This window comes from Anopheles merus, unplaced genomic scaffold, assembly GCF_017562075.2.
Source record: "Anopheles merus strain MAF unplaced genomic scaffold, AmerM5.1 LNR4000021, whole genome shotgun sequence".
Lineage (NCBI taxonomy): Eukaryota > Metazoa > Arthropoda > Insecta > Diptera > Culicidae > Anopheles > Anopheles merus.
Window position 1 is genome coordinate 202066 of NW_024427601.1, and position 72089 is coordinate 274154.

At 41.3% G+C, this 72089-nt stretch overlaps 3 long non-coding RNA genes and 1 pseudogene across 5 annotated transcripts; all 4 read left to right on the top strand.

Moving 5' to 3' along the window:
* Nucleotides 1–7959: 7959 nt before the first annotated feature.
* Nucleotides 7960–13721, top strand: LOC121601055. Of its 2 annotated transcripts, none has more exons than XR_006005977.1 (4): nt 7960–8288; nt 11956–12152; nt 13473–13535; nt 13625–13721. It is a non-coding gene; the product is annotated as an uncharacterized LOC121601055 (long non-coding RNA). The 2 variants fall into 2 exon arrangements; XR_006005976.1 differs by having other exon boundaries at nt 7972–8306.
* Nucleotides 13722–16850: 3129 nt separating this feature from the next.
* Nucleotides 16851–18746, top strand: LOC121601056. The gene is made up of 4 exons (XR_006005978.1): nt 16851–16864; nt 17005–17177; nt 18498–18560; nt 18650–18746. It is a non-coding gene; the product is annotated as an uncharacterized LOC121601056 (long non-coding RNA).
* A 3402-nt stretch (nt 18747–22148) lies between these two features.
* Nucleotides 22149–27911, top strand: LOC121601057. Of its 2 annotated transcripts, none has more exons than XR_006005980.1 (4): nt 22149–22477; nt 26146–26342; nt 27663–27725; nt 27815–27911. It is a non-coding gene; the product is annotated as an uncharacterized LOC121601057 (long non-coding RNA). The 2 variants fall into 2 exon arrangements; XR_006005979.1 differs by having other exon boundaries at nt 22161–22495.
* Nucleotides 27912–40311: 12400 nt separating this feature from the next.
* Nucleotides 40312–41200, top strand: LOC121601052 (annotated as a pseudogene).
* The last annotated feature ends 30889 nt before the right edge of the window (nt 41201–72089 follow it).

Consider the following 72089-nt stretch of genomic DNA (forward strand, 5'->3'; position numbering starts at 1 on the left):
TGCTGTACAAAAACAATGCCAATACCAACGCTGATGGCAATAGCAGCAGAAGTACCGCTACATATTAGAGCAGATTATCTAGCAAGTAATGAAATTATCAAAGAAATAGCGTACTCTAATAGCGTGTAAATCCATAAACAGTTGTTAAAAGACATAAAAAATCAAAAACAACTACAGCCTAGCGATAAAAAAAATAACTTACTGGGAAAATATAATAGAGCAAAATAAAGAAATCATAAAGGAAATGGACAAATAGTTATAAACGATCAAATAAACGAAATAAAAATCAGATGCAAGCCCCTAGAAAACATATCCAAGAATTCACTGTCAGGAAAAGTTTTTTTTTTTGCAACAATTATACCGACAGGAAATAGAAAAACTACAAAAAAAAAAAAACACAATAACATACACCGACGGAGGTAAAATTCAAGATAATTGTGGTATTGGAATTTATATACAATCTCATAATCATGATACTAGAAACTACTCTATAAGTGTTAAACTAAAAAACAATACGGATATAACTTCGGTTGTGATAAAAGCAATAGAAAAGGCGCTAGAAATAGTAGAACAAAAACACATTTCAAATCCAATCATATACACAGACAGTCAAGCAGCCTGCAATATTATTAAAAGAGAACAATATAGCAACAAAATAGAAAAAAACAATATACAATATAATAAAAAGATGCCACACACTCAATGCAGAAATAAAATGGATTCCGGGACATATCAAAATATCCAGAATTGCTTAAGCAGCTCATTTTGGCACGCTAAAGATCGCTGCTCTAATTCGCCTTTTGCAGTAGATAAACAGCATCAAAGTTCTATGTGGGTCTTTCAAACAGCGCCTAAGCAGTTTCCTTATGCCACGATGCCAGGGATGATTTTGTGTGTTTTTTATCTTTGTTTAAACTCATATGTATATTTTTAAATCTTTTGTATTTTTGAATTACACATAATTTTACACAATTTACTGATAATTCACAATCACTTCACTCAATATTCATTCTTCAATTAACGAATCTAACTTGTGCAGCAGCAATGAGATTATTGCCGGCGTCCGTCTTTGACACTTTGACAAGAGCTATCTCGTACCGATGTCATCCATTAAAAAGCTATTAAGTTCCACCAAGTTCGGTATTCAAGTTCCACCATGAACCCTACACATAGTGCTAATCAGCCGCAAAGTTCCAAAAAGTACCATATGCCTGTTAAAAAGCTCCATAGTTCCGCAAAGTACCGTCCATCTCTTAATCAGCCACAAAGTACGAGATCGGAACGATTTTTCGTGAAATAGCCCTAAATCAGCTATAAAGTACGTGCTGGCTATTTGGGATAGATATAAACGGAAATTGAAGGGCAGATGAGTTAGCTAAGAGGAAAATATCATCGAATATCGTGGAAAACAACAAATTACGCATGGTAGATATAAAAAACATACTAAAACAAAAAATGATAACACAAACAAAGGAGTGGTACAGACTAGAAGTAGAGAAGAGAGGAAAAACATTTTTAGAGTATCAAAAGGAATTTGAGGAAAACCCGTGGCACACTAACATAGCAATCACGACCATTGAAACAAAAATCACCAACAGAATATTAGCCGGGGATGATCTATCCAAACATTGGTTGAGTATTATGAGAATAGTGGAAGACGGCAACTGTGAAGAGTGTGGAGAGCCTGAAACCGGGAAACATTAATTATTCTATTGCAAAAAACTAACAAAAGAAAGAGAAGAACAATCAAACATCACTGAAGAAATATTGAAAGACAAAACACAGTGGAAAGACAAAACAGGAAAAATGATCAAGGAAATAACAAAATTTATACAAAATACAAAAATAATATTTTAATTTTGTAGCTGTGATACCAAAAATGTAGGCATTGTAAAAATTATAAGAGTCAAGTAAGAAAACGGGTATATGACTCTAGGAGTCGAAAACCTTCATAGAGTGGTATATCTTTGAATATGCGTTGGCCTCAACCATAGAAGATTGTAACCCACTCGCCAAAATAAAGAAGAAGAAGAAGACATGGAGGAAAAATTGTGACAGTGACGTTTTTCAAGTGCCAGTGCTGAGAGGACAGACGATATGTCGGACCCCCTTCCTGCCGCGAGGGCTCATCCCCCTCCCAGCACAAGTGCCCGGGCTAAGACATACCCGGAATGGTTTAACGGCGAGCAAGGAGAGTTAATGTATCTGGTTCTGACTACAGAAGAAGGAGAGCCGCTACCAGACCCGTTCTTCGTAGGCAAAAGTCTACAAAACATGTTGTACACACCTCACACTACACTTAATACCGTCCAATCCGTAATTCAACGTACCAATTCTTTCCTCCTCCGTATTGCTGCAACACGTGTCCCCTCTGTTATCCGCCTTGGCCCACTCTAAGTGATTCCCCGTACATCTCAAACCCATGCTTTGTCTTAATTGTGCTCACTATGGTCATACCAGGCTGAGATGCAAAACCTCACAGGTTGGCCACAATTGTGGTATTCCTGCCCATGGTGAATGCACTGCTCCACTGAAATGTGTTAATTGCAAAGGCAACCACAATTCTTTTCAAAAATCCTGCCCATTTTATCTTAAGGAACAGGAAGTCAATAAAAATAAAATTGATTACAACGTGTCTTTCTTTGAAGCACGAAAATAGATAGATTTCCAACTACATAAACAGAGCGCAGTTCAACAAAGGCTCTCTCTCGCTCAAGTTGTGTCCCCCAATCCACAGACTAACGTTGCCCCTTCCACTAAACCCGATTCTAGAGACGAAGAAATTGCCAATCTTAAAACAACTAAATGAAGAACTTTTGAAAAAACTTTCTCTACCTGTTGGCGCCCCTGACCCAAAAGACGAAATTATTGCCCAACTTAAACAAGAAAATGATAATCTATATAAGAAAATTGATCTACTAACTAGTGATGGGTAAAATGAAGATTTCGTCGGAATCGATTCCGGTTAGCTCCGAAATTTTCTGGAATCGATTCTGGATAGTAGGTCCGGAACCATTTTCGGAATTGGCTCCGGAACCAACTCCGGAATCGGCTCCGGAATTGGTTCGGGAATCGGCCCCGAAATAGGTTCCGGAATCGGATCCGGAATTGGTTCCGGAATCGGCTCCGGAATCGTAATTGGCTCCGGAATCTGAATCAGCTCCGGAATCGGAATCGGTTCCGGAATTGGCTCCGAAATCAAAATCGGTTCCAACATCGGAATTGACTCCGAAATCAAAATTGGCTTCGAAACGGAGTCGGTTTGGGCATCTTCATAGGAATAGGCGTTTGAGTCAATGATGTTATGTGTTAATAACGACAAAGAATCAAAATTTACTTGTAAATGATCTATTCACACGGAAATTTGCGGGCTTATTTCGCATCCCACACTTCTTATTTCAATTCAAACCATTCCATTTCTGGAGTCAAGTTCTGATTCCAAAGCCGATTTCGATCCTGGAATCGATTCCGGAGTCAACTTGGGAGCCGATTCCAATCCTGGAATCGATTCCGGAGTCAATTCCAGAATCGATTCGAGTGTCGGCTCCGGAATCAGCTCCGGATTCAACTCCGGAATCGGCTCCGAAACCAACTCCGGAATCAGCTCCGGAATCGACTCCGGAATCGGAATCGATTCTAGCATCGGAATCGGCTCCGGAGTTGATTCCGAACACGGAATCAGAATCGGGTAGGTCCGATTCCGAGCTCCCACCACACTACTAACAGAAACTATCAAAAACATGCAAATCGAACAAACTAAATTTATTAACACTTTCAATCAAAACAAAACCACTGATAAAGTTGAAACAATGGACCAATCCTAAGAGTCTGACTCTTCTTACTGCTCGTCCCTTCTGGACGGAAGCAAAGCGACCTCTTCAAAGGCGCTTAAAAACGAGCCCTCTCAAAGAGCTCCTCTGCCTCTGGGGAAGAAACCTCCCTCCCTCCCAAAAAACCCCTTCACAAAAAATCTCCCCCATCTTCCATCCCTATCCCTTTCTCTTTCTATACCCCCCTTTCTATACTCAGAGGGAGATGAGCCCCTTCTCTCACTCGATAATGCCCCATTCATCGAGGTGAGGAATTCAGAGAGGAGGAAAGCTTCTTTAGCACACTGACCACATAGACCACACCTTCTTTTTTTACAACTCCAAACATTCATTCTCTAAATTCCCATCCTCCGTTAAATAACCATACACCATTTGTAACTGTGATGAACTAAAAATTCTAATCACCCGCCACAAATAGACTGGACCATCAAAAATCATCTTCGGGCTGGTTGCAATAGTGTCATTGCTAACTGTCATTTTGCCGAAATCGTTCAGCAAAAATACCATAACCACCATCTCATATTCACAGACGGATCAGTATATAACGGTTCCTCTGGCTGTGGAATCTACTGCAGCATCGACAATAGCGCCATCCGACTACCAGACCATACCTCAATCTTCACCGCAGAAGCAATAGCCCAGGTTATGGTAGCTGATGAAGGTTTACACAGAGACAAACCCAACGTAATTTTTACTGACAGTTCAAGTGTTCTTTAAGCACTTGAATCTGGAACCACCCGCGACCCGAACATCCAACAACTCTGCAATATACCAAATTCACCCCAAGTCACATTCTGCTGGATTCCTGGAATAGCCAACGCAGGACGTAATAACTCGGCCTGCTGCCATAACACTCTTCCACGCCGTGAATTCATCCGCCTTAGCAAAACCATCATCGCCAATAGCTGGAATGGATATTGGGTTGGCAGCGGCCACTCTTTCCTGAGAACCATCAAGACCACAACACCACCATGGAAAGACCATTCATCACACCAAGACCAGAGAATCCTATAACAACATCGGATAGGACACACCCGGCTCACCCACACCTTTTTATTGCAAAAATCCAGCCCACCACTATGCAGTTTCTGTGGCGTTGACATTACCGTCCGTCACATCTTAACCGAATGTCATGGATATTCTGCGGAACGCATCACCTGCAAATTGGATCACAGCATCGACACCATCCTCTCACCAGACAGCGTTTGCCATCGTAAAATTTTAAAATTTCTTCGTTTTACTAACCTTTATAAAGAACTCGAAACAAATCCACAATTCTAACACTTTTTAAATAAAATCAACAGATAATAGCTTTAAGTAAACAGAGACTACCCGGTATAAGGTCATTTTCAAGTTACAAATGACTTGCAAATAATGATGTTAGATTTAAAGTATAGATTTAATCATATTATTAAAAGAGGCGAATGAGGCTTATTGGCTAAAAGTGTCTATAAAAAATAAAGAAAAAAAATCAGAACCCCATTGCAGTGCCTAGTGGGAAGGCGAATTGTGATGTCCTAACATGAAGATTTGCGAGTAGTTAACGCAACAATTAACAAGCTTGTAGAAGGAAAACGCCTCCAATTTAGAATGAATGAGCAGCTTTACAAACGCTTGCAAACCCTCACGAATTCCATAAAGAAGATATTTATGAGAAAAAATCCGCAATTTTCTGTCCCAATTGAAGCTATAATGGCCACAGTTAACGTGAATGTCGTGAATCACCTTATAGAATCCATACCAGAAACAACAGTTTGGGCAAAATTTACCAACAGCAAACTCCTTACACCACACCAGATGAGCTAGATACGTTCCACACTAAAAGAACAAGACATCGTGATAGACATTCCAGTTTTAGTGTTTACAATGAATTCGCGTTTTCCCATTAATCATCAACCGGACAATTTTCCATGATAATCCGACTCACATATTACATAAAAGAAACAACAACTACACAACAAAACAGCTAGACGAATACATCCAAAGAGGATCGTTCTTGTGTGAGTACGAGGATAATATTGGGGCCTTTCACGATACTAACCAGCTTTATTACATGGATTTTGACAGTTGACGGCTGAAAACATGTCAACAGCCCATAATATTTCAGCCTCCAAGCTAGAATTTGATTCGAGTACCAGCTCGTAAAATGATTATGGCCGAAATAGTTCACACCCACGTTCTCTTTCTCCAGTCCTTCCCCTTTTTATCATCCTTTCACCTCGCTTTATCGTTATTGGTTCTTGCTCTCAACCTGCATTGAGCGAGTGGCTAACAAGTTTTCGATCGCTTTGCGCAGCGGGGTGTTTTCATTTATCCCAAAGTCTACAATCGATCAGGTGGTGGAATCTAGAATCAAAGAATTTGTAGACCACGTGGTCTCATAGCCTGTTTTAAAAAACCAAATTTGAACGTCACTTTTTAAATCGGCATTCAAAACACATGCTTGGGATAAGCCCACCTCTTTATTATACCCACTTTGACAGCTGTTTGAAAACTACTACAGCGCCTACCACTACTAAACGAACAGTCTATTTGCGAAAAATCCATAAGAGAAAGTTAAAAACGGTTAATGGGGTCCTTTCCGTTTTAAGTTGGTAGGCTAAACTTTCAGCTTTTCAGCCCCGCTGCGCAAAGCGACTGAAGAAATCATGGCATTCGGAGAATTTTCTTATGCCTTCTTTTTCCCTCCAACGGCAAATTTGTCAAGCAGCTCGTCGGTTCCCTGGCTCCGCCTCATACCCCTCGCCTGTGCGCGCTGTCGAAGGTTCGGATGTGTTGCAATGCGCTAGACGGCCAATCGCTGTCAACCGTCGTCCGTGCTTTTTCCCTCCATAGCGCTATCTCTTTCTCACGTGTGGTCAATGCTCGCGAGCTGTTGTGGCGCTTAAAAACCCGTTAACAAACATTGCGGCGATGAAGTTGCATTTTCACAAATCAAACCAAAAAAGCGCAATGAGTTCAAACACTGCAATATAAAAATGACTAAGGAATCGCCAGCTCACGCTGGAGGGTTTGCTGTGCAACGCGCAAAACCTTAATTCGCATTAACACGTTCAGCCCTTAGCTGATTTTCATCAGCTTTCCGTTCCACCAACATCTAGAACGTAAGCTGAATGTAAAACCGGCATACTGGAAAGTCCACTGGCAGTCCCTGGGGCCTGCCATCGAACTGAACGTGTTAAGCATTAAGCATAACTTTGTTACACTTAACTTTTGATTTCGTATGGTATAGATTACACAGATATACTGAGCCGTCTGGGCATCGGTGTGAGTGTGCGTGTGTGTGCAAAATGTGTTTTCTTCCAGAATGTTATGATCCATCGGAAAGGAAGGTGTTCATGAAAGGCGGAAAGACGAGTTGAGGCCTCTGTAAATGGTAACTGATGAACGGGAGGAGGGGATACTGGCACACAGCTGTTGGGAGATAGATTGAACATTATACTTAAATTGCAGGCGGATGGAGGGGGGGTGGCCATGGAACCCCAACGATCATCGGTCACAGGCCCTAAAATTGTTGCCGGCATGAGGGGTGGGGTGGGGGTGGGGGGTGTGAGAGTACAGATGGTTCTCCAGCCACGGGGCACCAACGACCATCTTTCCGGGGGCCCTTGTCGCTAATACTCTGTCCACTTGTAGACATACGACATACTACAGACTAGAAATCTTCGGCGACCGCCTAGTCCGCCTACCGTTAGGTCCACCGCTGGTTCATGACGGTGTTTTTTTATCGTGGAGGTGCATCGCCCTACGGACAAAGAGCGGGATATTTTATCATGGTGTGTGTAAAAACCTAGAGTTAAGGGCGGTGGCAACGCTAATCGGATGCGATTTTATCGGACGAGATTTATATGGGATTTGACAGATAACGTCGGACGACGAAATCGCACGTCCGACGTTATCTGTCAAATCCCATATAAATCACGTCCGATAAAATCGCATCCGATGAGCGTTGCCACCGCCCTAAGCGAGCTCCGCGGAGAATCGGTGTGAAATACACGGAGGCGAGAGCGCGTTTTGGTTTCGACACAGTTTTGGCACTAACACAGTTACACATGTGGAAATGTGTGCGTTCATTTTCGGCCAGCTCGCTCAGTTTGATCCGCTCGCAGCGGAATCCTCGTTTTCCCGTCTTGCTTTTACAAGTTATAATCAAAGCACTCTGAGCTTTCTCACTCTGGCTACCGCAATAATTTTTCAACGACACCAACAAGTTGACACTTGGCGAAGTTGTTTCATTTCAGCCGGTTGCGTCTGCGCTTGTAATTTTTAAGTAAGTTTATTTTAGTGTTGAAAAGTTAAGTTTTCCTAGTTCTAATGCTTTAGGAAATGGTAAAAGTGTGTGCTTCAGCAATCCTAGTTCGGGAGGTTTGTGAAATAAATTAAGTGTGTGCTTTTGTTCGTGTGCAGCAGCGTTTTACGAGTCTCCTGTGATGCAATCTGTTTTGTGAACTTACGTAGGTAAGAAATATGAATATGGTAAGTGTTTGTTTATTTTATTGTAAGTGCTTTGAAATATAGATGTATACCTGTAAGATTTCATTATTTTATATTATGGTATAGTTTAGAAAATAACTATATTCGCTTGCCTCTGGTGGTCGTGGTATAATTTCGTGTGTGTGGCGTTTTTGTTTAAATTGCGTGCTTGTACCCCGGTGGTATTGTCGTGCATATGTTGTATAAATTTCGTTCGTGTTGTGTTTATTTAAATTGCGAAATTTCTTGTACCCTATGGTACCTGTTTTAAATTGTGTGCTAGCTCTGTTTTGAAAATAATCTACCTATTCTAAAATCATCCTTACCCTGTGAAAAGGTGCATGTTAATTTAATTTTACCTATTGTTCAGATATAAAATAAATACCTGTTAAGATGTATCGTAATATCGTTTTGTTTACCGCTTACCGCGCTTATAAAAGAAAACAAATAATGTTCGTTAGTCAAATACATTCGGACAGTCACTACGTGCGGACTAAAACAGTCATATTCCTTAAAGTTGTGAAGTTAAACTGTGATTAGTGTGAAACAAATTATTTGTGGTGCATTAACGAGGATTGTGTGTATTGTTACAATGGCAGCAAAAAGGAAGCGTGAAACAGGCTCGATGTATAAAATCATCGAAAATATTAGGAAGCAAGAAGAGGCAGAATCGTTGGGCGAATGTAGTACATCTGGCCTTCATAACATAAATGTGGTATCGGATGGAGACATGCATGATGCTTCAATCATTCGGTCATCAAGTGATCATTTAGAATATATCGAATACCTGGTCGAAGAACTTATCGTTGAAGAAGAACAAATCAATGATTGGATAAATATCGACGAGTGTGACGATATGCAAGTGAATGAAAATATCGACGACGACGAGGAAAACGAAGTACAGTCAGCGTCTGATAGTGCACAGCAAACACAACCAAGTAGCAGTGAAGTGGCCGAGCGAGTCAGAAATTGGGCTTTGAAAACCTATCAGACGCATAAGGGTATTAACGCAATGTTAGAAATATTACGCGATATAACCAGCTATAAGCTGCCCAAAGACGCGCGAACACTGCTTAAAACGAAGCAGTGTGGAAAAGAAATATAACAAATAGCAGGAGGAGAATTTTGGTATCCAGGAATAAAAGCAGCTCTGGAGAAACAATTTGGTAATGTTCAACCACGGGTGAGCAAGTTTTCGTTAAACTTCTCCATCGACGGACTCCCATTACACAAAAGTTCTCGCAAGCAGTTTTTGCCGATACTAATGAGTATTAAAGAGCTACCTGAAATTCCAGTATTAATGGTTGGAAATGTTTTGGGTGAGTCAAAACCTGCAAGTGTGGAGGAGTACTTACGACCGCTTGTAAAAGAGCTCAACGGATTGATGGAGAATGGCATACAAATCGCCAATAAGCTGACCGAAGTACGCGTTTGGGCTTTCATCGCTGACTCACCTGCACGAGCTTTTATAAAAGGTAGGTTGTTAAAACACGTTTGAATTGTAACATATTCTTTATTAAATTTAAAAAAAGTGTTACAGCACGGTCCTATTGTTGGCATGTACTCATTGCAACATATTAATTTTCTTTTTCTTTTCGTCTTTTACTTCCAGGCGTGGTCTACTTCAACCACAAAAAGGATGCCAGAAATGTACTGTTGAAGGAAAATTTGACAAAACTGCAAGAGTGATGTGTTTTCCCGGGATTGACGCACCAGCGAGAACGCATCAAGATTTCAAGGATTCTAAATACGGTGAACATCACAGGGAAACAACGCCACTTATAGACCTTCTTCACTTCGATATCATCGTTAATGTAATTATTGCTGACCTATTGCACCTGATTGACTTCGGAGTTACACGCACGGTTATTAACGGCTGGAAATCCGGCAAGTTTGGTGGAGGTCCCAAATGGAGTCAAGAAACATTAAACAGAATTAATAATATTCTCGACAACGTGGAAATCCCTTTAGAATTTCACCGCAAATTGCGTAGTATTGAAGATACTGGTTTTTGGAAAGCCAGTGAATTCAATATGTTTTTGAACTATGCTAGTTTCATAGTATTGAAGGAAGTGTTGTCTAAAGAACAGTATGAACATTTTATGTTATACTATTATGCGATTACACTATTCTCTTCGGAATGTTACAGAGAGCATTGGCCAGCTGCACATGTTTTGCTTGTACAGTTTGTTGAACAGTATGGTACTCTTTACGGGGAACATCGTATAACCAGCAATGTGCACAATTTATTGCATGTGTACGAAGATGTAAAGAAATTTGGAGCACTTGTAAATTTTTCATCGTATCGATATGAAGCCAAGTTACACGATGTGGGTAGATCCCTAAGAAATGGCCATAATGTTTTAGTACAGGCTGCAAACAGGATATCGGAACAGATTCCAACACGTCCGTCAAGCAGTAAAAAATCCCCATTTCCCTATATTGAATCCAAACGTTATGGGGCAGTTGTACACATTAACTCAATTATTACTCTTTATCCAAGTGAACAATCAAATTGGTTTCTAACTCATGATTTCTATATTGTTAAATATTGCAGTGCCAAAATGGAAGGATCAGATATTACCATTAGCGGTAAGGCTTTTGGTTGCATAAGTGAAACTACCTCATATTACTCTTCCAAGTGGATGAAAGATATATATGAAGCGAAATTAAGCGATCTTTCTACAGAGGAAATGGTTTTTTTTGTTTCGGATATAAAATGCAAAATGGTTGCAATTAAAACTAGTGATAGCAATTTAGTATTTGTACCTATGCTTCATACTTTATTATAATAAATATAAAACAATAAAAAGTAACATTTTAATTATTTTACATTAACAACAACTAACAAAATATAGTAAAATGTTAATTTGATTTACTTAAAAGCTGTACAGAACAACAAGTAACCATTAAATAAAAGTGCATGTTCGTATAGTAAATGCTTTTTTATAGTTGCATGCTTTATTCATAAATGTTTATATTTTTTTATAAAGTTCTCATTAAATAACTAATAATAATTAATAAAAACTGTTCCTAACTTCATATTACCTATACCACAGATGATTATAGTATTTTAACATAAAGTTGTTAAACACCAAAATTGCTTTAATACCTTACATCTAAAGATTAACTTAATTTACTATTTACATCTATTCGATTTTAAATCTCTTAGACTAGTGAGTATAAAATCTTCGTTTGGTATCAGTTTTTTTTATCACTATTGATATGCTTTCTTGCTGGTGCTATAATTAATTTCCCATGAATATATGTTTCTACATAAGCGTAATCTACCTTTGTACCAAAGTGATTAGTTGCAATCACTTGGAACAAACGCAACATGTTTGTATGGCCACAGAATTTATGTTTGTTTTCTGTTTTCCCCCTTCCAGACCAGCTACAAGTAGCAAGGAACTGTATATCAAACAGTAAATCAAGTGCTCTATGCATTCTGCTATTTGCATCTTCAGAATCAATTTCTGCATCCAAGCGTTGGGCTATGTTATTTAAAAATCCTCTTCAAATTGTCTTCAAAAACAGTAAATTCGTCAACGGTCTTAATTTTCTCTATGCTAGTAGCATTTGTGCTTTGACTACCTTTTTTTTTGTCCTTCAAAATATTGTAAATTTCGCTAACCATTACAAATATTTGCAGTTCTCTGCTTTTTTTCTTCCGCAGTTGTCGCTGACACAAAGCACAACAAGTGTGCTTGTTTGCAATGTGTTCCTGGTTTTTTGGGATCGTATCATTATTGCTATCGAAATCTGGTAACATATCTACCATAGACTCCAGGCTGCTGATGCTCGAGTCCAGATTTTGAGATGTTTCCGACGACACTATGGCAGCAGTAGGTAAGTTTTCTGTAATTGTTCCACTTTCTGATTTTGTAGGCACAACCGATGAATCTTTTATGAGTATATCGGATGTTGATGGCTGCGTACAACGGGATACGGCAAGCTGCGATGTGGTCGAATCTGACCCGATTGATTTTATTTGTGGTGACTCTGGTGGTGTCATGGTCAAGGAAGGAAGCAATTCTATTGAAGTAATGTGAATGGAAGGTGCTGTACTTCTACCAGATGAATAAGATGCGATTGGCGTTGCCTTAGTCGTTCCTGACAGTGGTTTAACGGAAGGTCGAAGCGCTGACACCGGTGAATGAAGTGATGATGCAGCCATTTGCAACGAAGTTGCATACACTGTAGAAGTCGAAGCTGATGTATCGTCCGAGTAAGAAGTGCCTGACTGGGCTGTTGCTGTAGTCGACGGAGATGTAACGGTTCCAGATGGTACAATGGTACGGATTGTGGTTCCATAAGGAAGCATTGACGTTCCCAGCGAAGGCACAGACACCAATGCTGGTCGATTGGTTGGATTGGTCGATGGTTGCGCGGTCGAAATCGTAGCCGTACCAGACGAATGCATAACTGATGCACCCGGCACATTCAATGCTAGTTGGCCGATCTGAACCGTTCTTCCACATGGAAGTCTTGCTGTGGAAGGCATTACAATTGAAGGCACAGGCACAGTTGGATTGGTTTGCGGATTTACTCCAGGTTGAACCATCCGTATTATGGTCCCAGAAGGGAACTTGATTGAGGTCGGCTGCATCGAAAAAATGGGTGCGGGTGTCGGTGGGGGCGCACGCCATGCAGAATGGATGTAATGAGATGATGCTACCGTTGATGTAGTCGCAGTCGATGAAGCTACAACATATGTTGTCTGCGCAGGCGTGGATGGTGCAACCGTTCTAATGAATGTCCCCGATGGAAGCAAAGTTGCTGTGGCCATTCTTGTTGAAGACACAATCGAAGACGTGACTGCAACTGAAGTTGGTGGCGTCATGGTGTATAATGAGCCAGTCGAACTTGGCATTGTTGCAATCGATGACGGCATTTGTGCACCATATGCAGACGCCGCAATACACGGCTCCGACGGTATATTAGCCCGTAAAACCGTGCCGATAGGACACAGGTGCATCACCGGTTAGTAACGGTTCACGCAGATGCGAATGTACCATTTCTTCGCCTTCAGGATTTAGCCGCGCGTGCTTTGCCGGTGTCAACATCTAATGAATAACAACAGTTTATTATAATGTTTTAATATTCACTCACATTTAATACCACAATTCATGAAACTTATACTCACTGTTTCTTTTTATTCCTTCGCAGGGTATAACAAACTGACCCACTGATATATAGCACCAAAATAACTACGAAAGACAGTATTTAAAGGTTAGTTGGCATTATTCTACCATAAACATTTAACTAAAGTTACCTTGTAATGTTTTTTAATAACTTTTTTACTCTTTTACTTTTCACAGTTTAAAATCACTCCTACGCGTATATGAAATTTTGCCGGTATGAAAATGTAAACATCTCATTTGACAGCTTCGAATAAAGGCAGAGTTGACACACACACCATTGCAGAGCCTCGACATTTCACTCACACATTGAAAGAAAAGAAGCCTCGGAAACCGAGAGAGCGCTCCGTGTATTTTATATGAGAGCGGGAGAGAACCGTGGTACCGATTCTCTCCCTTTTTTTAAGCCTAGGAAATCATCGGTTTGACTCTAGGTTTTTACGCACACCATGATAAAAATTACCCGCTCTTTGTCCGTAGGGTCCTTCCCTCTGCCTGCAGCGTATGCATCGAGCAGGAGACAGTGTGGCAGTATGCAAGTTACCCGCTGGATAGGAGCGGTCGCGCGGCAACGCCATCATTCCGCACATCTGCATGCCCGTCTTGGGTTCTAACCGCGTATGAACTGTCCGCCGTAGCTAGAGGTGACTATCCGGCTACGTGGTACTCAAGTCCTGAAATGGCTGGCATGATCGCGTTGGCTATTTCGCCAATAATAATAATAATTATAATAATAATAAAAAGAACTTAGCATAGCAGTCCACACTCGGGTAAGAGTTTGTCTTGACTTTGTTGCTGCCGGGCTACCGCTGTGACGAGACAAATACACGGAATGCACTCGACCAAAACATGAACCTACCGATCCGAACCCATTCCAAGGCATTGCCGGTCAACCGGCGTCATGATAACTACTCCAAACCAACAAGCCACCAGATTCTGGACGGACAGGTGCAGCACCATACGCGCACCGTAATAAACAAATCCAGAATCCTCTTTTGTATGGATTCAATTAAAAATGTTGTTTCCACTTGCGTCCGCTAGCTGAATTAGAAAGAAATGTGCGACATGAGCAAGTTTTCGTTAAACTTCTCCATCGACGGACTCCCATTACACAAAAGTTCTCGCAAGCAGTTTTTGCCGATACTAATGAGTATTAAAGAGCTACCTGAAATTCCAGTATTAATGGTTGGAAATGTTTTGGGTGAGTCAAAACCTGCAAGTGTGGAGGAGTACTTACGACCGCTTGTAAAAGAGCTCAACGGATTGATGGAGAATGGCATACAAATCGCCAATAAGCTGACCGAAGTACGCGTTTGGGCTTTCATCGCTGACTCACCTGCACGAGCTTTTATAAAAGGTAGGTTGTTAAAACACGTTTGAATTGTAACATATTCTTTATTAAATTTAAAAAAAGTGTTACAGCACGGTCCTATTGTTGGCATGTACTCATTGCAACATATTAATTTTCTTTTTCTTTTCGTCTTTTACTTCCAGGCGTGGTCTACTTCAACCACAAAAAGGATGCCAGAAATGTACTGTTGAAGGAAAATTTGACAAAACTGCAAGAGTGATGTGTTTTCCCGGGATTGACGCACCAGCGAGAACGCATCAAGATTTCAAGGATTCTAAATACGGTGAACATCACAGGGAAACAACGCCACTTATAGACCTTCTTCACTTCGATATCATCGTTAATGTAATTATTGCTGACCTATTGCACCTGATTGACTTCGGAGTTACACGCACGGTTATTAACGGCTGGAAATCCGGCAAGTTTGGTGGAGGTCCCAAATGGAGTCAAGAAACATTAAACAGAATTAATAATATTCTCGACAACGTGGAAATCCCTTTAGAATTTCACCGCAAATTGCGTAGTATTGAAGATACTGGTTTTTGGAAAGCCAGTGAATTCAATATGTTTTTGAACTATGCTAGTTTCATAGTATTGAAGGAAGTGTTGTCTAAAGAACAGTATGAACATTTTATGTTATACTATTATGCGATTACACTATTCTCTTCGGAATGTTACAGAGAGCATTGGCCAGCTGCACATGTTTTGCTTGTACAGTTTGTTGAACAGTATGGTACTCTTTACGGGGAACATCGTATAACCAGCAATGTGCACAATTTATTGCATGTGTACGAAGATGTAAAGAAATTTGGAGCACTTGTAAATTTTTCATCGTATCGATATGAAGCCAAGTTACACGATGTGGGTAGATCCCTAAGAAATGGCCATAATGTTTTAGTACAGGCTGCAAACAGGATATCGGAACAGATTCCAACACGTCCGTCAAGCAGTAAAAAATCCCCATTTCCCTATATTGAATCCAAACGTTATGGGGCAGTTGTACACATTAACTCAATTATTACTCTTTATCCAAGTGAACAATCAAATTGGTTTCTAACTCATGATTTCTATATTGTTAAATATTGCAGTGCCAAAATGGAAGGATCAGATATTACCATTAGCGGTAAGGCTTTTGGTTGCATAAGTGAAACTACCTCATATTACTCTTCCAAGTGGATGAAAGATATATATGAAGCGAAATTAAGCGATCTTTCTACAGAGGAAATGGTTTTTTTTTGTTTCGGATATAAAATGCAAAATGGTTGCAATTAAAACTAGTGATAGCAATTTAGTATTTGTACCTATGCTTCATACTTTATTATAATAAATATAAAACAATAAAAAGTAACATTTTAATTATTTTACATTAACAACAACTAACAAAATATAGTAAAATGTTAATTTGATTTACTTAAAAGCTGTACAGAACAACAAGTAACCATTAAATAAAAGTGCATGTTCGTATAGTAAATGCTTTTTTATAGTTGCATGCTTTATTCATAAATGTTTATATTTTTTTATAAAGTTCTCATTAAATAACTAATAATAATTAATAAAAACTGTTCCTAACTTCATATTACCTATACCACAGATGATTATAGTATTTTAACATAAAGTTGTTAAACACCAAAATTGCTTTAATACCTTACATCTAAAGATTAACTTAATTTACTATTTACATCTATTCGATTTTAAATCTCTTAGACTAGTGAGTATAAAATCTTCGTTTGGTATCAGTTTTTTTTATCACTATTGATATGCTTTCTTGCTGGTGCTATAATTAATTTCCCATGAATATATGTTTCTACATAAGCGTAATCTACCTTTGTACCAAAGTGATTAGTTGCAATCACTTGGAACAAACGCAACATGTTTGTATGGCCACTGAATTTATGTTTGTTTTCTGTTTTCCCCCTTCCAGACCAGCTACAAGTAGCAAGGAACTGTTTATCAAACAGTAAATCAAGTGCTCTATGCATTCTGCTATTTGCATCTTCAGAATCAATTTCTGCATCCAAGCGTTGGGCTATGTTATTTAAAAAATCCTCTTCAAATTGTCTTCAAAAACAGTAAATTCGTCAACGGTCTTAATTTTCTCTATGCTAGTAGCATTTGTGCTTTGACTACCTTTTTTTTTGTCCTTCAAAATATTGTAAATTTCGCTAACCATTACAAATATTTGCAGTTCTCTGCTTTTTTTCTTCCGCAGTTGTCGCTGACACAAAGCACAACAAGTGTGCTTGTTTGCAATGTGTTCCTGGTTTTTTGGGATCGTATCATTATTGCTATCGAAATCTGGTAACATATCTACCATAGACTCCAGGCTGCTGATGCTCGAGTCCAGATTTTGAGATGTTTCCGACGACACTATGGCAGCAGTAGGTAAGTTTTCTGTAATTGTTCCACTTTCTGATTTTGTAGGCACAACCGATGAATCTTTTATGAGTATATCGGATGTTGATGGCTGCGTACAACGGGATACGGCAAGCTGCGATGTGGTCGAATCTGACCCGATTGATTTTATTTGTGGTGACTCTGGTGGTGTCATGGTCAAGGAAGGAAGCAATTCTATTGAAGTAATGTGAATGGAAGGTGCTGTACTTCTACCAGATGAATAAGATGCGATTGGCGTTGCCTTAGTCGTTCCTGACAGTGGTTTAACGGAAGGTCGAAGCGCTGACACCGGTGAATGAAGTGATGATGCAGCCATTTGCAACGAAGTTGCATACACTGTAGAAGTCGAAGCTGATGTATCGTCCGAGTAAGAAGTGCCTGACTGGGCTGTTGCTGTAGTCGACGGAGATGTAACGGTTCCAGATGGTACAATGGTACGGATTGTGGTTCCATAAGGAAGCATTGACGTTCCCAGCGAAGGCACAGACACCAATGCTGGTCGATTGGTTGGATTGGTCGATGGTTGCGCGGTCGAAATCGTAGCCGTACCAGACGAATGCATAACTGATGCACCCGGCACATTCAATGCTAGTTGGCCGATCTGAACCGTTCTTCCACATGGAAGTCTTGCTGTGGAAGGCATTACAATTGAAGGCACAGGCACAGTTGGATTGGTTTGCGGATTTACTCCAGGTTGAACCATCCGTATTATGGTCCCAGAAGGGAACTTGATTGAGGTCGGCTGCATCGAAAAAATGGGTGCGGGTGTCGGTGGGGGCGCACGCCATGCAGAATGGATGTAATGAGATGATGCTACCGTTGATGTAGTCGCAGTCGATGAAGCTACAACATATGTTGTCTGCGCAGGCGTGGATGGTGCAACCGTTCTAATGAATGTCCCCGATGGAAGCAAAGTTGCTGTGGCCATTCTTGTTGAAGACATAATCGAAGACGTGACTGCAACTGAAGTTGGTGGCGTCATGGTGTATAATGAGCCAGTCGAACTTGGCAGTGTTGCAATCGATGACGGCATTTGTGCACCATATGCAGACGCCGCAATACACGGCTCCGACGGTATATTAGCCCGTAAAACCGTGCCGATAGGACACAGGTGCATCACCGGTTAGTAACGGTTCACGCAGATGCGAATGTACCATTTCTTCGCCTTCAGGATTTAGCCGCGCGTGCTTTGCCGGTGTCAACATCTAATGAATAACAACAGTTTATTATAATGTTTTAATATTCACTCACATTTAATACCACAATTCATGAAACTTATACTCACTGTTTCTTTTTATTCCTTCGCAGGGTATAACAAACTGACCCACTGATATATAGCACCAAAATAACTACGAAAGACAGTATTTAAAGGTTAGTTGGCATTATTCTACCATAAACATTTAACTAAAGTTACCTTGTAATGTTTTTTAATAACTTTTTTACTCTTTTACTTTTCACAGTTTAAAATCACTCCTACGCGTATATGAAATTTTGCCGGTATGAAAATGTAAACATCTCATTTGACAGCTTCGAATAAAGGCAGAGTTGACACACACACCATTGCAGAGCCTCGACATTTCACTCACACATTGAAAGAAAAGAAGCCTCGGAAACCGAGAGAGCGCTCCGTGTATTTTATATGAGAGCGGGAGAGAACCGTGGTACCGATTCTCTCCCCTTTTTTTAAGCCTAGGAAATCATCGGTTTGACTCTAGGTTTTTACGCACACCATGATAAAAATTACCCGCTCTTTGTCCGTAGGGTCCTTCCCTCTGCCTGCAGCGTATGCATCGAGCAGGAGACAGTGTGGCAGTATGCAAGTTACCCGCTGGATAGGAGCGGTCGCGCGGCAACGCCATCATTCCGCACATCTGCATGCCCGTCTTGGGTTCTAACCGCGTATGAACTGTCCGCCGTAGCTAGAGGTGACTATCCGGCTACGTGGTACTCAAGTCCTGAAATGGCTGGCATGATCGCGTTGGCTATTTCGCCAATAATAATAATAATTATAATAATAATAAAAAGAACTTAGCATAGCAGTCCACACTCGGGTAAGAGTTTGTCTTGACTTTGTTGCTGCCGGGCTACCGCTGTGACGAGACAAATACACGGAATGCACTCGACCAAAACATGAACCTACCGATCCGAACCCATTCCAAGGCATTGCCGGTCAACCGGCGTCATGATAACTACTCCAAACCAACAAGCCACCAGATTCTGGACGGACAGGTGCAGCACCATACGCGCACCGTAATAAACAAATCCAGAATCCTCTTTTGTATGGATTCAATTAAAAATGTTGTTTCCACTTGCGTCCGCTAGCTGAATTAGAAAGAAATGTGCGACATATCACACGCACGATTGCTTAGATCGTGTGTCTTTTTAATACCCCCAACAGCAGAGCCGATCGCAAAGATGCCAATGCCAATGGTTGTGTTGTCTCTCAGGTAGCGAGATCGAAAATGCATGGACTTTGTAGCCGCAGCGGATGAAAATGTACGCCTCAGAATCAAATAGTTTTGGGGTTTCCACACGCACGCACACACACACACACAAAAACACAAACACACGCACGCGAGCATGCACGCATGCACACACACACGCACACATGCACGTACGCGTGTACGCGGGCAGGCACCCGCGAAAGCGCAAACGCAAGCACGCACCCACGAAAGCGCAAACGATATTGTGCTACATGATGCTTAGAAGGTCGTTGAAGCATCAAACATGTTCAAATTAAAAATATTAGATTAGTGTTAGACGTTCTCCTATGCTTGTTTGAAATAGGCTTCGTCACCCCCGATTGCCACGGGCATCGAATGGTCTCATCAGCAACGGCACGAAATAAAATAAACCATCAATACACCGATAACACTTTGAATCCCAATCCAGCTTCTCCCAAAGCGTCTCAAGGCCACACACAAATTAATAAATGCTATCACCCACCAATAACAACAATACACAACCGCAATGCACATATATGAATCAACGCATACACCACAAACACCCAATCAGCTGGCGGCGGAAGGCACGGGCAGAAGCGCAAGTAAGGCAAGGCAGGGTGAGGGAGGGAGAAAAAGCGGACGAGAAAATGGGCGCCAATAATTTTAAATTTTTTGACCGTTTTTTTTGCTCTGCCGCCTAAAATAGTTCGTCCATTTCTCCAACAGACGGCGCTAACCCTGCGCAGGCCAGCGCAGGAATCGCTGAAGTCCAGCGCGGGAGACCAGCCAAAATCTGCGCTGGCCAGCGCAGAATTTGGTACCCGCTGCGCAAATTCGAGCAGTTTCCAGCGCTGGAAATGTACCAAAATCTGCGCTGGTGCTACTACAGCGCCTACCACTACTAAACGAACAGTCTATTTGCGAAAAATCCATAAGAGAAAGTTAAAAACGGTTAATGGGGTCCTTTCCGTTTTAAGTTGGTAGGCTAAACTTTCAGCTTTTCAGCCCCGCTGCGCAAAGCGACTGAAGAAATCATGGCATTCGGAGAATTTTCTTATGCCTTCTTTTTCCCTCCAACGGCAAATTTGTCAAGCAGCTCGTCGGTTCCCTGGCTCCGCCTCATACCCCTCGCCTGTGCGCGCTGTCGAAGGTTCGGATGTGTTGCAATGCGCTAGACGGCCAATCGCTGTCAACCGTCGTCCGTGCTTTTTCCCTCCATAGCGCTATCTCTTTCTCGCGTGTGGTCAATGCTCGCGAGCTGTTGTGGCGCTTAAAAACCCGTTAACAAACATTGCGGCGATGAAGTTGCATTTTCACAAATCAAACCAAAAAAGCGCAATGAGTTCAAACACTGCAATATAAAAATGACTAAGGAATCGCCAGCTCACGCTGGAGGGTTTGCTGTGCAACGCGCAAAACCTTAATTCGCATTAACACGTTCAGCCCTTAGCTGATTTTCATCAGCTTTCCGTTCCACCAACATCTAGAACGTAAGCTGAATGTAAAACCGGCATACTGGAAAGTCCACTGGCAGTCCCTGGGGCCTGCCATCGAACTGAACGTGTTAAGCATTAAGCATAACTTTGTTACACTTAACTTTTGATTTCGTATGGTATAGATTACACAGATATACTGAGCCGTCTGGGCATCGGTGTGAGTGTGCGTGTGTGTGCAAAATGTGTTTTCTTCCAGAATGTTATGATCCATCGGAAAGGAAGGTGTTCATGAAAGGCGGAAAGACGAGTTGAGGCCTCTGTAAATGGTAACTGATGAACGGGAGGAGGGGATACTGGCACACAGCTGTTGGGAGATAGATTGAACATTATACTTAAATTGCAGGCGGATGGAGGGGGGGTGGCCATGGAACCCCAACGATCATCGGTCACAGGCCCTAAAATTGTTGCCGGCATGAGGGGTGGGGTGGGGGTGGGGGGTGTGAGAGTACAGATGGTTCTCCAGCCACGGGGCACCAACGACCATCTTTCCGGGGGCCCTTGTCGCTAATACTCTGTCCACTTGTAGACATACGACATACTACAGACTAGAAATCTTCGGCGACCGCCTAGTCCGCCTACCGTTAGGTCCACCGCTGGTTCATGACGGTGTTTTTTTATCGTGGAGGTGCATCGCCCTACGGACAAAGAGCGGGATATTTTATCATGGTGTGTGTAAAAACCTAGAGTTAAGGGCGGTGGCAACGCTAATCGGATGCGATTTTATCGGACGAGATTTATATGGGATTTGACAGATAACGTCGGACGACGAAATCGCACGTCCGACGTTATCTGTCAAATCCCATATAAATCACGTCCGATAAAATCGCATCCGATGAGCGTTGCCACCGCCCTAAGCGAGCTCCGCGGAGAATCGGTGTGAAATACACGGAGGCGAGAGCGCGTTTTGGTTTCGACACAGTTTTGGCACTAACACAGTTACACATGTGGAAATGTGTGCGTTCATTTTCGGCCAGCTCGCTCAGTTTGATCCGCTCGCAGCGGAATCCTCGTTTTCCCGTCTTGCTTTTACAAGTTATAATCAAAGCACTCTGAGCTTTCTCACTCTGGCTACCGCAATAATTTTTCAACGACACCAACAAGTTGACACTTGGCGAAGTTGTTTCATTTCAGCCGGTTGCGTCTGCGCTTGTAATTTTTAAGTAAGTTTATTTTAGTGTTGAAAAGTTAAGTTTTCCTAGTTCTAATGCTTTAGGAAATGGTAAAAGTGTGTGCTTCAGCAATCCTAGTTCGGGAGGTTTGTGAAATAAATTAAGTGTGTGCTTTTGTTCGTGTGCAGCAGCGTTTTACGAGTCTCCTGTGATGCAATCTGTTTTGTGAACTTACGTAGGTAAGAAATATGAATATGGTAAGTGTTTGTTTATTTTATTGTAAGTGCTTTGAAATATAGATGTATACCTGTAAGATTTCATTATTTTATATTATGGTATAGTTTAGAAAATAACTATATTCGCTTGCCTCTGGTGGTCGTGGTATAATTTCGTGTGTGTGGCGTTTTTGTTTAAATTGCGTGCTTGTACCCCGGTGGTATTGTCGTGCATATGTTGTATAAATTTCGTTCGTGTTGTGTTTATTTAAATTGCGAAATTTCTTGTACCCTATGGTACCTGTTTTAAATTGTGTGCTAGCTCTGTTTTGAAAATAATCTACCTATTCTAAAATCATCCTTACCCTGTGAAAAGGTGCATGTTAATTTAATTTTACCTATTGTTCAGATATAAAATAAATACCTGTTAAGATGTATCGTAATATCGTTTTGTTTACCGCTTACCGCGCTTATAAAAGAAAACAAATAATGTTCGTTAGTCAAATACATTCGGACAGTCACTACGTGCGGACTAAAACAGTCATATTCCTTAAAGTTGTGAAGTTAAACTGTGATTAGTGTGAAACAAATTATTTGTGGTGCATTAACGAGGATTGTGTGTATTGTTACAATGGCAGCAAAAAGGAAGCGTGAAACAGGCTCGATGTATAAAATCATCGAAAATATTAGGAAGCAAGAAGAGGCAGAATCGTTGGGCGAATGTAGTACATCTGGCCTTCATAACATAAATGTGGTATCGGATGGAGACATGCATGATGCTTCAATCATTCGGTCATCAAGTGATCATTTAGAATATATCGAATACCTGGTCGAAGAACTTATCGTTGAAGAAGAACAAATCAATGATTGGATAAATATCGACGAGTGTGACGATATGCAAGTGAATGAAAATATCGACGACGACGAGGAAAACGAAGTACAGTCAGCGTCTGATAGTGCACAGCAAACACAACCAAGTAGCAGTGAAGTGGCCGAGCGAGTCAGAAATTGGGCTTTGAAAACCTATCAGACGCATAAGGGTATTAACGCAATGTTAGAAATATTACGCGATATAACCAGCTATAAGCTGCCCAAAGACGCGCGAACACTGCTTAAAACGAAGCAGTGTGGAAAAGAAATATAACAAATAGCAGGAGGAGAATTTTGGTATCCAGGAATAAAAGCAGCTCTGGAGAAACAATTTGGTAATGTTCAACCACGGGTGAGCAAGTTTTCGTTAAACTTCTCCATCGACGGACTCCCATTACACAAAAGTTCTCGCAAGCAGTTTTTGCCGATACTAATGAGTATTAAAGAGCTACCTGAAATTCCAGTATTAATGGTTGGAAATGTTTTGGGTGAGTCAAAACCTGCAAGTGTGGAGGAGTACTTACGACCGCTTGTAAAAGAGCTCAACGGATTGATGGAGAATGGCATACAAATCGCCAATAAGCTGACCGAAGTACGCGTTTGGGCTTTCATCGCTGACTCACCTGTACGAGCTTTTATAAAAGGTAGGTTGTTAAAACACGTTTGAATTGTAACATATTCTTTATTAAATTTAAAAAAAGTGTTACAGCACGGTCCTATTGTTGGCATGTACTCATTGCAACATATTAATTTTCTTTTTCTTTTCGTCTTTTACTTCCAGGCGTGGTCTACTTCAACCACAAAAAGGATGCCAGAAATGTACTGTTGAAGGAAAATTTGACAAAACTGCAAGAGTGATGTGTTTTCCCGGGATTGACGCACCAGCGAGAACGCATCAAGATTTCAAGGATTCTAAATACGGTGAACATCACAGGGAAACAACGCCACTTATAGACCTTCTTCACTTCGATATCATCGTTAATGTAATTATTGCTGACCTATTGCACCTGATTGACTTCGGAGTTACACGCACGGTTATTAACGGCTGGAAATCCGGCAAGTTTGGTGGAGGTCCCAAATGGAGTCAAGAAACATTAAACAGAATTAATAATATTCTCGACAACGTGGAAATCCCTTTAGAATTTCACCGCAAATTGCGTAGTATTGAAGATACTGGTTTTTGGAAAGCCAGTGAATTCAATATGTTTTTGAACTATGCTAGTTTCATAGTATTGAAGGAAGTGTTGTCTAAAGAACAGTATGAACATTTTATGTTATACTATTATGCGATTACACTATTCTCTTCGGAATGTTACAGAGAGCATTGGCCAGCTGCACATGTTTTGCTTGTACAGTTTGTTGAACAGTATGGTACTCTTTACGGGGAACATCGTATAACCAGCAATGTGCACAATTTATTGCATGTGTACGAAGATGTAAAGAAATTTGGAGCACTTGTAAATTTTTCATCGTATCGATATGAAGCCAAGTTACACGATGTGGGTAGATCCCTAAGAAATGGCCATAATGTTTTAGTACAGGCTGCAAACAGGATATCGGAACAGATTCCAACACGTCCGTCAAGCAGTAAAAAATCCCCATTTCCCTATATTGAATCCAAACGTTATGGGGCAGTTGTACACATTAACTCAATTATTACTCTTTATCCAAGTGAACAATCAAATTGGTTTCTAACTCATGATTTCTATATTGTTAAATATTGCAGTGCCAAAATGGAAGGATCAGATATTACCATTAGCGGTAAGGCTTTTGGTTGCATAAGTGAAACTACCTCATATTACTCTTCCAAGTGGATGAAAGATATATATGAAGCGAAATTAAGCGATCTTTCTACAGAGGAAATGGTTTTTTTTGTTTCGGATATAAAATGCAAAATGGTTGCAATTAAAACTAGTGATAGCAATTTAGTATTTGTACCTATGCTTCATACTTTATTATAATAAATATAAAACAATAAAAAGTAACATTTTAATTATTTTACATTAACAACAACTAACAAAATATAGTAAAATGTTAATTTGATTTACTTAAAAGCTGTACAGAACAACAAGTAACCATTAAATAAAAGTGCATGTTCGTATAGTAAATGCTTTTTTATAGTTGCATGCTTTATTCATAAATGTTTATATTTTTTTATAAAGTTCTCATTAAATAACTAATAATAATTAATAAAAACTGTTCCTAACTTCATATTACCTATACCACAGATGATTATAGTATTTTAACATAAAGTTGTTAAACACCAAAATTGCTTTAATACCTTACATCTAAAGATTAACTTAATTTACTATTTACATCTATTCGATTTTAAATCTCTTAGACTAGTGAGTATAAAATCTTCGTTTGGTATCAGTTTTTTTTATCACTATTGATATGCTTTCTTGCTGGTGCTATAATTAATTTCCCATGAATATATGTTTCTACATAAGCGTAATCTACCTTTGTACCAAAGTGATTAGTTGCAATCACTTGGAACAAACGCAACATGTTTGTATGGCCACTGAATTTATGTTTGTTTTCTGTTTTCCCCCTTCCAGACCAGCTACAAGTAGCAAGGAACTGTTTATCAAACAGTAAATCAAGTGCTCTATGCATTCTGCTATTTGCATCTTCAGAATCAATTTCTGCATCCAAGCGTTGGGCTATGTTATTTAAAAAATCCTCTTCAAATTGTCTTCAAAAACAGTAAATTCGTCAACGGTCTTAATTTTCTCTATGCTAGTAGCATTTGTGCTTTGACTACCTTTTTTTTTGTCCTTCAAAATATTGTAAATTTCGCTAACCATTACAAATATTTGCAGTTCTCTGCTTTTTTTCTTCCGCAGTTGTCGCTGACACAAAGCACAACAAGTGTGCTTGTTTGCAATGTGTTCCTGGTTTTTTGGGATCGTATCATTATTGCTATCGAAATCTGGTAACATATCTACCATAGACTCCAGGCTGCTGATGCTCGAGTCCAGATTTTGAGATGTTTCCGACGACACTATGGCAGCAGTAGGTAAGTTTTCTGTAATTGTTCCACTTTCTGATTTTGTAGGCACAACCGATGAATCTTTTATGAGTATATCGGATGTTGATGGCTGCGTACAACGGGATACGGCAAGCTGCGATGTGGTCGAATCTGACCCGATTGATTTTATTTGTGGTGACTCTGGTGGTGTCATGGTCAAGGAAGGAAGCAATTCTATTGAAGTAATGTGAATGGAAGGTGCTGTACTTCTACCAGATGAATAAGATGCGATTGGCGTTGCCTTAGTCGTTCCTGACAGTGGTTTAACGGAAGGTCGAAGCGCTGACACCGGTGAATGAAGTGATGATGCAGCCATTTGCAACGAAGTTGCATACACTGTAGAAGTCGAAGCTGATGTATCGTCCGAGTAAGAAGTGCCTGACTGGGCTGTTGCTGTAGTCGACGGAGATGTAACGGTTCCAGATGGTACAATGGTACGGATTGTGGTTCCATAAGGAAGCATTGACGTTCCCAGCGAAGGCACAGACACCAATGCTGGTCGATTGGTTGGATTGGTCGATGGTTGCGCGGTCGAAATCGTAGCCGTACCAGACGAATGCATAACTGATGCACCCGGCACATTCAATGCTAGTTGGCCGATCTGAACCGTTCTTCCACATGGAAGTCTTGCTGTGGAAGGCATTACAATTGAAGGCACAGGCACAGTTGGATTGGTTTGCGGATTTACTCCAGGTTGAACCATCCGTATTATGGTCCCAGAAGGGAACTTGATTGAGGTCGGCTGCATCGAAAAAATGGGTGCGGGTGTCGGTGGGGGCGCACGCCATGCAGAATGGATGTAATGAGATGATGCTACCGTTGATGTAGTCGCAGTCGATGAAGCTACAACATATGTTGTCTGCGCAGGCGTGGATGGTGCAACCGTTCTAATGAATGTCCCCGATGGAAGCAAAGTTGCTGTGGCCATTCTTGTTGAAGACACAATCGAAGACGTGACTGCAACTGAAGTTGGTGGCGTCATGGTGTATAATGAGCCAGTCGAACTTGGCATTGTTGCAATCGATGACGGCATTTGTGCACCATATGCAGACGCCGCAATACACGGCTCCGACGGTATATTAGCCCGTAAAACCGTGCCGATAGGACACAGGTGCATCACCGGTTAGTAACGGTTCACGCAGATGCGAATGTACCATTTCTTCGCCTTCAGGATTTAGCCGCGCGTGCTTTGCCGGTGTCAACATCTAATGAATAACAACAGTTTATTATAATGTTTTAATATTCACTCACATTTAATACCACAATTCATGAAACTTATACTCACTGTTTCTTTTTATTCCTTCGCAGGGTATAACAAACTGACCCACTGATATATAGCACCAAAATAACTACGAAAGACAGTATTTAAAGGTTAGTTGGCATTATTCTACCATAAACATTTAACTAAAGTTACCTTGTAATGTTTTTTAATAACTTTTTTACTCTTTTACTTTTCACAGTTTAAAATCACTCCTACGCGTATATGAAATTTTGCCGGTATGAAAATGTAAACATCTCATTTGACAGCTTCGAATAAAGGCAGAGTTGACACACACACCATTGCAGAGCCTCGACATTTCACTCACACATTGAAAGAAAAGAAGCCTCGGAAACCGAGAGAGCGCTCCGTGTATTTTATATGAGAGCGGGAGAGAACCGTGGTACCGATTCTCTCCCCTTTTTTTAAGCCTAGGAAATCATCGGTTTGACTCTAGGTTTTTACGCACACCATGATAAAAATTACCCGCTCTTTGTCCGTAGGGTCCTTCCCTCTGCCTGCAGCGTATGCATCGAGCAGGAGACAGTGTGGCAGTATGCAAGTTACCCGCTGGATAGGAGCGGTCACGCGGCAACGCCATCATTCCGCACATCTGCATGCCCGTCTTGGGTTCTAACCGCGTATGAACTGTCCGCCGTAGCTAGAGGTGACTATCCGGCTACGTGGTACTCAAGTCCTGAAATGGCTGGCATGATCGCGTTGGCTATTTCGCCAATAATAATAATAATTATAATAATAATAAAAAGAACTTAGCATAGCAGTCCACACTCGGGTAAGAGTTTGTCTTGACTTTGTTGCTGCCGGGCTACCGCTGTGACGAGACAAATACACGGAATGCACTCGACCAAAACATGAACCTACCGATCCGAACCCATTCCAAGGCATTGCCGGTCAACCGGCGTCATGATAACTACTCCAAACCAACAAGCCACCAGATTCTGGACGGACAGGTGCAGCACCATACGCGCACCGTAATAAACAAATCCAGAATCCTCTTTTGTATGGATTCAATTAAAAATGTTGTTTCCACTTGCGTCCGCTAGCTGAATTAGAAAGAAATGTGCGACATATCACACGCACGATTGCTTAGATCGTGTGTCTTTTTAATACCCCCAACAGCAGAGCCGATCGCAAAGATGCCAATGCCAATGGTTGTGTTGTCTCTCAGGTAGCGAGATCGAAAATGCATGGACTTTGTAGCCGCAGCGGATGAAAATGTACGCCTCAGAATCAAATAGTTTTGGGGTTTCCACACGCACGCACACACACACACACAAAAACACAAACACACGCACGCGAGCATGCACGCATGCACACACACACGCACACATGCACGTACGCGTGTACGCGGGCAGGCACCCGCGAAAGCGCAAACGCAAGCACGCACCCACGAAAGCGCAAACGATATTGTGCTACATGATGCTTAGAAGGTCGTTGAAGCATCAAACATGTTCAAATTAAAAATATATTAGATTAGTGTTAGACGTTCTCCTATGCTTGTTTGAAATAGGCTTCGTCACCCCCGATTGCCACGGGCATCGAATGGTCTCATCAGCAACGGCACGAAATAAAATAAACCATCAATACACCGATAACACTTTGAATCCCAATCCAGCTTCTCCCAAAGCGTCTCAAGGCCACACACAAATTAATAAATGCTATCACCCACCAATAACAACAATACACAACCGCAATGCACATATATGAATCAACGCATACACCACAAACACCCAATCAGCTGGCGGCGGAAGGCACGGGCAGAAACGCAAGTAAGGCAAGGCAGGGTGAGGGAGGGAGAAAAAGCGGACGAGAAAATGGGCGCCAATAATTTTAAATTTTTTGACCGTTTTTTTTGCTCTGCCGCCTAAAATAGTTCGTCCATTTCTCCAACAGACGGCGCTAACCCTGCGCAGGCCAGCGCAGGAATCGCTGAAGTCCAGCGCGGGAGACCAGCCAAAATCTGCGCTGGCCAGCGCAGAATTTGGTACCCGCTGCGCAAATTCGAGCAGTTTCCAGCGCTGGAAATGTACCAAAATCTGCGCTGGCCAGCGCAGATTTTGGCTGGTCTCCCGCGCTGGACTTCAGCGATTCCTGCGCTGGGTCGAGCAAGTTTAGCGCCATCTGTTGGCGAAATGAACGAACTATTTATGGCGGCGGAGCAAAAAAAAAAAAAACGGTCAAAAAATTTAAAAATATTGGCGCCCATTTTCTCGTCCGCTTCTTCTCCCTCCCTCGCCCTGCCTTGCCTTACTTGCGCTTCTGCTCGTGCCTTCCGCCACCAGCTGATTGGCTGTTGCGGTGTATGCGTTGATACTCATATGTGCATTGCGGTTGTGTATTGTTTAGTGTTGGGAATTTCGTTAAAAAAAAGGAACGGAACGGAACTAGTTCATTTTTCAAAAAGAACGGAACGTGAACCTGGGTGCAAAAGAACCGGCCCAGAGCTTAGAAGCCAAACTGTCATCCGGGGGGGGATTTTTACTTGAGACAGGATATGAAAAGGCGTTTCTTAAATCATCATTCTGAAATCACCAAATCTAGATGGGAGCAACCTATGCCCAGTAAGCTGTACCAGCTGTGCTAATATAAAGCATGCATTTATTATCTAGCATTTTTTAAACTTTTTAGATGCGACGACCATTTTCGGTAAAAGACTTCCTGAACCACTAATAAGCTTGGCTATCAGTAACTTAAATGCCCATAGCAGGATAATCATCCCAGCGTATGGGGGCTCGGTCCATTCGAGGCTTTTACCCATGCCGAAGTTATTGAGTACGAGTTGACGATTGTATCACGAGACTGACTAATTATTTGAATTTCACTTACTATTTAAAACAAAAAGTTTTTTTTTCACATAAATCGTTTACAACATCACGGCACTCAAACGGTTGTCGAATGGAACAGAATGTTTCAAATCGAATGGCTAAATATTGGAATCATGCCGAGTGCCAAGATCAAGTGGATATCGTGACATAAACAATAAATACATTTTATTTTTCGTTGTTCATACTCACATATTATAATACATCTTTTCCCACCTGTTCTGCCATATGAGTACAGATTTAAATTTTATAATAATTATTTGTCTAGTTAAGATAAGCTAAATTATAACAAAAAGTATAATAGATGTTACAAATTGCACCATAATACCAAATGCAACACCATTTTTGGTTTTGCTTATCACGATTTTTATAAACGACGCGACGCGACGAAGTGTGATGAATATTCCTGTGAGCATGGGAGAGTGCACAGGCAACACATACTGTGTGCGAGAAAGAGTGAACAAGTATCTTGCATGCAGCAAGCAACAGCCGGACAAAGCCGGTTTTTTCAAAGAACGGAACGCACGAACGATAGCACCTTGCTGACAATATTGAAGCGGCAAAGACCGGAACGGAGTGAACGGAAAGAACGAATTGAATGGAACGGAATGAACGGAAAGAACGAAATGAACGGAAAGAACGAAATGAACGGAACGGAACGGAATGAACGGAACGGAATGAACGGAACGGAACGGAATGAACGGAAAGAACGGAATGAACGGAACGGAACGATTTTGTATAAAGGATCGGAACGGAACGGCCTACATAAAGAACGGAACTTTTTTACTAGGTTCGGACCGGAACGGCCAACACTAGTATTGTTATTGGTGGGTGTTAGCATTTATTAATTTGTGTATGACCTTTGAGGCGCTGTGGGAGAAGCTGGATTGGGATTCAAAGTGTTATCGGTGTATTGATGGTTTATTTTATTTCGTGCCGCTGCTGATGAGACCATTCGATGCCCCTGCCAACTGAGGGTGAAGAAGCCTATTTAAAACAAGCGTAGGAGAACGTCTAACACTAATCTAATATTTTTTAATTTGAACATGTTTGATGCTTCAACGACCTTCTAAGCATCATGTAGCACAATGTATAGTGGCTATAAATTTTTTTTTTAATGTGCCGAAATCTGTCTCGAGTTTTTGGGTCTCGTAACAAACACACACACAGCGCGGGGAAAGTGACCGTTCACTCTATCATGTCGCGATCCCCCACCCCGCCCGGCGCTAGGGATGAGGATGCGCTACAAGAAACCTGAACCAGCCGTTCTACCGAGAAGGTAGCCGATCGATCATGCGTGGGGGGGGGGGGGGGGGGGGGTGGGGGGGGGGGGGGGGGAGTGCGTGCTTGCGCGACTTCGGGGGTGCGTGCTCGCGAGCGTGCTTTCGTGGGTGCGTGCTGGCGTGCGCGCTTTCATGCTCGCGGGCGCGCGTACGTGCGTGTGTGTGTGCGTGCGTGCGTGCTGGCGTACGCGCGTTCATGCATGTGCGCGCGCGCGTATGTGTGTGTGTGTGTTATGTGTGTGCGAGTTTGCGCGCGCGTATTTGTGTGTGAGTTTGCGCGCGCGTGTTTGTGTGTGAGTTTGCGCGCGCGTGTTTGTGTGTTTGTGTGCGTGCGTTTGGAAACCTCAAAACTATTTGATTCTGATGCGTACATTTTCATCCGCTGCGGCTACAAAGTCCATGCATTTTCGATCTCGCTACCTGAGAGACAACACAACCATTGGGATTGGCATCTTTGCGATCGGCTCTGCTGTTGGGGGTATTGGGGTATTGGGGGTAAAAAGACACACGATCTAAGCAAACGTGCGTGTGATATATTGCACATTTATTTCTAATTCAGCTAGCGGACGCAACTGGAAACAAAACTTGAATTGAATTCATACAAAAGAGGATTCTGGATTTGTTTATTACGGTGCGCATATGGTGCTGCACCAGTCCGTCCAGGATCGGGCGTCTTGTTGGCTTGTCGGTATCGTGACGCCGATTGACCAGCAATGCCTTGGAATGGGTTCGGATCGGTAGGTTCATGTTTTGGTCGAGTGCATTCCGTGTATTTGCCTCGTCACAGCGGTAGTCCGGCAGCAACAAAGTCAAGACAAACTCTTACCCGGGTTTGGACTGCTACGCTAAGTTCTTTTTATTATTATTATTATTATTATTATTATTATTATTATTATTATTATTATTATTATTATTATTATTATTATTATTATTATTGGCGTAATAGCCAACGCGATCATGCCGGCCTTTTCAGGACTTGAGTACCACGTAGCCGGATAGTCAGCCCTTGCTACGGCGGACGGTTCATACGCGATTAGAACCCACGACGGACATGCAGATGTGCGGAATGATGGCGGTGTCGCGGGCCCGCTCCTATCCAGCGTGCAACTTGCATACTGCCACACTGTCTCCTGCTCGATGCATACGCTGCAGGCAGGGGGAAGGATGCACCTCCACGATAAAAAAACACGGCCATGTACCAGCGGCAGACCTAACGATAGGCGGACTAGGTGGTCGCCGAAGATCTCTAGTCTGTAGTATGCCGTATGTCTACAAGTGGACAGATTATTAGCGACAAGGGCCCCCGGAAAGATGGTCTTTAGGGCTCCGTGGCTGGAGAAAACCATTTGCACCTCCCCTCCCCCCATGGCGACTACAATTTTAGGGCCTGTGACCGATGATCGTAGGGGTCCCATGGCCACCCCCCTTCCCGCCGGCAATTTAAGTATACTGTTCAATCTCCCAACAGCTGTGTGCCACTACCCCCTCCTCCCTGTCATCAGTTACCATTGACAGGGGCCTCAATTCGTCTTTCCGCCTTTCATGAACACCTTCCTTTCTTTGACCGATGACATTTCGGAAAAAACACATTTGGCGACAGTTTTGCACACACACGCACGCTCATACCCTTGCGCAGACGGCTCAGCATATCTGTGTAATCTACAACATACGAAAGCAAAAGCTTAGTGTAATAAAATTATGCTTAATGCTTAACACGTTCAGATCGATGGCAGGCCCCACTGCCTGCCAGTGAACTTTACAGCCTGCGTTCTAGGTGCTGGTGGAAAGGAAAGTTGATGAAAATCAGCGCCGGGATGAACGTGTTAATGCGAATTAGGATTCAGCGCGTTTCACAGCAAACCCTCCAGCGTTAGCTGGCGATTCCTTAGTCATTTTTACATTGCAGCAATTGAACTTATTGCGCTTTTTTTGTTTGATTTGTGAAAATGCAACTTCATCGCCGCAATGTTTGTTAACGGCTTTTTTGATCGCCACAGCAACTCATGAGCATTGACCACACGCGAGAAAGAGATAGCGCTATAGTGGGAAAAAGCACGGACGACGGCTGACAGCGATTGGCCGTCTGACGCACCAACACATCCAAACCTTCGATAGCGCGCTCAGGCGAGGGGTATGAGGCGGAGCCAGGGACGGGTAGCTCGACGAGCTGCTCGACAAATTTGCCGTTGGAGAGAAAAGGAAGGCATGATAAAATTCTCAGAACGCCATAACGCCTTCCGTCGCTTTGCGCAGCGGGCAGGATAGGGCATAGGGCTAAGGTGCCCTCCATTTATAACTGTGGTTTACGATGGCGGTGGGGAGAGACGGTATAAATAGAGCCGAAGGATGCGCCTTCGGCCTCTTACAACCACACAAAGTCAAAGAAAGGAATAAAAACTAATTTTGTGACTTTTCCCCAGCAGACATATCCACATTTTCTTCTTTTCTTAAGTGACTTTCGCAACAGTATGAGTTGTGCACATACTATTTCACATCTTCGTATATCTTCGTTCACATTCCAAACGTCACTGTGACTGGTCGAAGATTCTCTGCGCTCCGACTATTTTCAATATTATTCCGAGAAAGCCTGTATCTTTGCTGAACTTGTTGCTGGTGTAGGTGACTTCATTGCCTGGTTTTGTTTAACAACTGGATTATTCACCGTCAATCACCTGGAAACGTTTTCCGGCCCACAATCATTACGTCGCTTCAACATCACAATCAATCGCTCATCCACAAAGCAATGGCTGGTATTTGTTCCGCCTGCGCTAACGACATCGTAGCTGCTGATCGCATTGTGAAATGCCAGGGTTGGTGCAACTCTGAGTTTCACTTCTCATGCAGCGGACTTTCTGAGGAACTTTCCGCTACTATAGAGTCCTGTGCACAACTTTTTTGGGCCTGTAAAGCCTGTGTAAAGTTTCACAAGGATCCGCGTACGGCCGTGTTGAGGTCATCCACCCCGTACACTCACACTTCTGTCGACCTACTGTCCAGCATAGCCGACCTTAAAGCGGGCCTCCGTAGCGAGCTGTCACAGCATACCACAGCTATTAAGTTAGAGCTTCTGGAAGTTTTAAAGGCGGAGATCCGTTCCTGCTTGCGATCGACGCATGCCGCCACCGATTTACCGTCTCAACGGCCCATTCATCACAATTCAGCGCCTAAATTGTTTAATTCAGTGGTCAAAAATATCCCCGGTACTATTACACCCACACTACAACAGTATCCATCATTAGCCGCTTCTCTTAGTGTGAGTGCGAACGAACCGTCATCCTTCACCAATATGCCACCAGTTTACAACCCGCAAACACCACTACTCAGAGGATCGGGATCGCCGCTCGATTCTGACACACTAGACACCATCCCACACACCGATACGCGAATGTGGCTATTCTTTACGCGTTTCTCCCCATCGGTTACCACTGAGCAGATTTCTCTCATGGTACAAGTACGGCTAGCACTCGATAAGCGGGATGTGTCTGTACACCGTTTGACGAAGCTTGGTGCCGACACTAGTACACTCTCATTTATCTCATTTAAGGTGGGCATACCAGCCACTCTACGCAACAAGGCTCTCTCACCTAACACATGGCCCTCTGCTCTTACCTACCGAGAGTTCCGTGACTATCGGACCAATAATTATAACACTAATACCTGTGCAACAACTGAAACAAATTCGATGCTCGATCAAAACGTTACTCCCGCTACCGACACTTATCATAATCCTCTCTCACATTCTGGAGGGAGTGCCGCGATGCCAACTACTACAACAGATACGCTCGCACAGCCCGTTACGATTTCCTCACCTGCCATGACCACTACAGACGCAGCTTTGTTTACAAACGAACCACATCTTGACCTTAATGAGCGAATGCTTGTTACCACCACACCTACTAGGTCACCTCCCGAATGCTTAGCCGCTCCTAAAAAACGACCGAAGCGAAACGCTAAACGGACTGATGAATCTGCTGACGCTGGCCCGTCGGATGAATAGCAATCTTGCACAGCATCCGGCGATGCACCTCGTTCAGCTCATCCCAGTCTCTCTATCTACTACCAAAATGTACGTGGTCTACGAACGAAAACTACAAATCTTCGCCTGGCGCTATCAGAATCAGAATATGATTTTATCATTCTTACCGAGACTTGGCTTACTCAGTCCATACCTTCTTCGCTCCTCACTGACGATCATTATCATATCTACAGGTGCGATAGGAATCTTTCCAACAGTGCCCTCTCACGCGGTGGGGGTGTTTTAATTGCAAGTTCCTCTTCAATACCGACATGTGAAATCGCATCGCCTAATACCATACTGGAACAACTTTGGATCAAAACATTGCTGCCAGGTGTCTCTGTTTACATCGGCGTTGTTTACATTCCGCCTAGTCATGCGAATGACCCCGCAGTGATGAACGCTTTACATGATAGTGTACGTGAAATTTCAAGCCGCATTAAAGAGAGCGATTTATTATACGTCTTCGGAGATTTCAATAAACCTGATATCAGATGGGAGCTGACTAATACATCAGAAGCCACCGATTGCTCTCCATGTTATTCTGTCATGCATTATGCACCTTTATGCAATTCCGTGGCTAATACCGATTTCGTTGATGGGTTGCATAGTACCGGATTATTTCAGTTGAGTGGTATTGCAAATCAATCTGGGCGTCAATTGGATCTGGTCTTCGCAAACCTTGCCGCAACCAATATTTTGTGCGACTCAATCACACCTCTGCACTCTGTGAATGGTACTTCGGCTCTAGAGAACTTCCTCCCATACGTAACACACTGTAGTATTCCACTTCTAAGTGAGGACTTTCATCATCCTTCATTGGATATGATGATTTATTATCCCGTACAACTATCCCACACCACCAACAGTCACACTCGCAGTACAGTCAATAGAATTTTCTTCAAAACGAATGTGGAACGTATGAATGCCCTTATTGTGTCGTTTGACCGTAATTTTGACTGCTCCAACTTTTCCACTATCGACGAAGCCACCGATTGCTTTAGCGTTTTTATGCGCTCAGCGATTAATTCCTGCGTTCCTGTTGCTCAACGAAAGCCTGGCCCCGATTGGTCTAATGCATCTTTAAGACGGTTGAAAAAAATAAAATCAAAAGCCTACGCGGATTACAGTAGAACGAGATCATCGCTGCATAGGAGAATTTTTTTCGATGCACTGAACAATTATCGTCGACATAATCGTGTGCTCTACCGCTCCTTCATTCGCCGTACTGAAAGGCAGCTATTTTCTAAGCCGACACGGTTCTGGAGCTTCTGGAACAAACGGCGCAATATAAGAAGTATCCCTCCGTCAATGAGCTACAATGGCCAAACTAGTATCGATACATCCGATATTTGCAACACTCTCGCCAATCGTTTCGCTGATGCATTCACCCTTCCTGTTCACAATCCTAACACACTAGCAGAGGCCACCCGCAATACTCCATCGGATGCTATCGATTTTATTATACCCACAATTGACGAAGCATTAATTGCGCGCACACTCAACGATATAAAACCATCTACATCATCTGGACCTGACAATATTCCCGCATACATATTGAAGCACTGCCGTCAATCACTCGCACCCATTCTTGCCAAAATATTTAATGATTCCCTTATGCGTGGCACGTATCCTGAGTCCTGGAAACACGCGCGAATGATTCCTATCCATAAAAAAGGCAGTCGACTTCATGCTAGTAATTATCGTGGCATTGTATCCCTATGCGCTTGTGCAAAGGTGTTTGAGCTCATTCTATACAATCCGCTACTCACAGCAGTTCAAAACTATATGAGCCCTAGTCAGCATGGATTTCTCCCAAGGAGATCTTCCACCACAAATCTTGCTGAATTTGTTGGCTACTGCTTCGACAACATGGATCGTGGTACTCAAGTTGATGCAGTATATATCGACTTCAGGGCTGCGTTCGATAGTATTTCTCATGATATTCTACTTTCGAAGCTAAAAAAACTCGGTTTCCTCGACTGGCACATCACCTGGCTGCGTTCATATTTAACTGGTCGTTCGTACTACATAAGTATAGGATCTCATCGTTCTCACTCTTTCACCAGCTCCTCCGGTGTGCCTCAAGGGAGTAATTTGGGACCGCTACTCTTCCTCATCTATATTAATGATCTATCTTTCGTTTTACCGCCAGGCCAACACCTAATGTACGCCGACGATGTAAAAATATTCGCTCCAGTTAGAAACGACAGTGACTGTGTACGCCTTCAAACGATCCTTGAGAATCTGGATAGCTGGTGCAGCAGAAACGCTCTCCAAGTGTGTGCTGATAAATGCCAGTGTATATCATTCAGCAGAGCCCGTCACCCCATCACGTTTACATACACTATGCTCAACACGGCTTTGGCTCGCACGACATGTATCCGTGATCTGGGGGTGCTACTCGATCAGAAGATGTCATTTCGCCCTCACATCGATAGCGTTGTTGCGAAGGGAAATCAGCTACTTGGTTTAATTACGCGGACCTGTAGCGAGTTTACCGATCCCATGTGCGTCAAGTCGATCTTCTGTGCCATCGTAAGGTCGTGCCTGGAGTACTGCTGTCCGATCTGGTGCCCGCTTGGCGTTGGTGACATCAATCGCCTCGAAGCCATTCAACGGAGACTCACCAGGTACGCGGTTCGACTCCTTCCATGGCAATCCCACCACGCTCGGCCCACCTACCATCAGCGGTGTCTGCTTCTCGGACTTGAACCACTCTGCTCTCGACGTAAAAACGCCCAATGCCTTTTCATATTTCGGCTCCTTAACGGAGAGATCGATTCCCCGGCATTACTAGCCAGCATCAATTTGTTCGCTCCCTGTCGGATTCTTAGATCCAATTTCCATCTCCGTGTTCCGCGTACCCGCAACAACCATAGCCAGGGACACCCTATTATACGTATGTCCCTCGAGTTCAATGAAGTGTTAGATTTGTTCGATTTTAGTATGTCTACTTCCACGTTCAAGGAGAAATTGCGTCTACGTCACATGTAATGTTTGCTTATAACTAGATGTTTATTTATATGCTCCTTAATTTAATTATAAGGTTGCCGATTAGACATGATGGTCCGTCGGTTTATATATATATATGAAATAAATAAATAAATAAAATAAATATTTTTTAAAATTTTTAACACGTTTTTACACGACTTATGACGAAAAAACAAATTTATGGTCGTACCATAACTATAAAGACTCTTAAAAAACAGCTTTTTTGTGCTAACTAACGCATTTAAAAATCGTTCAAAAATATAAATAACATATTCTAGAAAGTTTTTAAAGAAATACATTTTTGAACGAATTTAAAAAATATTTTTATAGCTTATTTTATGGTTTTATGAGTTTTATAAGAGTAATTATTAAAATATATTTTTTTAAATATCATCAAATTTCACAAAAAAATATTTTTTTGCCTGTAATGATTGTTTTGAAAAAGCAAACCACATTGTTTGATTTCTGTGATTTCTGTGAAGATTTTCAAAAATTATTTTGAAGTTGCCATGAGAACCTTATCAATTTTATAAACAACGGCTCAAAACTGATCCGATCAAACAAAAGCGACACAAAAAGCTCAACAACGATTTTTTAGCAGAATCTAAATATTTGCTGTTGTTACTACATAGTTAAGGAATGTAATCCTAGTCTGTTATATATTTTTCCTCCCACCACCCACTTCATGATCGATGTTCTCTTATGATTTGAAAAAATATACGAAGATGTAAAATAGTATTCTGCACAACGCATATATCAACTGTTTTTATCTATCTCTTATGGATTTTCCGCAAATCGCAAAAAACGACTGTCCATGTAGTTGTGGTAGGCGCTGTATACAAAGCAAATAGCTGACAGGCTGAAATTTTAGCCTACGATCTTAAAAAGGAAAGGAGCCCGTTAATGAATAGAAAACAACATCAGTTTTCAGAGCAATTGCAGTCCTGACAATAAAACAATCCATAAGAACTCCAGCGAGCCAGCGAGCCATCCGACGACCAGCCAAGCTGCGAGCCGACAGTTCAGATCTGATTTAAAACTCCACGAGTAAAAAATAAAGTATTTTTAAACTATTTGTCTCACTCGAGTCCAAATGAGTTTTTCATATATGCATCAAGATTTTAAATAATGCTGGAGTTATTAAAAAATGACCAATAATATTGAATTATCATGATATCACACAATTGAACAATCATCGTTAAATAGGCGTTATTGTGTTACTCAAAGGATGAGTTTATTGAATTTCATGAATAGTTTTGTCTATAGAAACTGAATTTGCATTTGGTCGTTTGATTGCTAGAGATCTTATATGATCTAAATTATGACAGACTGTTATGAACAATATCATCAGCACTCGATTGCGTGTATCGGGAATAGTAGGTCACTTATTAGTAGATAAATTGCCTGGGATAATGAATGTCATAATAACCAAGCAAGTTAAAGTAAGAGAGCAAAGGAGGGAACGTAACAACATCTAGATTCTAGAACAACAATAACAACAAAAACAGTTTAACGTTTATCTCATGACCTGATGGTTAGAGTAGCTTCGTTAGTCAGAGAAAAGCAGCGATCAAGTGTAGAAGCATGACCAGCATTGGTGTATTGTAAGTAGCTGGTCGAATGAATATTAAGATGTAACCTGAATAATTCACGCACGATTAAGTCGAATAAAGAAGTATAAAATGTGATCTATATTTTAAGGACATTGACAATCATTGCATCACTATGTGTTTTAGTGAAAGGACGCTACAATCACGTATCCTGTCAAGTTATAGAAAATAAATGGTGCACTGTTCAACGACTTCAAATCACCGACCGGACAGATGTTCGCAGTTTAGTGTTTCCAGACGACCAATATGAGAAAATTCGTATCGGACAATACTACAGTTTCATCAACACAGACAGCATTATTGTTATTTTTTCTGGTGAGCTGTTCTACCGCATGCGACGTGTTCGATACCTACACATGAATGGTGTTCGTATGGTAGGACTTGAAATGCCCGATACCATTATAGAACTGGATGTGTCAGACAATTTGCTCTCCCGGGTTTACATTGATCCGGAAAAGAGATACAATCTGCGGAAATTGATCATGCGCAACAACTTTCTCACAAGCATAGCTGGCTTCAAGTACCTCATCAAGATGGAAGAGCTGAATCTCAGTGAAAATATGTTGCATACAGTAAATTTTGTTGTTTTTTCTTACATACCGTACATCCGTTTCATTGATCTAGCACGCAATCGTATTTTATTTACAAGTGGTGGTCAGAGTGTGATTTCATTTGATTTTCTCGAAAAATAATAACATGGCAGAAAACAAGCTTACCAAACTAGATATAGGAGTATGGCTTTTTCCTTCACTGATAACGTTAAATCTTACAGGAAATCCTATTGGACTATTATCTTTGTTAAATCATTACACCTTTTCGCGCTTGACAAATATTTTACTATAGTAATTTTCTTGATCTTTTGAACAGTGGATAGTTCTTAAGCTACGAACAATTAAAGGTAACATGATTTACCGGTTGCAAGTCTAATATATTAATGTAACTATATAGATGTTCGTAGCAAATACAATGCAAAATATCAGATTGTTTGAGATTTCATGTAATGAAATTATATTAATTGTTTTACAGAAAAATAAAAAAAAATATAATTAACCTCAGCGAGTAAAACAGAGGTTTAAATTAATTTTAGTATGTTTATATATTAATAATTGTGCATCTTGCAACCATTTCCATAGCAAAAATAAATTTTTCTTGTATACTTCAAAATGCTCTCAAAGTATAACTACGTTGCAACAAATTAGCATATTTATTGAATTTCGTTGCAAAAAGATGGTGCTCGCAAAGTTGATTTTCGCGCCTGCGGTTCAGTCCTATGACCGTTTCTAGTTATTAATATTTCTTCAGTTTGAAGACGTCTGGGGGCTTACACATTTTACATTTATTTATTTGTTTATTTATTTATTTATTTATTTATTTATTTTAATTTGTCCGCCAAAGTGGCTTAAAAAAATATGTGCATCCTATTAAATCTTGTTGCAGTAGCCAAAACCAATTTTAATTGCTAATTTGCAATACAGTTATTATTAATAAAAATTTATTATTATTATTTTTAATATTAATATTATTATAACCATTTAAGTGTCGATACGACCAGTGTCGTTCCTTCAGCATTAAAAAATAAATAAAAAAATGAATAACTAGGGTAAACGTACCTATAGTGGTGCTAGTGTCAATAGTGGTAATATTGCACTATAATGCGTATCATACGATAAATTAACAGTAGTTAAGTTATCTACGATAGTGTGAAATGTTCTCTAGCCTTTTACAAAGGATTTAAAAATGAAATGGGGCCATTCCGTTTCTTAGTGACCGAAAAATCCATTGTTTTGTGAAAGGTATCAACATTTGTCCAAAATCCTTAGGATTTCATAACGATACTCATAATTTTGTTAACGTTCTAAATGACCACATAACAACGCAATTATAAGTTTTTCAACATAATTGTTATCAAATGATATCGTTTTATTCTAATTTATTGGCTTTTGACCATATTTACGTATGTTTAAGTGTTTTTTACAACAGTGCCATTATAGGTACACCAAACAGGCATGTTCCTATAGTGGTCCTAGTTCTAAAATCAATAAAAACAGGTAATTTTAAAATTTTTCGAGGATATTTTTGACATGTCGTACTGTTTTCACTAAAATAAGCAACAGAAATTAGTTTGATGTAACTAATTTACCAAAAACAGGCCAAAATTCGCTTAGATGGCTGAATGAAAATTTGACTTCAAATCAAGCACACTCTTCCGGGTGTAGGTTGACAACAAGTGTGATGCAGTACTTTAGTGAATAGTTTCATCGATCAAATTTATGCATTTTTTTACGATCAAATTACGCAAGAAACCAATATTATGGCAGTAATCCTTGCTATTCATACGAAATCAGGTTCGAAACTAAGTTTCATTGATATTATACACCGTTTTGGATGCATCTTTGTTTACCACTACTATAGGAACACAATACGACGACTATACACAGCAAATTTTCGCATCCAACTTCAGTAAAGTTATTTACTGAAACGGTTCAGTAATAAAATATTTTACTGATTTTCAGCATGAATGAATTACTTTCAGCAAAATAATTTACTGAATTCATTTCAGTAAAACGCATTTTACTGAAAATCAGTAAAATAAGTGTCAAATTAGTCGTTTCACTGGATATCAGTAAAACAAATTACTGAAAAAGCAGCAATTCATTCGGTAAAATCGACATCGAGAACATCAAAACAAAACAATGCGGTACCTACCTATTTTGGTGAGCACCGGACATTACTGAATGATTCAGTAAACATTCTTTTTACTGAAAGGATTAATGAAGATTCAGTTAAAAAAAATTCAGTAAAATTTTACTTAAGTTCAGTAAAAAAAGTTTTCTGTGTAGGAACCATACCACCATTATAGGTACAACGAAGCAGTCACAAAAATATGTATTTTTTCGTAAATTTGATGTATTTCATGATAAAAATTGTTGTGATTACGAAGATAAAACATATTCCAACTGTTATGAGTTAAAATATTCAGAAATTGTCCTTCCTGACACTTTCAATCCATTAAAACACATCGGTACCACCACAAATTGCACCACTATTGGTACATTTACCCTATTATGAAGATTCTAAAAAACTTTGTTTTACCTGTTGCATTCAATGTTTCGTATTTTTATACTGTACGATCTGAAAATCTAATCCAAACTAGAGTTGCTCAGAAGTATAATACTGTCACCATGCTGAATAAATTATGTGGATGATAATAATTAAATTGAAAAGTATTAATTTAATTATCAGCTCTCTTTATGAATTTCACTTTATGCCATGTATGTCTTTGAACATTCAACGCATTTTACCATACTCGCCTAGGATGTTGGCCCTATGTATACTGTCTTGTAAAAACAATGGTACACCACAGATGTTACAGGAGCAAAATGCTGAGCACGAGATTACGCGGGAAAATTTGAAATGCTTCTCCTAAAGCATGACGTCATTTTGGCTCCTCCCAGATGTGAAACTAATCCAAATATGATGATAAAAGCGGAGCGGAATGTCAGCGTCCTGTTCTTTATCATCAAATAGCAGATATTGCTCTGTATAAATACCACTCGATTTACCGAAGCCACGTACAGTTGTTCTCTAACTTTACTAACGATCGCATCAAGCTCTGTCTGTTGATCGAAATTAAAAATCTCTTCGAAATGGGTGATAGTACATGAAAAGTTATAAATAGTAACTATCCTATGGTGCAGTGCATAAAATAGTAAATTTTGTGGAAGCTGCGAATAGAATATTTGTTGTACTTATACTTAAAAAGAAATTGGATAAAACAAACACTTGTAGTACACTATGAATCCAGCGGCATATGTTTCGATAATTTTTGGGTGTAAGTAAAGCCAATCATTGCATAGAAATAAGAACAAGGGATGGATAATTGTGAATTTAAATAAGTTGTTCATAGCATCAGCCTATAGAAAAGGGATCTCCAAACTACGGCCCTCAAGAGCCTTTAATGCCCGGCCCGCGAGGACTAGGTTCAGGTTAAATTAAATAGCTTTCTTTTATAACTGGTTTTTTTTACTTCTGAAAGATGAAAATCAAGATTCATTAAATTGAAAGCTTAAGAAATTAGATATATTACATTAGTATTTTCTTATTAAAACGAGATTTTAACTTCCACTCATTCTAAAGCTAGCGTCCAAATGGCCCTCAACAAGGTTGATTGTGTAGCAATGCGGTTCGCAAACTGAAAAGTTTGGAGACCCCTGCTATACAACAATATTACCTAGTAGCAATATAGGAACATGATCTGCAGGTTTTAGGTTTCTTAAGTAAACCAACTGTATTGGGGACAGCTGGTAGCAAGCGAACATAATAGTTACCCATAAATCTAAAAATCAGCGCATTGAAATTTAGCACATAACTCATGCGTGTGTATGTTTTTTCAAGGAGGGGAGATCTTCGAAAGACTCTTGTTGTCACACGGTGTGTGTGTGTGTGTGTGTGTGTGTGCGCGCTTGTGTGTGTTCACTGTAATGAGTTCATTTATATATATTATACGAGAAATATATTAATAGATTTACGAGAAACGTTAACGTATATATATTATGATATATGTATATTATATATATATATATATATATATATATATATATATATATATATATATATATATATATATATATATATATATATATATATAAAATATATATATATATATATATATATATATATATATATATATATATATATATATATATATACATCTTCTTCTTCTTCTTCTTTGGCTCAACAACCGATGCCGGTCAAGGCCTGCCAACCCACTTGTGGGGTTGGCTTTCAGTGACTTATTGATTTCCCCCCATAGCAGGATAGTCAGTCCTACGTATGGCGGCACGGTCTATTTGGGGCTTGAACCCATGACGGGCATGTTATTAAGTCGTACAAGTTGACGACTGTACCATGAGACCGGTATATATACATATATATATATATATATATATATATATATATATATATATATATATATATATATATATATATATATATATATATATATATATATATATATATATATATATATATATATATATATATATATATATATATATATATATATATATATATATATATATATATATATATATATATATATATAGAGGTACACATATAATATATATATACATATTATATTTTTATAACACGTTTAACTTAGCAATACTGTTACACCGGGTAGGGCGTTCTGCTTGTAAGAAAAAGTAATTATGGCGCTGCTTTGCTTATCTATGTAACAGCTCACATTAGGGTATGGTTTGGCAATCATCATGATGTATCATAAATCAATTTTGAGTGTACATATCGAACAACACCATTTGACATTTTGGTCTACCACCAATTTATTCATTTACAGGTTGTATATTGTGGGTGGCCTGTAGTTTCCCAGTAGCTCTCTCGTGCGATTCATGTGGTCGGGAATGTGCATCTGCATGCGGTACAAGACACTTTCGTACATGCTGCTTCAATTACCTTCGGAAACGTAGCTCACCACCGTCTGCAGCTTCTGCTACAATTGATAAACGATTGGAATTGTTGTATGGAACAAAATTAGTTGAACAGAAACCCCAGGCAATGCTCTCCAGCTTAACTGATATAGAATCCGCCAATGTTGAAGGAGGCATCGATTATGAATATGTTCCGATCCTGTCTACGAAACATTTTGCAATTGGGAAAACCCTATCCGCTCCAAAGATAAGTTTACAAAGAAAACATGATTCAAATATTCCTGAATTAGACGACAACAATGAAAAATCTTCGGAAGAATCCGAATCAGGATCACTGCAATTGTTTTACGAATCTTAAAAATAATATTTTAATTTATATCAATGAGTCAGATAACTACCATTAAAATGTGTTTCTGTTTGTAAAATATTTTTATGTAAATGTATTTAAATTCGACTAAAATATTACATTTAGGCTGGGTAGATGTAATATTTAAGTCGGTTATTTTAAATTAGGCTGTATTTCACTTGTGACGATGTTTTTTGTAATTATCAACTGTTAAAAAAATCTCCATACGTAATTAAAAACACAGCTGACAAACCGGTAGGAAACCGTATGGCATCGATTTTCATGTAACCTTTGAAAATACACCATCAAACTCAAAAATAAATTAACTTCATAACTGTATTTGTCATCTTCCGATCCCCCTTCATTCCTTCAAAACAATAAGGAGGGCTTTATAATCATTTACTACGTGGGATTTCTCAAATTGGCGTACTTCAAAGTACAAGCAATAAGGAAAGGGAAAAGGGTTTCATTGAGGAAAATATAACCATGACAGATAAAGGGAACGAGTAATTGCTTCTAAAAACTTGTTTTAATATTTACGACGGGATCGTGACGTGTTGAAAACTGTAAAACAATATTAATGCAAACTTTGTATCGAATAATAAACGTAGCAATATGCCGAATAAAATTAAAAATGTTAATGCTCTTTTAACAGAGCTGGAGGAGAATTATGATATTTTTCAATGATATGATAACATTGATGACACACCGTTATCAAAAATGTTCAGAGAAACATTTTTTGATTACAATTTTTTTGGAAATCTAGAATAAAACATAGTATTTCGGGCTCTTTTTTCTCATCGACTGTTACTTCCACCTATACGCGAATGCTGGAATATAGTCTTTCCATGTCATGTACAGTAGAGCCCCGCATAACAAATACCCTTTATTACAATGCGTAAAACGATAAAATCAAAATGCTCAGTAAATATCTCTTCTTACGAGTGAAATCTCACAAAACGAGCAGTATCACTTATGTTCCATTGTGAAATCAAGTTCCCAAATGTTTGCTTTGGTCATTCCTTTAATTAAGATTATCATTCAGGCAAATGGGATTTTTAATTTGAAGAGTCGTTTAATATAAGACTATTGTCTGTTAATAACGGTGTTGGAAACTAACAAGAAAAGTAACTAAACCGAATGTTTTAAGCAAATTAGCTTAAGCCAAATTTTTTTTATTTTAACCAGTTCTACAGCTGTTTCTCGCGAGTATAATTGTCCCAAAAGAAGAGCCTTTCCCGCCGCATTTGCCCTTCTATTGTGTTTATCCCAACAAAAAACATCGCCCCATCTGACATACCTTGAAACCTTAAAAAAGTTTCCAATAAACGGGTTCTGCTACCAGAACCATCTACGATCATAAAATCGGATCGAAGAAATATTTCAAAAAAGTTATTCCGTACGCATTTCAGACTGACATTTCAGACTGAAGTACGCGACGGGGTAGATCAACGAGTTTTTATTTTTAGACATCACTCACAAGGTAGATTTAATTGGAAAAAAAGCGGAGTTTTCGGATGATTGCTGAAAGCGATCGGGGCTCCAGGTAAAGCATGGACACAATTAAATTAACTTCACATTTGACTTGTTTGTAAGAGTTAAGATCTGACCGTAAACGACTTAACTGAACTGCACAACTGCCCGTATTGTGCGAAACTGTGTTTCTGCCTGCGTGCTCGGTCTTATCTTGTATCTTTATTTATATGGTGCATTTCTCTCCGATTAGGTTTTGTGCTTTACTTTCGCATTCTGTTTTCTGTCAGTTATGCTGAAGATCAGTTTTTGGGTTTATATATGGTTGCAATAATTCTGTAAGGTCAGTTCTGGGTTTTTGTGCTTATGCGATGTTTTGTTTCCTACGCTTGCGGTAAACGGTTCTATTTGTACACACGAGGGTACGGTGTCTCCTATTTCATTATTTACGAACTGATGGTTGCTATTATGCAATGTTGTGATTTTACGCTTCAAGTGCGTACTTACAGGTTTTGTGCTGGGTAATGTTTTTTCGCACCTCCGGGGTTGTGTGTGGCTTGTGTGTTTTAATTGTTTTTGGATTTAGCATTCTGCAGTCGAGTCGATCGGACTGTGTGTGTGTGTGTGTGTGTGTGTGTGTGTGTGTGTGTGTGTGTGTGAGAGTGTGTGAGTATGTGAGTGTGTATGTGTGTGTATGTGTGTATATGTGTGTGTATGTGTGTGTATGTAGTAGAAAGAGAGTGTGCTTTTTAATGTGTATTTGCGAGTGCGCGGGTTTGTGTCTGAAAAACGTAGTTTCCCATGATGTCATATTGCGTTGAAAGTATTCGGATAATGTGTGTTATCATGTGAAACAGCGTGCGTTCACACTTGGATAAAAGCTAAAGTTTGCATCGTCAGCAGCGCTTGTTCCTCGGACGAAAACGCAGGTGTGCTGATTGATGAATGTTCATGCGACAGCGATGCGAAATGGACACGCGCACAATAGCAATGAACTCGGCATTCCCTCACAGGTGTTTCGCCAGTGCACGCCATTGAAAGGCCGGCGTGCATCTCTGCGTTGAAGCTCGTGTGTGCATAGGAAACTTTGTGCGTATTCTGTTCTCGAATTAAATGGGTAGACGCTCACTCGCTTTCTCATTGAGAGTTTTTATCCATACGCTTTTATCGCTGCTCTACAACGATGTGATTCATGGCGTATAAAAGCAGAACGCAGGCAGTGCATGGCATCAGTCGTGTCCAAGTTTTTAACCAGTGTGTTCTTGACGGTCCAAGCAAGCAATGTTAGTAACAATGGGTCCAGGTAAACATTGTACCGATTATCAGCGCCATATCATAAAGCGAATGGCGGCTGTTGGCATTAAGCGCAAAACGATCGAGTTCGTGATGGAACAATCGTGCACTTTTGTGGCAAACGCGCTTCGGACAACCGAAACGTGCTTGGACAACCGAAACGCGCTTGGACAACCGAAACGCGCAAGTCAACCGGACGTCCTCAGAAGACCACGGCGAAAGAAGACCGTTAAATTGTTAATATATCCAAGAAACACTGATCGAGAGGGTGATGGTCCTGCTTATTACATCAAAAACCTAACCTAAAACACAAAAAACTACTAACAAATCTATCCGAACCGACATACTTGTGAAACAAACACACACACCAATACACACTCAAACATACATACACACACACATGCAAACACACACACACACATGCACACGGAATATGAAGTAAGCACAAGTGATCAAAGTGAAATGTCCACTGTAGAGATGGACGTCGACGGGTTTCAACCCGTGTTGAAAAAACGTAGCGCAAAAGGTGCTAAAACTGTTATCTCTGCACCAGTGGCACCAGCTGTTATATGATAAATTCGCTTAAACCAGCGTTGCAATCTCTAAACGTCAATACCCTGTATCAGCTTTGTGGTATTGTGGACTCAGAGATCCAATTCCTGGACGATTCTCGTGTGTAGTTCTTTTCTCACGAGATAAAACAGGAAAAACCATTCAAAGCAGTAATCCGACCTTCCTTTGATGGAACTGGAATACATCAAGACGGAATTAGTCGAGCATCACCAGTTGCAAGTGCTGGAAATATTCCGAATTAAACGGCGTAATGAGGAAGAACAACCGTACCACAACCAACTGTACCTGGTGCACCTGAAACGAGGCTCGTGTACTCTTACTGGTTTACAGTCAATCAGGAGTGTGCAATATGTGATTGTTCGATGGGAAGCCTATTGAAATGGATATAAAGGTCCTGTACAGTACGGCCGATGCCAAGGCTTTGGTCATGGCTTGCGGAATTGCCGCTAGAAACCCCGCTGCGCTATATGTGCTGAAAATCATGTAACGGACACTGAGGAACAACCAACCGTTATGAAGTGCACAAACTTCCAGGGACCACACCACAGTACCGCACGAACTACCACAGCTCCAGTTACACCGCCCAGTATAATTTAGCCCAGCGCCTGGCTGCTGCTCAACAATCCGAACCCGCTCCTGTAGAGGAGGAATTACTGTATGACACTGGTACACTTATGGCGATATTCAAAGAAATGGCTGCGAAACTCAAGCGATGTCGAAGCAAACACGAACAAGTTGCTGTCCTAAGAGAGCTGCTGATTCGCTATGGATAAATTGAGTGTTCTCACATGGAACGCTCACTCAGTGAAAAACAAACTTACCCCGCTATGCGATTTCCTCCATCGTCGTAATATTGACATCGCATTAGTGGTTGAGACTCAACTGAAACCTACTGTAAGTGTTTCTATCCCTGACTATGTCACACACATTCTTGATCGAACCGGCTCTACCGGTGGAAGTGTGGCCATCATCATTCGTCGTGACATTAGTCACACACTCCTTCCTCACTTTAACACAACAACAATAGAGGCAATCGGAGTACAACTATCTGCTAACAACGAACCACTTCGAATAATTGCTGCTTACTGTCCTCAACAGTGCAACAGTGTGCTTGCCCCAGCATTTCAAAAAGATATGAAAAGCATCAGCTGCGCCCCCACGAAGAGTATCGTGGGAGGCGATTTCAATGCGAGACATGGTTTTTGGGGCAACCGTAATGGAAATCTTCTAGTCGAAGTCGCTCAACTAGGATTATTCACCGTTGAGCACCCTGACCAGGCAACACACATACCGACCCGTGGCAATTCCAGTATCATTAATATCTTCCTGTCAAATATCACTATCACAAAACCAAAAGTGATTGACACACTAAACTCTGACCACTTCCCCGTCGCAACGGAAGTGGACGTTGACTGTTTCAAAATTTCTCCATATAGGAGGAGGAACTACCAACGAGCTAATTGGGATCAGTTCGGCACAATAGTCGACAGGAACATAGATTCTACTGAAGTGACTACCACAAGTGACATTGAAGCAGCAATAACAAATCTGGAGGAGACTATCAGGAGGGCGGAGTGGATAGCAGTGCCAGAAGTGCAGGTTAGGGAATTCAGCTGGACTATCACACCAGCCTCGTCATCAAGATGCGCAACCAACTTCGTCGACAGCACCAGCGAATGGGCGATCTGGCGACAAAATACCATGCAGCCATTCTGGCAAGGGTCTCAGGGTTCATCTCAGCTCGAGTCGAGGAAATACGCAACAATTTCGGGACTAAACTAGCTTCTCTCGGTGACAACTCCTAATACCTGTGAAAGGTGCAGAAGATCCTTAAAAAGAAACCAAGGCCGGCTCCCTTGGTTTCCAACTGATAAACACCGAAAAAAAATCAAACGCAATTTTGCACCAATTGCCACCGCACATTCTCTTCGTGACCGTTCTAGCAGTCCTATGGAATCAGAAGTAGGCATCAGTACAGGTCAACTACAGCAAATATTACCAACAGCCGTGGAGATGTCGCCTGTAACGGTGAGTGAAATTTTATGTACTCTTAAAGGGCTAAAGAATTCTAAGGCACCAGGGTTCGATGGGCTTTTTAACGTTGTGCTAAAAAATCTCAAAGCAAAAGCTCTCACCTTAGTAAGTAACATTCTTACTAGATGCCTTAATCTAGCTTATTTCCCTGACGCATGGAAGCACGCTAAAGTAATCCCCATGCTGAAGCCAGGAAAGGATCCAACGTTTCCGGCCAGCTAAAGAGCAATTAGTCTTCTTTCAGCGTTGGGGAAGCTGATTGTGTGCAGGAGGCTCAGGATAGTAGTCGATGAACTTAATATCCTACCAGCGGAGCAATTTGGATTCCGAGAGGGTCACTCTACCACTCACTAGCTGTTACGGTTTCACAACACGCTACAACATAACAAACGAGCGTCCAAATCCACAGCCATTGTTGTTCTTGATGTTGAAAAGGCCTTCGATAATATGAGGCACGATGGTCTGCTGCATAAAATGATGCGGTTTAGCATCCCACTCCATGTCACAAAGCTCACAGTGCTACCTTAGCGGAAGGTCATATCAAGTGTCACTTGGTTCGATCAATTCGCTTATCAAAGACATCCCGGCCTGCGTCCCGCAAGGCAGCATACTAGGCCCTCTGCTGTGTACATTGTATATAGCTGACCTGCCCTATATATATATATATGATGCTATATATATATATATATATATATATATATATATATATATATATATATATATATATATATATATATATATATATATATATATATATATATATTTTTTTTTTTCTTTGGCTCAACAACCGATGCCGGTCAAGGACCTGCCAACACACTTGTGGGGTTGGTTTTCAGTGACTTATTGATTTTCCCCCCATAGCAGGATAGTCAGTCCTACGTATGGCGGCACGGTCTATTTGGGGCTTGAACCCATGACGGGCATGTTGTTAAGTCGTACGAGTTGACGACTGTACCATGAGACCGGCTAAAAAAACCGGCTAAATACATATATATATATATATATATATATATATATATATATATATATATATATATATATATATATATATATATATATATATATATATATGTGTGAATAATCTATAATCGCAATAATCTTCCTCCGTATGCTGCGCGGTGCCGTCTTCTAGGCCTTGAACCTCTTTCGGTTAGAAGACGCAATGCACAGTGCTCTTTCATCGCTGGATTGCTAAATGGCTCTATCGACTCATCGCCTTTGTTGCATCGAGTCGATATCTATGCACCATCCCGAACACTTAGGTCTAGAGAAACTCTACGGCTCGTTCAACCCCGTTCCAGTTCTGGTCGGTCTGACCCTATGTTCCGCATGTCGGCTGTCTTCAACACTGTCTCGGATTGCTTCGACTTCAACATCTCAACTCAGTGCTTCAAGGAACGTCTCCGGCTTTTGCCGTGGCCGCAGTGAATTGCGATGTAAATCTTATTTTTGCTATGTATTTTTATTTCTCAATTGAACTGTTACATCTTGATTAGGCCATACGGCCCGTTGCAGATTAAAATAAATAATAATAATAATAAGCTAGATTAAGGCATCTAGTAAGAATGTTACTTACTAAGGTGAGAGCTTTTGCTTTGAGATTTTTTAGCACAACGTTAAAAAGCCCATCGAACCCTGGTGCCTTAGAATTCTTTAGCCCTTTAAGAGTACATAAAATTTCACTCACCGTTACAGGCGACATCTCCACGGCTGTTGGTAATATTTGCTGTAGTTGACCTGTACTGATGCCTACTTCTGATTCCATAGGACTGCTAGAACGGTCACGAAGAGAATGTGCGGTGGCAAATTGGTGCAAAATTGCGTTTGATTTTTTTTCGGTGTTTATCAGTTGGAAACCAAGGGAGCCGGCCTTGGTTTCTTTTTAAGGATCTTCTGCACCTTTCACAGGTATTAGGAGTTGTCACCGAGAGAAGCTAGTTTAGTCCCGAAATTGTTGCGTATTTCCTCGACTCGAGCTGAGATGAACCCTGAGACCCTTGCCAGAATGGCTGCATGGTATTTTGTCGCCAGATCGCCCATTCGCTGGTGCTGTCGACGAAGTTGGTTGCGCATCTTGATGACGAGGCTGGTGTGATAGTCCAGCTGAATTCCCTAACCTGCACTTCTGGCACTGCTATCCACTCCGCCCTCCTGATAGTCTCCTCCAGATTTGTTATTGCTGCTTCAATGTCACTTGTGGTAGTCACTTCAGTAGAATCTATGTTCCTGTCGACTATTGTGCCGAACTGATCCCAATTAGCTCGTTGGTAGTTCCTCCTCCTATATGGAGAAATTTTGAAACAGTCAACGTCCACTTCCGTTGCGACGGGGAAGTGGTCAGAGTTTAGTGTGTCAATCACTTTTGGTTTTGTGATAGTGATATTTGACAGGAAGATATTAATGATACTGGAATTGCGTGTGTTGCCTGGTCAGGGTGCTCAACGGTGAATAATCCTAGTTGAGCGACTTCGACTAGAAGATTTCCATTACGGTTGCCCCAAAAACCATGTCTCGCATTGAAATCGCCTCCCACGATACTCTTCGTGGGGGCGCAGCTGATGCTTTTCATATCTTTTTGAAATGCTGGGGCAAGCACACTGTTGCACTGTTGAGGACAGTAAGCAGCAATTATTCGAAGTGGTCCGTTGTTAGCAGATAGTTGTACTCCGATTGCCTCTATTGTTGTTGTGTTAAAGTGAGGAAGGAGTGTGTGACTAATGTCACGACGAATGATGATGGCCACACTTCCACCGGTAGAGCCGGTTCGATCAAGAATGTGTGTGACATAGTCAGGGATAGAAACACTTACAGTAGGTTTCAGTTGAGTCTCAACCACTAATGCGATGTCAATATTACGACGATGGAGGAAATCGCATAGCGGGGTAAGTTTGTTTTTCACTGAGTGAGCGTTCCATGTGAGAACACTCAATTTATCCATAGCGAATCAGCAGCTCTCTTAGGACAGCAACTTGTTCGTGTTTGCTTCGACATCGCTTGAGTTTCGCAGCCATTTCTTTGAATATCGCCATAAGTGTACCAGTGTCATACAGTAATTCCTCCTCTACAGGAGCGGGTTCGGATTGTTGAGCAGCAGCCAGGCGCTGGGCTAAATTATACTGGGCGGTGTAACTGGAGCTGTGGTAGTTCGTGCGGTACTGTGGTGTGGTCCCTGGAAGTTTGTGCACTTCATAACGGTTGGTTGTTCCTCAGTGTCCGTTACATGATTTTCAGCACATATAGCGCAGCGGGGTTTCTAGCGGCAATTCCGCAAGCCATGACCAAAGCCTTGGCATCGGCCGTACTGTACAGGACCTTTATATCCATTTCAATAGGCTTCCCATCGAACAATCACATATTGCACACTCCTGATTGACTGTAAACCAGTAAGAGTACACGAGCCTCGTTTCAGGTGCACCAGGTACAGTTGGTTGTGGTACGGTTGTTCTTCCTCATTACGCCGTTTAATTCGGAATATTTCCAGCACTTGCAACTGGTGATGTTCGACTAATTCCGTCTTGATGTATTCCAGTTCCATCAAAGGAAGGTCGGATTACTGCTTTGAATGGTTTTTCCTGTTTTATCTCGTGAGAAAAGAACTACACACGAGAATCGTCCAGGAATTGGATCTCTGAGTCCACAATACCACAAAGCTGATACAGGGTATTGACGTTTAGAGATTGCAACGCTGGTTTAAGCGAATTTATCATATAACAGCTGGTGCCACTGGTGCAGAGATAACAGTTTTAGCACCTTTTGCGCTACGTTTTTTCAACACGGGTTGAAACCCGTCGACGTCCATCTCTACAGTGGACATTTCACTTTGATCACTTGTGCTTACTTCATATTCCGTGTGCATGTGTGTGTGTGTGTTTGCATGTGTGTGTGTATGTATGTTTGAGTGTGTATTGGTGTGTGTGTTTGTTTCACAAGTATGTCGGTTCGGATAGATTTGTTAGTAGTTTTTTTGTGTTTTAGGTTAGGTTTTTGATGTAATAAGCAGGACCATCACCCTCTCGATCAGTGTTTCTTGGATATATTAACAATTTAACGGTCTTCTTTCGCCGTGGTCTTCTGAGGACGTCCGGTTGACTTGCGCGTTTCGGTTGTCCAAGCGCGTTTCGGTTGTCCAAGCACGTTTCGGTTGTCCGAAGCGCGTTTGCCACAAAAGTGCACGATTGTTCCATCACGAACTCGATCGTTTTGCGCTTAATGCCAACAGCCGCCATTCGCTTTATGATATGGCGCTGATAATCGGTACAATGTTTACCTGGACCCATTGTTACTAACATTGCTTGCTTGGACCGTCAAGAACACACTGGTTAAAAACTTGGACACGACTGATGCCATGCACTGCCTGCGTTCTGCTTTTATACGCCATGAATCACATCGTTGTAGAGCAGCGATAAAAGCGTATGGATAAAAACTCTCAATGAGAAAGCGAGTGAGCGTCTACCCATTTAATTCGAGAACAGAATACGCACAAAGTTTCCTATGCACACACGAGCTTCAACGCAGAGATGCACGCCGGCCTTTCAATGGCGTGCACTGGCGAAACACCTGTGAGGGAATGCCGAGTTCATTGCTATTGTGCGCGTGTCCATTTCGCATCGCTGTCGCATGAACATTCATCAATCAGCGCACCTGCGTTTTCGTCCGAGGAACAAGCGCTGCTGTCGATGCAAACTTTAGCTTTTATCCAAGTGTGAACGCACGCTGTTTCACATGATAACACACATTATCCGAATACTTTCAACGCAATATGACATCATGGGAAACTACGTTTTTCAGACACAAACCCGCGCACTCGCAAATACACATTAAAAAGCACACTCTCTTTCTACTACACACACACATACACACACATACATACTCATACACACTCCCACACACACACACACACACACACACACACACACACACACACACACACACACACACACACACACACACACACACACACACACACACACACACACACACACACACACACACACACACACACACACACACACACACACACACACACACACATTTGATTGGCTGATTGGCTTTGAGTCATGAAGGACGTGATTTTGCTGTCGCTTCTGATCGAAACTGTTTTTTATAGTGTTTTTGGTGCGATTCACTGGTGCTTTTCCTTGACAAGGAGTTTGGTTCTGCCTGTGGTTTCCGTGCGTATAGCGGGTTCTGTCCGCGGGCTTTTTCTTCTGAGGGGCAGAAGCGCGGAACGTGCTAGTCTTGTGGAACGCGGGTGAAGCCGCCACTATAGAACAAGGTCGTTTTCGAAGAAAGTGCGGTTGTTTGTAGTGGTGTTGCCGTGGAAAGTATCTCGTGCATTTAGGATACACACTGTACCTCTCAAATATTGATAGTGCGCGTGAAGTATAGTTCGGTATTGCGGGTGCCTTTACGCACACTTGAGTTTAGCGAGTAGTGTAATTGTGCTGGTGAAGCAAAGTGGCACCCTGTGCGTGAGTGACTCGAACGTGAGTTCTGTGAGTTCCAGTGACTTATCGTTGCGTTTGTTGCGTTGTTGTGTCCAAACACCACCGGTATACTGTGTGCGTAGTGAGTGTTTTACGATCTTCGAGTGCGTGAGTGCCTTTGGGTTAACGTAGTGCGTGAGTGCGGAAGAAGCATTAGGGTGCGTATACACGTACCGTGCGCGGTTAACGTCTTAGGGTGCGCATACACTCAAAGAACTAAATGCGCTGCGTGTCTGGATTCGCCTAACGGAATGAACGGAAACGAATCGCTTCATCCTCGTCCGCTAGGGTCTGCCCTTAAGGACATAGGCGCCTTTTTTGGACGTAGCAACAAGACGCCAAGATCGCCCCCGGATGATAATGTGCAGGGTTCTGTATCACCGGCGGTGGATGTCGTTGAAGTTACGCCGGAAGAGCCGACTTCAGCCAGCATGGAGTGCCAGGAAACTTCCCATCCTATCAAGGAAGTGGGTTTCGAGGTTAGTGCCAGCAAACTGCAAGAAGCCCTGGTGGTAGCAAGGGAGCTGCATACGTACACGAAGGATCGGAACAATGTACATGCTCCCATCAAAAAGATGTCAGTGAGCATCCTCTCGGCGTTATCGTGTATCGAACGGGAGATGTTGTCTATGAAGTTGCGAGCGGAGAGGGCTGAAAAGGCGCTTCGCGAGGTCCAATCGGAACCTCCAGAAACACCTATGACTGGGAAGAGAAGTAGGAAAGTGAGAACGCCAGAGGAAGCAGAGGACGCTAAACGAGCAAAAAACGATGCTCTCTCTTGTAACCGTCCAGATGCAGAGTATAGCGAAGGGGGAAAAAACTCAGAGAACGGTGAGCTATGGAGCACGGTTGTCAGCAAAAAAGCCCAACGCAAGAAGAAGATGGGAGCCATGGCGGAGGGTAAGCAAACAAGAGCGAGTGAACACAACGGCCCAGTTAAACCCGTACCGCGACGTCCAAAAACGGAGGCAATCCTAGTTGAGACCACTGAAGTATCAACGCACAAAGACATCCTCCGCAAGCTTAAAGCTGACCCTGAGCTTCAGTCGTTCGGCAAACAAGTTGCTCGAATAAGAAGCACTAAAAATGGAGGATTGCTATTTGAGCTTAAGAAAAGTGATCAAACGGAGTGCGAAAGCTTTTCCGGAAAGATCCAACAAGCCATTGGTGAAGCTGGCAACGTAAAGTCTTTGGGACAAATGGAGACAGTAGAAATTCGTTTCATCGACGAAGAAACGGAAGCAGCTGACGTAGAGAGGGATTTGAGAAACCAGATAACTGGCCTCGAAGGCTATAAAGTCGAGGTAACGATGAAGCCTTCCTTCTCTGGTATGCAGACCGCTCTAGTGAAACTCCCGGTAAAGCTAGTGTCGGTGGTTACAGGAGCAGGAAAAGTGCAAATCGGTTGGTCAGTCTGCCCGGTGCGTATAAATATACCGAGCAGAAGATGTTACCGCTGCTGGCAAACCGACCACATTTCTCAGGACTGCTGTGGGCCAGACAGAAGGGACTGCTGCCTGCGCTGCGGGGAAAAAGGGCACTTCGCTGCTACGTGTCGTCAGCCACCACGATGTGTGCTTTGTCCAGATGGATCCAACGCGCATCACTCTAGCGGAGCACTCTGTCCGGCGGCTAAGAAAACAGCACCATGGAAGTAGTCCAGATAAACCTAAACCATTGTGAAGAGGCACAGGCACTACTGAGCCAGGTGATGGTGGAAGAGATAGGAGATATTGCCATAGTCTCTGAGCCATACAGCGCTCCAACAGACTCTAGTAGCTGGGTGGCAGATAAGACTGGGAACGCTGCAATATGGGTGACAGGCAGGTACCCAATACAACGGGTAGTATCAAACACCTTCGAGGGTTTCTGCATAGCTGAAGTAAATGGAGTGTTTTTCTGCAGCTGTTATGCTCCCCCAAGTTGGGAGCTAGAGAGGTTCCATGTTATGTTAGACAACCTCATAGCAGAGCTGGATGGGCATAGACCACTTGTAATTGCCGGTGATTTCAATGCCTGGGCTGTTGAATGGGGGAGCAAGCGAACTAATAGCAGAGGTGATGCTGTTCTCGAAAGCTTCGCCCGGCTGGGAGTAACGCTGGGAAATACCGGCACAACCCCCACGTTCAACAGAAACGAGAGGACATCAATCGTTGATATTACGCTCTGCAGTCCCACCTTCTCGGAGAGATTAAACTGGCGAGTTAGTGATGCACTCACACTCAGCGACCATAATGTTGTCAGATACGCCATCATCCAAGGGCATAGGCTAACATCATCATCAGCGCATGGGTCCCGAGTTGGTGGTAGAGGCTGGAAAACCGAATCCTTCAATGAGGATTTATTTAAGGAGCTCTTAGCTTTCGGAGATTTCGGCGAAGCCGTCAGCGCCTCCCAAATCATGATAGCCCTTACCAAAGCCTGTGATGGCGCTATGCCAAGAAGAAAACCTCCTAACGGACGACGACCACCTGTGTACTGGTGGAACGCGTCGATTAAAAGACAACGGGCTGAATGCGTAGCAGCACGGCGCAAAATGCAGCGAGAAAGATGCCCTGAAGTCAAACAGCAACTCAGGATCGTATACATTGCGGCTAGGTCAGATCTTAAAAGAGCGATTAAAGCCAGTAAAAGGCAACACTTCCTCAAGCTATGCGACGAAATCGCTCGGAAGCCCTGGGGACTTGCCTTCAATACACTCATGAACAAGGTAAAGTCTTCGGAACCTGTAGAACAGTGTCCTGTAAAGCTGAAGAGCATTATTGAAATCCTGTTTCCAACACATGCACCACCGAACCTCAGTCCTACGATCAACACGCCAGAGACTGACCCTGTGCCTGTAACGAGACAGGAGATTATTAACCTGGCTAATCGATTAAAATGTGGCAAAGCTCCTGGGATAGATGGCATCCCCAATATGGCGATCAAGGCTGCTATGTTGGCATACCCTGATGTGTTCAGAAACGTGCTAATGAACACCCTGACTACCGGCCAGTTTCCGTCTATGTGGAAAAGACAGAAATTAGTCTTGATACCAAAGCCAGGTAAGCCGCCTGGCCACCCTTCAGCTTTGAGGCCCTTGGGGCTTGTGGATAACCTGGCCAAAGTGCAAGAGATGGTGATTTTGGACCGCCTTACAAAATACACTGAGGGACCACACGGTCTGTCTGACCGTCAATTTGGCTTCCGGAAAAAACGATCTACAGTGGACGCGATACTGGCGGTGCTGGAAAAAGGTAATGCGGCGTTTCAACGGAAGCGATGTGGAGCCCGATACTGTGCGCTCATCACCATCGACGTGAAGAATGCCTTCAACAGTGCTAGTTGGGAGGCAATCGCGGCAGCGGTAGAGCGCATGAAGATTCCCCCGCACTTGTGCAGGCTGTTGAGGAATTATCTTGACGGTCGCGTGTTGCAGTATGATACGGCGGAAGGAGTGAAAACAAAAACCATCACCGCAGGCGTACCCCAGGGATCAGTGCTTGGTCCCACCCTGTGGAACGTCATGTATGATGGAGTACTGACCCTCGCCCTCCCTCCTGGTGTCGAAATCACTGGTTTTGCAGACGACATCGCTATTACTGTCTCAGCCGTGTCTATTGAGGAGGTAGAGATGCTTGCCACCGACGCAGTCGGTCGGATTGACCGGTGGATGCGGGATGCAAAGCTAGAGATTGCGCATGCGAAGACTGAGTTCATCGTCATCAGCAGTCACAAGGTGCCCCAAAAAGCATCGATAATGGCAGGAACTGTACAAGTCGAGTCTACCAGATCGCTGAAGTATCTTGGGGTAGTCATTGATGACCGACTGAAATTTAAGAGCCACCTCGAGGAAGCCTGCAAGAAGGCCATGAAAGCAATAAATGCACTAGCGGCATTCACTCCAAACATTGGCGGACCGAGTAGCAGCATTAGGCGCCTTCATGCTAACTGCGCCATCTCGGTGTTGAGGTACGGAGCGCCGGTTTGGGCGCATATACTACAGGAGAAGCAGCACCAGAACACCGTGAATAAGGTGCACAGGAAGTTGGCCATGCGTGTTGCTAGCGCGTACCGTACCATTTCGTACGAAGCGGTATGCGTTATTGCGAGCATGATGCCTCTTCGCATCACCCTCGAGGAGGACTCGAAGAACTTCCGGAAATCGCGTGCGGGGGAATCTTTCACCGAGACTGCCAAGAAAGCCTCAAGGCAAGCATCGATGCGGCAATGGCAGAACGAGTGGAGTAACTCGTTGAACGGAAGATGGACCTACTTGCTGATCCCCGACGTTGCAGCATGGCTAGACAGGAAACATGGTGATGTGGACTACTTTGTCACCCAGGTTCTTTCCGGCCACGGCTGTTTTAGAAGCTATCTGCACAGGTTCAATCGCGCCTCTTCATCTCGGTGCCCTGTGTGCAAGGATGAGGATGAGACGGTGGACCACGTCATGTTCCACTGCCCCCGATTCGCCGAGGAACGCCTGCAGTTGAACGAGAGTTGCAGAGTAGAGGTGGGCCGTTCTAACCTGGTACAAGCCATGCTGCAGCACACCGACTCATGGGAGGCAGCGGCAACAACAATGCGTCTGATTCTGACCAAGCTGCACCAAAAATGGAAGCAAGACCAGCAGCTCGGCGATATTTAAATTCGTCGTGAGTGTATGTGTTAGTGAACACGTGAGTGCGCGGCGGAAAAAGTGTCGTTTAGTGCCTGGTGTTTCGCGTCGTCGTCATGACCGTTTTGTGTTCGCGTGATAACTGTCGAATCTGTCTCGCGAACTTTGGCTCATCGTGCAGTAGCGAGGATGAAATGCTAATGCATAAGCCCTTCCCCAAGAAGCATACCGAAAGGTGAACCCATGGGGAAGGGTATATGGCCCAAGGAGGGGGTTTACTGGGTAAGAATCCCATGTCAACACCCGTGCGACAACGGGAGTCTTTCGAAGATTCCCCCTCCTTGTAAAACAAAAAAAACACACACACACACACACACACACACACACACACACACACACACACACACACACACACAAACACACACAAACACACACACACACACACACACACATATATATATATATATATATATATATATATATATATATATATATATATATATATATATATATATATATATATATATATATATATATATATATATTATATATATATATATATATATATATATATATATATATATATATATATATATATATATGTTATCGTTTGTTGCTCCCCGTTCTTTATTAACGTCCTTCCTTGTCGACGGTTGTGATAAAAGAGGGCGGACTGATGTGCTCAACTGACAGCGGAAACTAGCTGCTGTCAGATAATTCCCGGTTATTTGAATAAAGTTATACTAGCTATAACTACTCCAAGGGGCAAAAGTCGAGCGTCCTCGATCGACAAGCACTTAACAATATTTACAAATCTTCTTCTTATCCTAACATACTACTTACAAAATATACAAGTTTCTTATTCGATTAATTATACCAATACAATTTGCCTATTTTACTACACTTGTTAAACAATTCGCATCCAAAAGTTTTATCAAACTCATACGTACACTTTCCTTTTTCTTTTAACCTTGGATTTATGTAATCTCCTAAATTTATCGTCTATAAATGACTTCCGTCTGTTTTCTTTTACAGTCACTTTCTTGTATTTGTATTTTTTCTTATCTTTTATACCTTGCCTTTTGTTATAGATTGTATCATTTTCGTTAAACTCAGGATCATTTTCCCTTTTCAAGTTATGTTTTGCTATAACTTTTTGTTGAAAATTCTGAAGTTTTAAAATAACTTCATCAAAAATTTCGTTTCGCTGATCCAAAACTTTTTCTAAATTCATTGGTCGCTCCTCTCCCTCTCTAATTCCGAAAAATATTTCTATTGGTTTCATTTTTGTCGCATTGTGTATGGAAGAATTGTACAAAGTGGTAGATATTTTGTAAATTTCTTTTGCAGATAATTCATTGTATTTTTCCTTCACACAAAGGAATATTTCCGTTAAAGTTGAATGAAATCGTTCAACTATTCCATTCTCTTCGCTATGATTTGACGGTGTAAAGTGGATATCAACATTTAATCTTTGCAGTAATCCTCTGATTTCGATGGACTTGAAAGACAGCTCATTATCACAAACTATGAGTTTAGGAGTACCATATGTGGTAATTAATTTAATCAATCCTCGTTTCACGTCAGTTATACAACGGGATTTTAAAGGAGTTATCATAGCATATCTGGATAACTTATCTACTGCTGTGAGAAACATGTTGGGTGCTGATATGAAAATGTCAATATGGACTAAATCAAGTGGTTTTCTGGGGATTGGACTTTCTGCTAATTTAACTTTGTATGGATGCCTTTCATATTTGTTTTGGAGGCATATTTTGCAAAGGTTCACAAATATTCGAATTTTGTTTTTCATCTTCGGAAAAAAATAAGTTTGAATTATTGTTTTATGATTCTCGTCAATGCCCCGATGAGCTCTTTCATGTGTCATCTCTATTATTTCATTCTGCTGTTCTTCTTCAATTAAGTCAATTATTATTTTTTGTGAAATTCGAATTTTGGACTTTGGAAAATTTGAAAAATAAATCTGAAAAACTTCCTGTAGACGATTAATTAGTGCTTCTGGACAAACTATACAAGTGATTCTTGTTTGGTGAAGGTATTCTCTAAAAATTATAATTATTTCTGGAACGTCAAACGCTGCCCCAATGATTGTGTGGCGAAAGATTTGAGGAAAGATTTCTACGCTGTTTTCTTCAGAACTATCGCCAATTTTTAAATTATCTGATTTTTAAAAAAATTTAATGCTAGTTCGGTCATAGGTATAAACTGACCGTCATCGCTTTCAGCCGAATGAGCTGACATAGTAGAATTGTTCAATTCTTCGAGAACTTTTACTCTAGATAATCCATCCGCCACAACGTTCTGCTTTCCTGGCCTGTGACGAATTTCATAATCAAACTCTTCCAACCTTAGCTTGTATCTTATTAGCTTACTGTGGGGGTCTTTTAAATTCATCGCGTAAGTAAGAGGTTTGTGATCAGTGTACAAAATAAACTTCCTTCCAAAAAGATATGGTCTGAAATATTTGCATGCCCAATCTATTGCCAAAAGCTCTTTTTCTATTGTAGAATAGTTTTCCTCGTGTTTCGAGAGTGTCCTAGAAGCAAAAGCAATGGGTTTATCCTGTCCGATAGGCCCTTGGGAAAGCACTGCTCCAATAGCAAACTTGGATGCATCCGTAGTAAGAACAAATGCTTTTGTGAAATTTGGATAAATAAGAATACTACTACTACTAAGAATTGCCTTGCATTTTTCAAACGCAGCAGCGTATTCCTTTGAAAGAACGACAGAATAACCTTTACGCAATTGTGCAGTCAATGGTTTGGTAATTTTGGCGAAATCTTGTATGAACTTTCGATAGTATCCGATAACTCCCAGGAATGTTCTTAATTCTTTCTCAGATTTCGGTATAGGCCATTTTTGAATTATCGAAATTTTTTCGGGATTGGGTTTAACGCCCTCAGGAGTAACTATATGCCCCAGGAATGCAACTTCTTTATGTAGAAATTTGGTCTTTTCTAATTGAATTTTTAGGTCATATTTTCTTAGCGTTTCAAATATTTCTCTGAGATTAATCATGTGTTCTTGTAGACTGGTTGAAAATACAATGATATCGTCCATATACACGAGACATTGTTTGCCAATATGTGGTCTAAGGATGTCATCTAGTACTCTCTGTAAGGTGGACGGTGCGTTTTTCAGTCCAAATGGCATCCTAAGAAATTCATAATGACCATTATCGACACTAAACGCAGTTTTTGGGATATCCTTTTCAAAAACTTCAATCTGGTGGCATCCAGAAGCGAGATCTAAGGTCGTAAAATAAATGCTTCTTCCAAGTTTATCCAATATTTCTGTGATGTTAGGAATGGGGTAACGGTCACTTATTGTCTTTTGATTGACTTTACGGTAATCTATGACGAGTCTCCATTTAGGTACGCCTTGTAAAAAGTTCTTTTTTGGGACAATCCATATTGGTGAGGACCACGGGCTATTAGAAGGTCTAATAATCCCTTGCTCTAACAGTTTATCTATTTGATTTTGTACCTCATCTTTGTGACAATATGGATAGCGATATGATTTTGTGTATACTGGTATGTCATCTTTTGTATTAATGTGATGCTTGATAGCATTGGTAAATGTTAATTTATCACCTTCCACAAAAAAATATCTTTGTAATCTGATAACAGTTTTTCAAGCTTCTTTATCTCCTCTGAATTCAAATGATCATTTTTAATGTTGTCAAGAAAATTATCGAGATTATTTTTGGACAAATTAGAAATAAATGTTGATTCAGATGGAATCTCGAAATTATTAATTTCAAAATCCATCAGTTTTGGGATCTCTATAGCCATTTTTGACGCATTACAATTGAAAATAGCAACATTAGCGACATGATTTCTTGAACTGTATACTCCAGGCAAAATAAAAACATTAGAAAAAAGTTCAAGTTCCTTCTCCAAATAAAAATCACCAGTTTCGTACGGGGTCTGTACAGGAGTAATTTTATATTCAAATCTTTCCAAATTCGTAATTTCGTTTTCACAATTTTTTGTATGTAAAGGAATAATAGTTTGGCCTATTTTTAAAGTGTTATTTGCCGTTATGATACTTGCATCTAGTTTTTTCAAAGATTCATAACCTAACAGACCATCGAAGAACGGATGAAAATCAAACACATAGAACCTGCATTTTTCCGAACAAGGGTTTCCAGGAAAAGGATTGAAATCCACAAATCTATCCACTTTGAACAACCTATGTACACTGTGTTCAGCCAATGGTTTTGTAGTGCGACAATTTTCAATTTTAACTAAACTTTTACGTATGTAATTTTTGTTTGCTCCGGTATCTATGAGAAAGTTTAATAGTTTCCCACTGCTGGTGCGAATTGTAACAAATGGTATACTGTTAGCTATGTTTGGTCTTTTTGCTGTTGAGCCATGTGAAAATTTAAATCATCATTAACTTCATCTGATTCATTCTGATGGACATTAGTTAAATCTTCGACATGAAAACGTGGTTGGCCTGTTGGCTTAAAATAACTTGTTTGCCTATTTCCTTGCATTTCATTTGATCGCCGATTCGATCGACTATTGTTTGACTGTCGCGTGGATGGGTCAACATCCATTGCTTCATTAGTATCACTTCGATTATAATGTGCAGAATGATTCGTTCTTACCGAAGGTTTATCTGTCGACTGATTCCTTTGTTTTTCTCTAACGTGTACTTCTGTTAATTCTCTTGCTGCCTTAAATGCATCTTCTAGTGACTCAGGTTTACTTGTTCTAACCAGTCTAGGCAAATCATAATTTAAACCATCGATAAACGCGTTCGTTATAGTGATCGTCATAACACGCATGATTGCACACTCATGCCCCGCATTGATTTGGTCCTGATAAATATTTGTGTTAAGCTCATAATAAAGTTCCTCACACACACTGATATAATTTTTAAGCGATAGACTATTTTGCTTTAGAACCAAAATATCTGACACAATATTGGATAAAATCCTTTTCGAAGAGAAATGTTCATTTAGGATTTGTTTCATTGTAGTCCAATTAAGTGGACAGTTCTTCGTCAGTAATGCTTTGTTTGCCTTGCCAACTACTCTATTTCGCACGTGTCCCAACCACATTTGATACACCGCACTTCCTTCTGACTCTTGACAAAGGATCAATGTCCTCTCCACTGTGTCAATCCATGTGGTTAACGTATTTTTATCGCCCGTAAATTCCGGTAGATACTTTAATGTGTCGGGTAGCTGGGTGTATTTCACCGCCGCGTCAACCTGTTCTACTATTTGTCTTTCCGCTAACCTCCTAGCTAGATCGTTTATCTGCGCTTGCAAATTTTCGACGGTCTTCTCCATTATTCACTCGGTATCGCAAACCTATACTCACAATTGTATTGATAATGCGAGGTCACGTCTATCGAGCAGCACAAATCCGCTGGTATTCCGCCAGAGATGGGTAAACCGGTTGCTCGGGTTCACCTTTCGAAGTCCAATACTCTCCGAAAATAATCGTTAATTGTTCACCAGTTGAACCGCCTTGGATGTACTGGATAAGCAACGTTGATTAGGGTTTCGTTTTTTTTGTCGTTCGAAAGCTTCGGCTGCGCCAGTTATCGTTTGTTGCTCCCCGTTCTTTATTAACGTCCTTCCTTGTCGACGGTTGTAATAAAAGAGGGCGGACTGATGTGCTCAACTGACAGCGGAAACTAGCTGCTGTCAGAGAATTCCCGGTGCAAATGCTTAAGCAATAGTTCAACACAACCTTATTTGAATAAAGTTATACTAGCTATAACTTTTATATATATATATATATATATATATATATATATATATATATATATATATATATATATATATATATATATATATATATATATATATATATATATATATATATATATATATATATATATATATATATATATATATATATGCCGTAGGAACCAATTAATGATGCCGTAGACAGCTCGGCACTGCGGCGAGAGTGGGAAGAATGGCGTAGGTCGTGTGAAATTGTTTTAGAATTGAAACAGTTTAAATCACTACATGAGAAGCTGTTGTTTATGTTGGCCCGTGGGGGCAGAGGATTACAGCGTATCTTTTACAATTTGGCACCGGTATTAGGAGAGGTTGGGTAAATGTACCTATAGTGGTGCTAGTACCAATAGTGGTGGTATTTCACTAAAATGCGTCTCATACGATAAATTAACAGTAGTTAAGTTATCTACGATAGTGTGAAATGTTCTCTAGCCTTTTGCAAAGGATTTAAAAATGAAATGGGGTCATTCCGTTTCTTAGTGACCGAAAAATCCATTATTTTGTGAAATGTGTCAACATTTTTCCAAAATCCTTAGGATTTCATAACTATACTCATATTTTTTTAACGTTCCAAATGACCACATAACAACGCAATTATTAGTTTTTTAACATAATTGTTATCAAATGATATTATTTTATTCAAATTCATTGGCTTTTGACCATATTTATGCATTTTTAAGTGTTTTTTTACCATAGTGCCATTATAGGTACACAAAACAGGCATGTTCCTATAGTGGTTATAGTTATAAAATCAATAAAAACAGGACGTTTTAGATTTTTTCGAGAATATTTTTGACATTTCGTACTGTTTTCACTAAAATAAGCAACAAAAATGAGTTTTCTGTAAGTAATTTACCTATCAAAGGCCAAAATTCGCTTATTCTACTGAGTGAAAAATCGACTTCAAATCAAGCAAACACTTCTGGGTATGGTTTGAGGACAGGTGTGATGCAGTACTTTAGTCAAGAGTTTCATCGATCAAATTTATACATTTTTTACGATCAAATTACGCAAGAAACCAATATTATGGCAGTAATCCTTGCTATTCATACGAAATCAGGTTCGAAACTAAGTTTCATTAATATTATACACTGTTTTTAAGGCATCTTTGTTTACCACCACTATAGGAACACAATACGACGACTATAGGAACCATACCACCATTATAGGTACAACGAAGCAGTCACAAAAATATGTATTTTTTCGTAAATTTGATGTATTTTATGGTAAAAATGATTGTGATAGCCAAGATAAAACATATTTCAATTGCTATGCGTTAAAATATTCAGAAATTGTCCTTCGTGACACTTTAAATCCATTAAAACACATCGGTACCACTACAAAAAGCACCACTATTGGTACATCTACCCTATATCCGGATCCCCCTAAGCCACCGATGGCACCTCAAGAAATTCCCAAATATGATAATGCAGTTAAACGCCTTCACGCGTTCTTCATTGGGAAGCGAAACGAAAGGGTTGAACTCGAAGTATTCCGGTCAGTTCACTAAAAAAATGATGAACCCTTCAATCGCTACATGTTACGTCTGCGAACACAAGCTGCTAGTTGCGATTTTGGGGACCGCATAGAAAAAGAGATTCTCCAGCAAATCACGGTTGGAGCAAGTGATGAGAGAGTTAGAGACAAGGGGCTAGAAGGAGCGATGGATTTGACTAGTCTAATCAATTACGCGGTCGATCGGGAAGTGCTGGTAAAACAAAAGGAAAAACACACCCCTTTCAGGGAGAGGACAATGTGCTAGCTGTTAATTATACCACGGAAAAGAAAGCAGCATCTTCGGGGAGCGATTATCGGGGACGAAACTGGAGAACAGTTAACAGATCGTCTTTGGATTGTAATCGATGTGGCTCATGGAGACATCTACAGAAAGATTGTTATGCTAGAAATTCTCGATGCAACAGATGTGGACAATTGGGGCATTTTGCAAGGAAATGCACTGGTGGACAAAACAGGCGAGCAATTCAACCAGCGGATCGGTATCGGTGGCAGAAACCTGAAGGGACCAACGCATTGCGAAATGAGGTTTCTGAGGCAAGAAAAGGTAAAGTGACAACTAGTGTTGGAAAAAGAGCACAATAAGGTGTGTGGCGCACACGCACGCACATCTCAGTGTGCGGTGCACATTTCGCACTGTGCGCGCTCTACGCACTGTGCGCGCTCTACGCACTGTGCGCGCACTTCGCACTGTGCGCGCACTCCGCACTGTGCGCGCACTCCGCACTTTTCGCACAGTGTGTGCGCATTCCGCACTATTCGCACACTTCGCACAGTGCGCGCACTTTTCGCACACTCCGCACAGTGTGCGCACTTGTCGCACACTTCGTAAAGTGCGCGCACTTGTCGCACACTTCGCACAGTGCGTGCGCACTTTTCGCATAGTGCGAGCACACTCCGCACTTTTTCGCACACTCCGCACACTGCGAGCACTTTTCGCATAGTGCGAGCACAGTCCGGACTTTTCGCACACTTCACACAGTGCGAGCACAGTCCGGACTTTTCGCACACTTCGCACATTGCGAGCACACTCCGCACTTTTCGCACACTTCGTACAGTGCAAGCTTCACTTGCTTCACTTGCACTGTGCGAGCAAACTTCGTGCCATGGTGGTACGCACACAAAGCAACTAATGACAAATCATTAGACAGAGAGAGAGAGAGATAGAGAGAGAGAGATAAAGAGAGGGAGAGAGAGAGATAGAGAGAGAGATAAAGAGAGGGAGAGAGAGAGATAGAGAGAGTTGAAGAGAGGGAGAGAGGGAGAGAGGGAGAGAGGGAGAGAGGGAGAGAGAGATAAAGAGAGATAGAGGGAGAGAGATAAAGAGAAGAGATAGAGAGATAAAAGAGAGAAATAGAGAGATAAAGAGAGAGATAGAGAGATAAAGAGAGAGATAGAGAGATAAAAGAGAGAGATAGAGAGATAAGAGAGAGATTAGAGATACAGAGGAGATATAGAGAGATAAAGAGAGAGCGGATAAAGAGGAGAGATATAGAGAGAGATACAGGAGAGAGATAAAGGAGAGAGATACAAAGTGAGAGATATAGAGAGAGAGAATACAGGGAGAGAGATAAAGGAGAGAGGATAAAGAGAGAGCGAGATAGAGAGAGAGAGAGAGAGAGCGAGAGAGAGAGCGAGAGAGAGAGCGACGAGAGAAGAGAGAGAGAGAGAGAGAGAGAGGTAGAGAGAGATAGAGGGAGAGAGATAAGAGAGAGTGACAAAAGGAGGCGAGATAAAGAGAAAGAAAGCGAGAGAGAGAGCGCGAGAGAGCGAGAGAGTAGAGAGTGAGATAGAGAGATAGAGAAAAAGAAAGAAAGAGAGAGAGAGAGAGAGAGAAAGAGATGTGAGAGAGAGAGAGACTTAGTTTTCAATATCTGTAAGCATTTCAACATACATTTATATGTTACTTTAAAGCAATGCATAGGCAGTATTATTAGGTTGTCAGCAAGAAACATAATAAAAAAATCCCGTCATCATTCTCCAGAAGACTGCTTTATAAGCAGGCTTTTTTTATTCATCCTTATAGTCATTTTTGTAGTGTTATTCATGTTTGTGTATTCATAGTTTTGTTGAAATCATTTATATACATTTTTTATCCACTTTAATTTGTTTTATTTGTTTTACAAACAACATCTTGCCTAGCTGCTGGTTTCAAGCGATTTCTTTTACTAGTCTCTATGTCTCCTGCTTTGGAAAATATACGCTCGCAAGGAACTGAGGTAGCTGGGTACATACACCGAAGCATGATTTGGTATATGTTTGGGTATTCTAATTTGTGTAGCTTCCACCATTCCAAAGGATCGTCGTTTCTATGTGCCAAAGGTCTGCTACGTAATTATCCATTTCTTTTTGGTTTGACGTACGTGCATGAAGTAAGGTTTGTGGGTGAACTAGTTCAAATCAAACTCTTCCCAGATATTATCTTTTGAACTTTCTGACGCTATCACTACCGGCTCGGAAATATTTCTTCGTTATAATTGATATCTAATTCAATTGCATCCATTTGAATCAAAATGTTATCGCAACACTCCTTAAATAAATTTGCGGATGGCTCCGGCCCAATAGGTTCGGGTCGACCCACCGATCACTAGTATGCGCAGCGGCGCTAATGGTTTAAATTGTTACAAAAATCATATTAAAATTACAATGTTCCTGTAAGGAACAATGTGTTATGAATAATCCGTAAGGAACAAGTAGGTTCAGTTAGCTTTAGCAACACCGATCCGTTGGTACAGCGAGTTCAAGTCGGGCGAATCAAAGGTCCATAAATCGCTTGCACACATTCATACCACACATGCCCATCGCCCCCCCCCCCCCGCCCTGTCCCATGTTCCCTTCTCTTCAGTTAACTACAAAATTTGACTAGGGCTCCGAGTGAAAATTGTAGTTTTTGCATTAAACATGCCCTGCTATCGCAAGCCTGCGACGCGAATAGCATTTTTCGCGTGAAACCAGCTGTCTGTTTTATTGCACAATCGCAAAGCGGTGGCCCCGAGTACAAGCACAGACACGTTTCATCTCAGCCAAATTCAAGAGCGCACACATCCACATCGATGAGATCGATTCTTGCAAGAAACCTCACCCCACTGGAGCGCCGTTTACCTACGACCTTCACAGTTCATAGTTTTTTTAAAGAGACACGTGCTTGGTGTCAGCCGATTTTTCCTGATAATT